Here is a 72089-nt window from a genome sequence, read left to right on the forward strand (position 1 = left end):
CGGATCACTAGACGAAGCCTCGCCACCGTACTGGTGCTGATGTACATGATATGGTCAAGGATTTGAAGGTAATCTTTGGAAAGGGTCCTGGCGGACAACCTGTTCCGAAGGACGCTGACGGACACGCGCCCATGTGGAAGAAGAAATCTATATTTTGGGACCTGTCCTATTGGAAAGACCTAGAGGTCCGCTCCGCAATCGACGTGATGCACGTGACAAAGAATCTTTGCGTGAACCTGCTTGGCTTCTTGGGCGTGTATGGGAAGACAAAAGATACACCAGAGGCACGGGAGGACCAACAACGTATGCACGGAAAAGACATCATACATCAGGGTCAGGCCAGCTATGCTCTTACCAAAGAAGAGAAGGAAATCTTCTTTGAATGCCTGCTCAGCATGAAGGTACCGTCTGGCTTCTCGTCGAATTTAAAGGGAATAATAAATATGGCAGAGAAAAAGTTCCAGAACCTAAAGTCTCATGACTGCCACGTGATTATGATGCAACTGCTTCCGGTTGCATTGAGGGGGCTTCTACCGGAAAACGTTCGATTAGCCATTGTGAAGCTATGTGCATTCCTCAATGCCATCTCTCAGAAGATAATCAATCCAGAAATCATACCAGGGTTACAGAATGATTTGGTGCAATGTCTTGTCAGTTTTGAGTTGGTGTTCCCACCATCCTTCTTCAACATCATGACGCACGTCCTAGTTCACCTTTGCGAAGAGATTAACATTTTGGGTCCTGTATTTCTACATAATATGTTCCCCTTTGAGAGGTTCATGGGAGTCTTGAAGAAATATGTTCATAACCGTGCTAGGCCAGAAGGAAGCATCACGAAGGGCCATGAAAATGAGGAGGTCATTGAGTTTTGTATTGACTTTATTCCTGACCTTAAGCCGATTGGTGTTCCTGAATTGCGGCATAAGGGCAGACTGGATGGAAAAGGCACGCTAGGAGGGGATCAAATAATATGTATGGACGGGCATTCTCTCACTGAAGCACACTATAAAGTTCTACAGAATTCCGCCTTGGTGGCTCCGTATATGGAGGAACACAAGAATTTTCTACACTCCAAACACCCAGAGAAGTCTGATGACTGGATTACACATGAACAAACGAGGACTTTCGCCGGTTGGTTGCAGAAACGTGCCATGCATGATGGCGATATAGAAGATGACCTATACTCGTTGTTCCAGTTACCATCTTCGAATATAATGACTTTCAAAGGGTACCAGATAAATGGGAATACATTTTACACGATCGCCCAAGATAAGAAGACACCAACCAAAACAGTGGTGTCCGCTTTGATGCAACAACCAACACGGGAAAGGAAACATATTATGGTTACATAGAGGACATATGGGAACTTAACTATGGAGGTGGTTTGAAGGTCCCTTTGTTTCAGTGCAAATGGGTCAATATGACACGAGGCGGGGTAACGGAAGACCCGCAGTTCGGAATGACAACAGTGGATCTCAACAATCTTGCGTATGTAGAAGAACCATTCGTCCTAGCCAATGATGTGGCGCGGGTTTTTTATGTGAAAGACATGTCTACCAGGCCGAGAAAAAGAAAAGATAAGGAAGCGAATGGATCATACGACGAGCCAAAGCGCCACATAGTTCTTTCAGGGAAAAGAAACATCGTGAGAGTGGATGACAAGACAGACATGTCAGAAGATTATGAAAAGTTTGATGAAATTGCTCCATTCACAGTGAATATTGACCCGAGCATCCAATTAAATGATGAAGATTTTCCATGGCTATGGTGCAAAGGGACACACACGATGAAAAAGTTTTACACCCAAAGATCCGGGATGTGATCGGCTTCACTATCTTCACTTTCTTCTGTGTTTCACACCCAGGAGGGAATCTCTGTAATAGTTAGGGTAGTTATGTGTTATTCAAAGACTAGTGATTCACACAAATTTCAAATAATTCAAAATTTAAACTATTCAAATTTGAAAACTACCGGCACTAACGAAAAGTTTGTAATTTTTTGTACCTAAAGAAAAAATATTTAGAAAGAAACTCTAAATACATCAAAAAACAACTCAAAAATAAATAAAACAAAAATAAATAACACAAAAAAAAATAAGAAAATAAAAAAGCCCGCCTACTGGGCCAAAGCGGCCTGCATATGACTAGAAACACAACCTTCCGTTGGGCCAGGATGCAGGCCCGCAAAAGCCCAGTGGGCCCACAGGGTAGCACTGAACAGGTAGGCCCAATAGGCCTACTTAGGAGAGGAGCTCGAGAGAGCTACCACACTGGGGCTAATAAACCAGTGCGGTAGCCCCTCGACTAGCGAGGTGGGACTAAACTTGTCGCACCGCACTGCGCCAGTGCACCCCCTTTAGTACCGGGTGGTGGCTGCAACCAGTACTAAAGAGGGGGTCTTTAGTACCGGTTGGTGCCACGACCCGGTACTAAAGGGTGGGCGCTTCCCGCCGCTTGGCCTGGCCAAAATAGACCTTTAGTACCGGTTGGTGGCTCCAACCGGTACTAAAGGTCCATCCTATATATACAACAGTTGAAAAAATTTCACTTCCCTCTCAGTTTCTTTGCTCCGTCGCGCCACCCTGCCCCGATCGACACCGTCCCCGTCGACGTCACCGCCCCCGCCCCTCATCGCCGTCCCCGTCGACGTCGCCGCCTCGGCCGTCCCGTCCTCGTCGCCGTGCCCCGGCCGCCCTGTCGCCGCGCCCCGCCCCGTCGTCGCCGGCCTGTTTCGTCGTCGCCGCCCTGTCCCGTCGTCGCCGCCACGTCTCGTCGCCCCGTCGTCGCCGCCCCGTCATCGCCTCGCCGGTGAGCTCACCCCGGCCGCCATGTTCACATGCACACACATGTACACACTACACACACACATACACACACATTATAGAATTTTAGTTATAGAATTTTTTCTGTTTTTTAGTTATAGAAATGTTAGAAATTGTTCTGTTTTGTAGTTATAGAAATATTTTTAGAATTGTTAGTTATATAGAAATATTTTCTAGTTATAGAAATATTTATAGAAATGTTAGCAATTTATCTGTTGTTTAGTTATAGAAATATTAGAAATGTTAGTTATATAATCAAAAAAATTAGAATTAGTTTTAGTTAGATGAATTAGATTAATGTCAAATTGTTAGAATTTGCATATATAGAATGTTAGATTAATGTTACTTTTTGTGGGCATATAGTATTTGTTCTCGGCGATATGCCCGGCCCGCATCCTCGCTGTCGACCCGTTCGTGATGACATCATGCTTCAGAGGATCCATGTCCGGGACTGGGCTCCGCCGGGCTGGCACTGGGAGGTGCTACCTGGAGGGGCACGGTGCTTGGTGAGGAACCCGGCCTCGGGTCCCATCGTCGACCCTGATCTCCTTTGGTGGCGTTCGCGTGGGCCACATTCAGTGCAGAGGCAGCCGGCCCCGCCAGAGGTGGTACGTCGCCGTGTCAGGGAGGAAGACGAGCACGTCCATCGCTACATGACTGCTATGGACAACGTCAGGTTCTCCACTACTTGGCAGGTTCTTTAGGCAGATGACCGGAGATATGATCCTGTGATGGTTCCTTCTCTTTGGGTGTCCACCGCCCGCGCCCGAGGAACCGCGAGTGGCGCCCTAGATTCTTCTATAGTACTCGATCTTTATCAGGTACCTAGCCAGTGATGTATTCGATATATAATATTCGAGACGATGTATTCGAGATTATATATATTATTCAAGACGACGATGTATTCGAGATTATATATTAATCGAGACGATGCATATATATTATGTACTATATGATTCAGTTTTTCCTTATTGATTGCATCCATGCATTGTAATTTGAATACTAAATTGTTCTATATTTCTTCTGTATTAGTTAAGTAAAAGCTATGGCGGACAATACCGGCAGAGACAGAGAAGAGGAATTGTTCGACATCATACGCAGCCCTGGCAGGCTAGATGATCTGAATGAAGCAGATGACGGCTCCCAATATCTAAACAATATCGGAGAGGGTGATGAAAAGATATTCGATCTCGACGACCGAGCTGATGAAGTCATGAACTATGATTCTGATTATGATGACACAAACAATGTTTATGATGACACAGAGAATGCTGGTCTTCAAATAACAAAGACTACCGGCGAGGTATATCAGGCATCTAGTGATCATCACATGTTTTTTTTTATTTTAAGATATATGAACGAATCGATCTTCCTTCTTTCAGCCCTCCAGATCGAGCAAATCTGCTTCTAAATACAGCAAGACAAAGCGAGGCCCACACAGATTGTTGAAGGATGGTGTAAAGCACAACATCGAATCCGTCAAACCTAGTGGCGAACCCCTGACGCCTAAGAACATTGCAAACAAGTGGACTCGTCAGTGCAGAGTTCTTGTGAAGGACAAACTCCCGATCTCCATTCAAGAATGGAAAGAGCCAAAGACTAAGCATCCAGATGTTACTTGGGTCGACGACAGAGCCCAAAAAGACCTTTGGGAATCTCTGATGGAACATTTCACCCTACCAGATCATTTCACTAAAGCAGATGTGGAGAAAGTCAAGGGCGCTGCTCTTAAGAAGATGGCAATTGCATTCAACACCCACAAGAAAACTGTATGGGCCAACTTTCTCGCTGCAAAAAGGAAGACTCCAGAATTCACAGGAACACTGAAGAAGCAAAGAGAACACTGGGACGATTTCGTGAAATTCAAGGATTCAGAATTATCTAAGGAACGGTCGATAAAAAACAAGGCCAATGCCGCAAAAAAGATGCAGTTCCATAGGCTGGGTCCAGGTGGCTACGCGGTGGCAATGCCTAAGTGGGATAAGTCCGAGCAAGAGATGGAGGATGCAGGGGTCACTCCAATTACTAGGAGCTGGCTCCCCAGGTGCAGAACTTGGTTCTATGCACATGGGGGGCGTTGGACCTGAAGACATGCCTGGTTAGTAAGAAGGCAAGTCTAAAAGGAGCCGAACAAAAGATACTTGACGCAATAGAAGAAGCTCGAACGGGGGTGTTCACGCCCAGCAGAGAGAACGACGAGCTTACGCGTGCCTTGGGAAATCCTAAACACCCGGGAAGAACAAGAGGCAAGGGCGTTATTCCCTGGTATGAGGGCTTTTCAGACTGGAACGACGACTACAGGTCCCGTGCAAGAAAGAAGATGGAGGAGGAGAAGAATATGAAGCTGGAGGAGGAGCAGAGGAAGAAGGACGCAGATTGCCTTCAAGGCCTAGAAGCAAGGCACGCGGACTTGGCACTCAAATTCCAGCAGCAGTAGTAACAGATTGACTCACTTAGCCAGGAAAGGGGGTCTCAGCAGCGGCATCAGCAAGCGGATGATCGTCCATCATTGAATAGCACCGTCCCATCCATGCCGAGAAGTAGCATTGGTTCTGCCCCGGGCGACACACTGCTGGATACATACCACCTTGTGGATGACATCATAGAGAACACTAACTATGAGCTACACTCCAAAATGAAGAACATGTCCATGAAGGTGGCGGACGGCGTTGCTTTCACAATTACCCCTGAAGCAACCTTCCATTGCATCCCGATTCCAGAGGTCTATGCTCGTGTCATGGTTGATGAAGTGGTGGAGCCATATTCGATACTAGCACTTGACATTGCTGGAGGTGACGGTGAGCGCACACTGGGAGAGGTCGTACATCGTATCATCCTATGGAGAAAGGATTGCATCATCTTTCCAAGTACACCAACACCGCGTCGTCTGCCAACTCCTCCTCGAAGTCCGCCACCGAGTCAGCAGACTCCCGCTCCTCCAAGTCCACGAACGCGTGAGTCGACTCCTCCTTGAAGTCCGCCACCGAGTCAGCAGACTCCTGCTCCTCCAAGTCCCCCAACGCTTGAGCAGACTCCTCCTCCTTCATTTCTGGCACAGCGTCAGACCACTCCTCCTGCTTCAAGTCCGGCACAGCGTCAGCCACGTCAGTCGTCTCCGTTGTCTCAGCAATTGCAGAAGAGACACGTCGCAGCTATGGTGCGTAGCGGTACGAGTCGAGGTAGTACAGGAAGTACAGGCGGAGACAAGCGATATAAATATGGTCCAAGCCTCGCTCCTCTTCCTCAGAGGCCTTACGACATGACCGAGGAGCAAAATGCAGCCATAGTGCAGGCCCAAGTGGACGCCCATTTTGGACCGAAACTGGCACCGCCACCAAAGGTGAAAGTGCCTGAGAAAACGGTTGACCACTTCATTCATATGGCTAGAGCCCCAGCTCCCAAGCCCGTTGACTCGGACTATGAGCATCAAATAAGGAAGCTACATCGAGCACGGCTACAGAAGGAAGCGAGCTCGAGCTCGAGCCAACAAGCAGCTGGCAAAAAATACAAGAAAATTGTTCCCCAGCTGGGAGAACAGGCGGCGCAATCGACCCCCCCCCGCTTGTTGTGCCAACAACACATGAGAGGAGTACGCATGCCAAATATTATTGTGGGAAAACCGTTAGTGTTCCCCAGCAGGGCGATGTGGTAATAACGGAGGAGCATATAATGCAGGCTGAAATGCTCAAGATCTCTATTGGACAACTCCTCGAAATCTAGCCCATGTCTCCGCTTAGAGAATCGGAAATAAAATGGAAATATGTCCGGGGCCAACCTTTGGTCCATCCAGACAAGGTCAAGGACCTCCCAACGAGAATGTATGAATTGCATCAATGGTACATGAACATTACCAAGATTTCCAATCGAGAGTCCCTCGTGGTGAATGTCAAGCATGAGCATTATTACCATGAGAAAGCTCTGGCCGTTGAGTATTCGGAACTATTTCAGTTATACAATCAAGACGCACTCGACAAGTCTATCGTTAGTTGCTATTGTCTGTAAGTGATTTCTTTTTGTAATTTAAGTCTCAAGCTAGTTATGTAGTGATAATTTTGATCAATCATTACATGTAATTATCCTCACTATATTCTTTTCTGTGGTATTATATGGAGGATGAAGATGTATGAAATGAAAAAATCTGGACGCTATGGCATTGGGTTCATTGACCCAAATACCATTAATGAGTACACATGGAAGCTTCCAGTTTATCAAGAAAATGTAGAGGAAAGCATGCTAGAGTTCTTGAAGCGCCTCAATACCAATGAAGATATACTACTTCCTTACAACTTCCCGTGAGTCACACTGTCTTGTACTACAAATTATGTTTTTCTTTGCCGGCTTAATTAAGACATGCAAACGTGTGCGCATGCAGTTGGCACTGGATCTTGTTAGACATTAAAGTTGAGGAAGGAAAAGTTGAATTACTGGACTCACTAACTAAAGAAGATAAAGACTACACCATCATGAAGGGGATAGTCAACAGGTAATTTCAATCATTATTAACTATATCTCGGCCTATTATTAGTTCGTCATTTCTTGATATGAACTATTTAATAACCCCTTTATTAATTTTCTTTGCCGGCGGGCAGGGCATGGGCAAAGTTCATCAAGGTGACTCTAGGCAAATGGGCAAAAAAGTTGTTTTGGCATCGACCAAAGGTAAGTAATTAAGTAGTACTAGCTAGCTACCATCTCTTTAATTCTTGTTTCAATATCATTAATTAATTATCATGCTTGATTAATCATTATCTAATTCTATTCCATTCTCGTAAAGGCCCTGAAGCAGGCGTCGGGGAATAATCTGTGTGCATTCTACGTTTGCGAGAACATTCGCATGATGGCGTCCGAAAGGAGCAGATCTGATAGACAGGACTGGGTACGTTTGTCAGAACACTATTAACACCATTATCGATATCTAGTCACACAACTAATACACATGCATATTGATCTCCTTCTTAACAGTTCAAAGAGGTGCGGGATAAGCTCCTACCATCGGACCGCATACTAGCACTTCAAGAGGAAAAAGCCGGATTTTTGCTCGACCAGGTCATAGATCCCAAAGGAGAATACTATTACCCGCTACCGCCCCCATGAACCACTTGTCATCGTGCTCCGGAGGCACCAAGGCAACATATGTAGGAGAAATTCTATATGTATATACATGTGTATGTGTGAATAATTAATGGTGTTGGTTGTGAGACATTCGATGATATATATATATATATATATATATATATATATATATGCGGTTCTACGTACGAGAAAATCTATTTATATATAGGCATAACGTGTACAATTTGTAGTATCATGAAATACCAGCAAACAAAAAAATGGAATGGAAAATAAAGCCAACCCCCCCAAACATTTAGTACCGGTTGGTATTACCAACCGGTACTAATGTCCTACACGCACACGGGCCTGGCTCGTGCCACGTGGCATCACTTTAGCGCTGGTTCGTGACGAACCAGTACTAAAGGGGGGGGCTTTAGTCCCCACTCTTTAGTGCCAGTTGACAAACCGGCACTAAAGGCCGTTACGAAGCGGCACTAAAGGCCGGTTATGCACTAGTGCGTTATGTTCTCCCCTCACTGATGACTTAAGTAGATATGGGTATGTCTACTTAATGAAACACAAGTCCGAGACCTTTGAAAAGTTCAAGGAATTTCAGAGTGAGGTGGAGAATCAACGTGATAGAAAAATAAAGTTCTTACGATCAGATCGTGGGGGAGAATATTTGAGTCATGAATTTGGTACGAACTTAAGGAAATGTGGAATTGTTTCACAACTCACGCCGCCTGGAACACCTCAGCGTAATGGTGTGTCCGAACGTCGTAAACGCACTCTATTGGATATGGTGTGATCTATGATGTCTCTTACCGATTTGCCGCTATCATTTTGGGGATATGCTTTAGAGACAGCCACATTCACTTTAAATAGGGTACCATATAAATCCGTTGAGATGACACCGTATGAATTATGGTTTGGGAAGAAACATAAGCTATTGTTTCTAAAAGTTTGGGGATGTGATGCTTATGTCAAGAAACTTCAACCTGAAAAGCTCGAACCCAAGTCGAAAAAATGCGTCTTCATAGGATACCCTAAGGAAACCATTGGATATACCTTCTACCTCAGATCCGAAGGCAAGATCTTTGTTGCCAAGAACGGGTCCTTTCTGGAGAAAGAGTTTCTCTCGAAAGAAGTAACTGGGAGGAAAGTAGAACTTGATGAAGTACTACCTCTTGAACCAGAAAGTAGCGCATCTCAGGAAGATGTTTCTGTGGTGCCTGCACCGACTAGAGAGGAAGTTAATGATGATGATGAGGGTACTTCATATCAAGTTGCTACTAAACTTCGTAGGTCCACAAGGACATGTTCCACAGCAGAATGGTATGGCAACCCTGTCCTGGAAATCATGTTGTTAGACAACGGTGAACCTTTGAACTATGAAGAAGCGATGGCGGGCCCAGATTCCAACAAATGGCTTGAAGTCATGCAATCCGAGATAGGATCCATGTATGAGAACAAAGTATGGACTTTGACAGACTTGCCCGATGATAGGCAAGCGATAGAAAATAAATGGATCTTTAAGAAGAAGACGGACGCAGATGGTAATGTTACCATCTATAAAGCTCGGCTTGTCGCTAAGGGTTATCGACAATTTCAAGGGGTTGACTACGATGAGACCTTCTCAACCGTAGCGAAGCTGAAGTCCGTCCGAATCATGTTAGCAATTGCTGCATTCTATGATTATGAAATATGGCAAATGGATGTCAAAACGGCATTCCTTAAAGGTTTCCTTAAGGAAGAATTGTATATGATGCAGTCGGAAGGTTTTGTCGATCCTAAGAATGCTAACAAGGTATGCAAGCTCCAGCGCTCCATCTATGGGCTGGTGCAAGCATCTCGGAGTTGGAACATTTGCTTTGATGAAATGATCAAAGCATTTGGGTTTATGCAGACTTATGGAGAAGCATGCGTTTACAAGAAAGTGAGTGGGATCTCTGTAGCATTTCTCATATTATATGTGGATGACATACTATTGATGGGAAATGATATAGAACTTTTGAGAAGCATAAAGGCCTACTTGAATAAGTGTTTTTCAATGAAGGACCTTGGAGAAGCTGCTTACATATTAGGCATCAAGATCTATAGAGATAGATCGACACGCCTCATAGGTCTTTCACAAAGCACATACCTTGATAAGATATTGAAGAAGTTCAATATGGATCAGTCCAAGAAGGGGTTCTTGCCTGTATTGCAAGGTGTGAAATTGAGCTCGGCTCAAAGCCCGACCACGACAGAAGATAGAGAAAAGATGAGTGCCATCCCCTATGCCTCAGCCTTAGGGTCTATTATGTATGCCATGTTGTGTACCAGACTTGATGTAAACCTTGCCGTAAGTTTGGTAGGGAGGTATCAAATTAATCCCGGCATGGAACACTGGACAGTGGTCAAGAATATCTTGAAGTACCTGAAAAGGACTAAGGATATGTTTCTCATTTATGGAGGTGACAAAGAGCTCGTCCTAAAAGGTTACGTCGATGCTAGCTTCGACACAGATCTGGATGACTCCAAGTCAAAAACCGGATACATGTATATTTTGAATGGTGGGGCAGTAAGCTAGTGCAGTTGCAAGCAAAGCATCATGGTGGGATCTACATGTGAGGCGGAGTACATGGCAGCCTAGGAGGCAGCACATGAAGCAATCTGGATGAAGGAGTTCATTACCGACCTAGGAGTTATTCCCAATGCATCAGGCCTGATGACTCTCTTCTGTGACAACACTAGAGCTATTGCCCTTGCCAAGGAGCCCAGGTTTCACAAGAAGACCAGGCACATCAAGCGTCGCTTCAACTTCATTCGTGAAAATGTTCAAGATGGAGACATAGATATTTGTAAAGTGCATACGGATCTGAATGTCCCAGATCCATTGACTAAACCTCTTCCACGAGCAAAACATGATCAACACCAGAACTCTATGGGTGTTTGATTCATCACAATGTAACTAGATTATTGACTCTAGTGCAAGTGGGAGACTGTTGGAAATATGCCCTAGAGGCAATAATAAAATGGTTATTATTATATTTCCTTGTTCATGATAATTGTCTATTGTTCATTCTATAATTGTATTGACCGGAAACCGTAATACATGTGTGAATACATAGACCACAACATGTCCCTAGTGAGCCTCTAGTTGACTAGCTCATTGATCAACAGATGGTCATGGTTTCCTGACTATGGACATTGGATGTCATTGATAATTGGATCACATCATTAGGAGAATGATGTGATGGAGAAGACCCAATCCTAAGCATAGCACAAGATCGTGTAGTTCATTTGCTAAAGCTTTTCTAATGTCAAGTATCATTTCCTTAGACCATGAGATTGTGTAACTCCCAGATACCGTAGGAATGCTTTGGGTGTACCAAACGTCACAATGTAACTGGGTGGCTATAAAGGTGCACTACAGGTATCTCCAAAAGTGTCTGTTGGGTTGGCACGAATCGAGACTGGGATTTGTCACTCTGTTTGATGGAGAGGTATCTCTGGGCCCTCTTGGTAATGCATCATCATAATGAGCTCAATGTGACTAAGTAGTTGGTCACGGGATCATGCATTACGGAACGAGTAAAGTGACTTGCCGGTAACGAGATTGAACGAGGTATTGGGATACCGACGATCGAATCTCGGGCAAGTAACGTACCAATTGACAAAGGGAATTGTATGAGGGATTGCTTGAATCCTTGACATCGTGGTTCATCCGATGAGATCATCGTGGAACATGTGGGAGCCAACATGGGTATCTAGATCCCGCTGTTGGTTATTGGCCGGAGAGCTGTCTTGGTCATGTCTGCATGATTCCCGAACCTGTAGGGTCTACACACTTAAGGTTCGGTGACGCTAGAGTTGTTATGGGAAATAATATGTGGTTACCGAATGTTGTTTGGAGTCCCGGATGAGATCCCGGACGTCGCGAGGAGTTCCGAAATGGTCCGGAGGTGAAGATTTATATATGGAAAGTCATCATACGGTCACCGGAAGTATTCGGGGGTTTGCTGGTATTGTACCGGGACCACCGAAGGGGTTCTGGGTAGGGATGAAAATGGAATGGAAACTTTCCGCTTTTCCAAAGACAAAGTGGAAATGGAGGGGAAATATGAAAACGGAAATGAAAATTTGCAAAACGGAAGTGGAAATGGAATTTTTTATGCGAAAACAGAAACAAAAATGGAACGGTGTTTTCCGGTGGAACAGGCATGGAAACGGAAAGTTCCGTTTCCGTGAATATTGAATTTCCATTAATATGGAACTTCCATTTTGACTGTAGACCTATGACTGCTTTTTAGCCCAACCACAGCAAACAACACACAATGAAACAATGAGTAGAATGGATCATTTGAGGCCCAACTTCTACTACCACACATGTAGTCAGCTTGACCCTCTATGCAATTGTCTAGTACTATTACAATACTACGCTAAGTTGCTAACATAATGATATTATTTTGTAGCCATGTTAATAATTTGTTAAATTTGTTTGTTTTTGTGTGTATTTCTCTATGATTCAACGGGTTTTTAAGTTCCGGTCAACACCCACTTTTGTTTCCGTGTCTGCTTTGTATTCGCTCCATGTCCGTTTTCGGTAGTATCTGTTTCAGTATTCATTTCCGTGGTTTCTGTATTCGTTTCGCTTCTGCAAAAATATATGAAAACAAATGTGGTAGCACTCAGTTCCGTCCGATTCTGCTCCGTTTTCATCCCTAGTTCCGGGGGTCCACCGGAAGGGTCCACCTGCCCCGTCGGGCCCTATGGGCTATATGTGGAAGGGAACCAACCCCTAAGTGGGCTGGGCGCCATCCCCCCTAGGGCCCATGCGCCTAGAGTTGGGGGAAACCCTAAGGGGGGCGCCCCCCTTGGCTTGGGGGGCAAGCCCCCTCCCCTTGGCCGCCGCCCCCCTCTAGATCTCATCTAGAGGGGCCGGCCCCCTTCCCCCTTCACCCTATAAATAAAGGGGAGGAGGAAGGGCAGCAGCACCACATCCAAGGTGCAGCCCTCCCCCTCTCCAACACCTCTCCTCCTTCGTTTGAGTTTGGAAAAGCCCTGCCGGAGAGCCGCTGCTCCACCACCACCAAGCCGTCGTGCTGTTGCTGGAGTTGTCTTCCCCAACCTCTCCCTCCTTGCTGGATCAAGGCGCGGGAGACGCCATCGGGCTGCACGTGTGTTGAACGCGGAGGCGCCGTTGTTCGGCGCTTAGATCGGCATCAACCGCGATCTGAATCGCTGCGAGTACGACTCCTTCATCCGCGTTCTTGCAACGCTTCCGTTTCACGATCTTCAAGGGTATGAAGATGCACTCCCTATCTCTCGTTGCTAGTCTCTCCATAGATTGATCTTGGTGATGCGTAGAAATTTTTTAATTTCTACAGCGATCCCCAACATTCAGTACATGGTATGTTGTAATGATATCCACCTTGCTATGCGCTGGAAATGCGATTGTGCCCCACTCATGAATTCATCACGTGATTGGGATAGTGTGACACCCAGATAATTAGGCTACAGTAACCCTCTGCTAATGATGCCACGTCACTTCGATTACTGTTGCTAATCTCGCGTTAGTTCAAAACCGATTCAGATTCAAATTCAAAATCAAGTAAACAATAAAAGTTTTCAAATATTAAAAATAAAATGTTCGGAGTGAACCAAATATTGCATAGGTAATTATTAGGGTGGAGAGACCACATTTTTATAAAATAATTAAATGCTCTTGGATAAATAAAACAGCAGCAAAAACAATTAGTTATAGTTTATAAAATTTTAAACTAATTTATTTTGGAGTTCAACATTTTGTGGCACTGGACTTAATTTTAGTACTAAGTTAGGTGCTAAATAAAAAATAAAAATAAAAGGAGACTAATAAAACAGAAAAGAAATAACAGAAAAGAAATAACATAAAAAAAGGAAACCAGAGTACATGGCTCAACACGCACAGTGCCAGGCCCAGCACATCACCAGGTCGTCTTCAACCCTGTTCATCAGGGCGCGGTGGACGCTGGTGTGCCGTCCGTGGCGCGGATGCCGCACGCGGCAGCCATCCGGCGATGCCCCACGCCGTATAAGACCTTCCCTGATCCCCTGGTCGAACCCTATCCTCACTTTCCCCCTCCGCCCACGCCGCTTCTTCTTCCCCGCGACGACCCAAGACCTACGTCGCCATGGTCACCCTCACCCACGCGGACAGCGACCTCCCCGCCGCCTAGGACTATGCCTGGAAGCACCGCCACTGCCCGCTTCTTCCTCTCCGACCCCGAGCTCGAGTAGAAGATCGCCACCGCGTCGGGATGGACCGAGTCCTCCTCTGCTGTCGCTAGCGTTCGTCGCCAAATCCATCGACCCCTGTGTTGGCGCAGCAGGCTCGAGCACTCGACGGCGATCACCGGAGACAAGACCAGAGAGGAGGAGGAAGAACACAAAGAGTTTGCCGGCGCACGAGCGCCCCCCTGCACAAACGGGATTTTCTGGTTTTTCTCCTCGAGCTCGAACTCGATCTCCTCAACGATTACACAGGGGTGGAGTGGCTTTTATGCCCGCGAGCTCCGACATGCCGGGCCACGCTCGAACGTGCCCACTTGCCACTCGCCACTCGCCACGCCCCGCAGCGCTCTGGCTCGCGCTCTCCGATTGTGCCCGAACGCGATCGCCGCGGCCATGCTGCGCACCTGATGCGGTCCACTCCCCCCTAACCTCGCTAAGGCCCATGCAGACACACGCACACACGCGTTGACCCGCACACACACACGCACACCTACGCCTGGGCGCGCACACACGCACCCTGGCTCGCTCCGGCTCGAGCCCGACACGTCCACCGCGCGCACGCACGCGCTCGCCGTGTCCGAGGCCTGACCGAGGCTTATTTGCCCTACATTTCTCCCCCTAAGCCGAGGCTCGGAGGAGACCATTGTCCTCGATGTTGATGTCCGCCACCAGTGCTCGCTCCTCCGCCGGCGCCTTCCGCAGCTCCGGGCAATCGCGCTTGAAGTAGCCGCGCTCGCCGCACTTGTAGCAGCGGCCACGCCTGTTTCCGCCATCCCGCGTCGCCATGTTGCGCGCGTCGTCGTCGTCCCGAGCTCCCCCTTGACGCCGTTCCCGTGCGCGCCACTACGCCGCCATGTACAGAAGTTGCCCGTCCGCCTGCTCGCCGCTGCTCTGCCCGCGACGCCGCACCCGCTCATCGAATGCACGTAGCCGCCCGAGCACCTCGTCGTACGTCAACTCCTCCAGAGCGCAGAACTGCTCGATGCCGGCGACGACGGGGAAGAGGCGGTCCGGCATGGTGTCCAGGAGCTTCTTCACCAGCTCCGTCTCGCCCAGCGTCTCCCCTAGCCCCGCGAACCGCGCCGCCATGCCCGCAAGCCGTCCGGCGTACGCGTCCAGGGACTCGCCGTCGTCCATCTTGAGCCGATCCAGCTCGCCGCGCAGCGTCGCCCTCCTCGCCACGCGCACCCGCTCGGCGGCGATGAAATGCACCTTCAGAGAGTCCCATACCTCTCTGGCGGTGGCTTTCGTCGCCACCGAGAGCAGCACATCCTCCGGCAGCCCCAACGGGAGCATCGCCCTCGCCGTCTTGCACTTTTTGGCGTTCACCGCCGCGTCGCCCGCCGGCGCCACCGCCTCCCACATCGTGTGGGCATCGAGGATTGCTTGCGCCTTGATCGCCCACACGGTGTAGCCGTCCGGCGCGAGCACCGGCATCCCCATGGACACCATTCTGCCCGCGCTCCCTCCGCCGTATGGAACCAGAGCCATCACCGGCGATCTCCGTCACCTCGCTCCCTCACCTCGCTCTCTGTCACCTCGCTCTGATACCAATTGTTGGCGCAGCGGGCTCGAGCACTCGACGGCTATCACCGGAGACAAGACCAGAGAGGAGGAGGAAGAACACAGAGAGTTTGCCGGCGCACGAATGCCCCCCCGCACGAACGGGATTTTCTGGTTTTTCTCCTCGAGCTCGAACTCGATCTCCTCAACGATTACACAGGGGTGGAGTGGCTTTTATGCCCGCGAGCTCCGACATGCCGGGCCACGCTCGAACGTGCCCACTCGCCACTCGCCACGCCCCGCAACGCTCTGGCTCGCGCGCTCCAATCGCGCCCGAACGCGATCGCCGCGGCCACACTGCGCACCTGACGCGGTCCACTCCCCCTAACCTCGCTAAGGCCCATGCAGCCACGCGCACACACGCACTGACCCGCACACGCACACGCACACCTACGCTGGGCGCGCACACACGCACCCTGGCTCGCTCTGGCTCGAGCCCGACACGTCCACCGCGCGCACGCACGCGCTCGCCGTGTCCGAGGCCTGACCGAGGCTTATTTGCCCTACACCCTGCTGCTCCCGTTCACTCAACAAGCCTCCTTGAGCTCCTAGGTGAGCTCCGTCAGAAATCCCCTCTGCTAGCTTGCTCGTGCTCATCCTCTAGCGCTAGTCTCCGTCGTAGCCGAATCCTGTCGCCGCTTTTCGCCTCGTCACCGTGGCCACGGCAAGCACAACTTGCGTCCGAGCTCTGCAGCGAGCTCCTTGGCTCTCTAGGAACCCGCGACACTCACCAAACCATCTCCCCGTGCCCCGCAGCTCCGAGTCCGGGCAGGCCCGAACTCCAGCAGCCGCCATTGTCGATGCTGCGCTCGCCTCCGGCCACCCCAGCCACCACTACCACCCCCGTCCGACGTGCCGTGGTGCGGGAGTTCGAACTAGAGTGGCTATACATCCATCCGTCGCCTGTGTGAAAATCCCGGTGAGGTCTGTGCTCGCCGTTGAGCTCCTGCGCGCGCGCCGGCCGCGTCCAGTGAGCCGCCCCTCGCCTCCGGCGGCGACCTTGGCCGCCCTACGCGTGCTCGCCCGCGCTGCATCCTGCTTTGCCGCGCGTCGCGTCTTCTGCCGCTGCTTCTGTTGCTCTGCTCCGCTGCTACTTTGCTCTGTCGCCGCTGTGCTGTGTTCTGCTACTGCCGCTGCATATGGCTGCTAGTTGCTGTTGTTCAGGCCGCTGCGTTGCTGCCTTGCTTGCTGCTTAGCGGCAGCTGATGCCCGCGCTGCTACTGCTCAACCCTGTTGCTGCGTTGCTATGTTACTGCACCACTATGCTGCTGCTTTCGGCCATCCAGGCCAAGGCCATGGCCAAGTGTGTGCGTGCTATGTGTGTGCTGTTTGTGTGCGTACGTGTGTGTTAGGGCCGGCCAGTTAGTAGTGCTAATTAACGTTAGTTAAATTAATTAGTGGTTAGGTTATCCTAATGGCCCAATGACATGCGGGTCCCATTTAGTTATTAACAGCAAAAGAAGAACCTAAATACAACTACTCTCCATGACACGCGGGACCCAGTGCACTATTCACCCTTTGACAAGTCAGATGTTGACTGAGTCAACTTAGTCAACATGCCCCACATGTCAGCCTCTGTAGACCCTGCTGTGTACACTTCAGTGTGTGCACATAGCATTTGACTATTAAATTTGAATTAATAATAATTCCAGAATTTTGGAATATCTATTAAAACTTTGAAAAATAATATAAAATAAACCGTACCTCGGATGAAAACACTTTGTACATGGAGGTTGCTCAGAACAACGAGACGAATCCGGATACGCAGCCCGTTCGTCCGCCACACATCCCTAGCATAGAGAACACACAACTTTCCCCCACCGGTCCGTCTGTTCGAAAATGCCAAACACCGGGGATACTTTCCCGGTTGTTGCCCCACTTTGCCGGTATTGCCTACTACTGCGTTAGGTCACCCCTAGCACCGCGTATTGCCATGTTATACTTTATGTTGCTTTGATTGCTCTATTATTTATTTGTGTTCCCCCTCCGTTACTTCTTTCCGGTAGACCCCGAGACCGCTGCCGGTACCCCTATGATCGACTACATCGACGACGAACCCTTCTTGCCAGAGCAACCAGGCAAGCCCCCCCCCCCCCTTGATCACCAGATATCGCCTATTCTCCTCTATACTGCTTGCATTAGAGTAGTGTAGCATGTTACTGCTTTTCGTTAATCCTATTCTGATGCATACCCTGACATTGTTGCTACATCTGTTGATACCTTACCTGCAATCCTAAATACTTAGTATAGGATGCTAGTTTATCATCTGTGGCCCTACATTCTTGTCGGTCTGCCTTGGTATACAATCGGGTCGTGATCACTTGGGAGGTGATCACGGGTATATACTATACATGTATACATACTACAGATGGTGACTAAAGTCGGGTCGGCTCGAAGAGTACCCGCGAGTGATTCACGGATTGGGGGCTGAAAGGACCTTTGTCCCGGCAGCCCTCTGTGTGGATCTTTGTGGCGGAGCGACAGGGCAGGTTGAGACCACCTAGGCGAGAGGTGGGCCTGGCCCTGGTCGGCGTTCACGGTTGCTTCATAATAACACGCTTAACGAGATCTTGGTATTTGATCTGAGTCTGGCCACTGGCCTATACGCACTAACCAACTACGGGGAAAGATATGGGCACTCGACGTCGTGGTATCAGCCGAAGCCTTCTAGACGTCAGCGACTGAGCGGCGCGTGCCAGATTGGAACGTAAGCCTGCTCTTGTATTAAGGGGGCTAGTTCTGCTTTCGGCCGCCCACGCAACGTGCAGGTGTGCAATGGGCGATGGGCCCAGACCCCTGCGCCATAGGAGTTGACCGGCGTGCTGACCTCTCTGTTAGGCCTAGGTGGGGCTGCAACGTGTTGATCTTCCGAGGCCGGGCATGACCCAGGAAAGTGTGTCCGGCCAAATGGGATCGAGCGTGTTGGGTTATGTGGTGCACCCCTGCAGGGAAGTTTATCTATTCGAATAGCCGTGTCCCTCGGTAAAAGGACGACCTGAAGTTGTACCTTGACCTTATGACAACTAGAACCGGATACTTAATAAAATACACCCAGACAAGTTCCACAGACAACCCGGTGATCGCTTTTCCATAGGGCGACGAGGGGAGAATCGCCAGGTAGGATTATGCTATGTGATGCTACTTGGAGGACTTGAATCTACTCTCTTCTAGATGCTGCAAGATGGAGGCTGCCAGAAGCGTAGTCTTCGATAGGGCTAGCTATCCCCCTCTTATTCTGGCATTCTGCAGTTTAGTCCACCGATATGGCCCTTTACCCATACACTCATGCATATGTAGTGTAGCTCCTTGCTTGCGAGTACTTTGGATGAGTACTCACGGTTGCTTTTCTCCCCCTTTTTTCCCTTTTCCTTTCTTCCTGGTTGTCGCAACCAGATGCTGGAGCCCAGGAGCCAGATGCCACCGTCGACGACGACCCCTACTACACTGGAGGTGCCTACTACTACGTGCAGGCTGCTGACGACGACCAGGAGTAGTTTAGGAGGATCTCAGGCAGGAGGCTTGCACCTCTTTCGATCTATATCCTAGTTTGTGCTAGCCTTCTTAAGAAAAACTTGTTTAACTTATGTCTGTACTCAGATATTGTTGCTTCCGCTCACTCGTCTATGATCGAGCACTTGTATTCGAGCCCTCAAGGCCCCTGGCTTGTATTATGATGCTTGTATGACTTATTTTATTTTTAGAGTTGTGTTGTGATATCTTCACGTGAGTCCCTGATCTTGATCGTACATGTTTGCGTGTATGATTAGTGTACGATTGAATCGGGGGCGTCACAGATAGAATCGCATCTTGGGCACTACAAGTTTGTTGGTTTGCAATGTTCTTGGGGTCCATTCTGGACCCATTTTCTTTACTCGTTACTTTTGGTGGGTTGCCGAGAATATCCCACTTGGAACTAATATTCATATTGTCGGTATTGCAGCATTTTGATGGGCAATTTGAAAAGCTCGTAATAAAGCCTTCTTTGAAAATAAATTGATTTTAGCCCTTCATTGAGAGCAGCTTTGCTATATGTGTGCTTTCCTACGAATGTAGGCAGGCTTACGAAAGGAACAAGGAGATCATGCTAGCAGGTGCAGTTGTGCTACAGTGAGCTATCGTTCATATGATGTTATCTTTGACATCGTAACCTCCTTGGAGGCGCCGTGTTGGAGTCACGTTGGTTGTCTTTCATTATGGTAGGAGGGTGGTTGGACGGTTTGATGTTCATGGTTGTTAGTCGAGGTGGTACAATGGGTGGTGGATGATCTAGTTCCTTGTTGATGCAGGTGTTGTTTCTTGATCTCGTCATTCAACCAAGTTTGCGGAAGAGCCTGATGTTCATTTGAAGTCGGGTTACCGAGTTTGCGATTCACCTCGCCTCGTTCCCTTTTGGCACCCCTCCGCACTTTGAGAATTGTTGTTGCGTGGAAACTATACGGCCAAGCTCAAGTCACTAGCTCACTACCATGCTTGGTCAAATGATGATGATAGCTAAAGTTCCCATTTGTGTTGATGGTGTCGACATGATCAGTGTTTGCAAGCAGTTCTCTTTTATCCTTGTAACTCATCCTGTTATTGCTCTCCTTAGCTATCTTGCTGTAGTTTTAACCCTCGCGGATGTTGGGGAACGTAGTAATTTCAAAAAAATTCCTACGCACACGCAAGATCATGGTGATGGCATAGCAACGAGAGGGGAGAGTGTTGTCCACGTACCCTCGTAGACCGTAAGCGGAAGCGTTATGACAATGCAGTTGATGTAGTCGTACGTCTTCACGATCCGACCGATCCAAGCACCGAACGTATGGCACCTCCGTGTTCAGCACACGTTCAGCTCGATGACGTTCCCCGGGCTCCAATCCAGCAAAGCATCGGGGATGAGTTCCGTCAGCACGACGGCGTGGTGACGATGATGATATTCTACCGGCGCAGGGCTTCGCCTAAACTCCGCGACGATATGATCGAGGTGGAATATGGTGGAGGGGGGCACCGCACACGGCTAAGGAACGATCCGTAGATCAACTTGTGTCTCCTAGGGTGCCCCCCTGCCCCCGTATATAAAGGAGCAAGGGGGAGGCCGGCCGGCCCCTTGGGGCGCGCCAAGGAGGAGGAGTCCTCCTCCTAGTAGGAGTAGGACTCCCCCTTTTCCTACTCCTACTAGGAGGAGGAAAGGAAGGGGGAGAGGGGGAAGGAAAGAGGGGGGCGCCGCCCCCCCCTCCTAGTCCAATTCGGACCAGAGGGAGAGGGGGCGCGCGGCCCACCCTGGCCGCCCCTCTCTCTTCCCACTAAGGCCCATGTGGCCCATTAACTCTCCCGGGGGGTTCCGGTAACCCTCCGGCACTCCGGTTTTCTCCGAAATCACCCGGAACACTTCCGGTGTCCGAATATAGTCGTCCAATATATCAATCTTTATGTCTCAACCATTTCGAGACTCCTCGTCATGTCCGTGATCACATCCGGGACTCCGAACAAACTTCGGTACATCAAAACTTTTAAACTCATAATAAAACTGTCATCGTAACGTTAAGCGTGCGGACCCTACGGGTTCGAGAACTATGTAGACATGACCTAGAACTATTCTAGGTCAATAACCAATAGTGGAACCTGGATGTTCATATTGGTTCCTACATATTCTACGAAGATCTTTATCGGTCAAACCGCATAACAACATACGTTGTTCCCTTTGTCATCGGTATGTTACTTGCCCGAGATTCGATCGTCGGTATCCAATACCTAGTTCAATCTCGTTACCGGCAAGTCTCTTTACTCGTTCTGTAATACATCATTTCATAACTAACTCATTAGTTACAATGCTTGCAAGGCTTAAGTGATGAGTATTACCGAGAGGGCCCAGAGATACCTCTCCGACAATCGGAGTGACAAAACCTAATCTTGAATTATGCCAACTCAACATGTACCTTTGGAGACACCTGTAGAGCACCTTTATAATCACCCAGTTACGTTGTGACGTTTGGTAGCACACAAAGTGTTCCTCCGGTAAACGGGAGTTGCATAATCTCATAGTCACAGGAACATGTATAAGCCATGAAGAAACAGTAGGAACATACTAAACGATCGTGTGCTAAGCTAACGGAATGGGTCAAGTCAATCACATCATTCTCCTAATGATGTGATCCCGTTAATCAAATGACAACTCTTTTGTCCATGGCTAGGAAACTTAACCATCTTTGATTCACGAGCTAGTCAAGTAGAGGCATACTAGTGACACTATGTTTGTCTATGTATTCACACATGTATTATGTTTCCGGTTAATACAATTCTAGCATGAATAATAAACATTTATCATGAAATAAGGAAATAAATAATAACTTTATTATTGCCTCTAGGGCATATTTCCTTCAGTCTCCCACTTGCACTAGAGTCAATAATCTAGTTCACATCACCATGTGATTTAACACCAATATTCACATCTGTATGTCATTAATACCCATAGTTCACATCATCATGTGATCAATGCCCAAAGGGTTTACTAGAGTCAATAATCTAGTTCACATGGCTATGTGATTAACACCCAAAGAGTACTAAGGTATGATCATGTTTTTCTCATGAGAGAAGTTTAGTCAACGGGTCTGTCATATTCAGAGCCGTATGTATTTTGCAAATATTCTATGTCCACAATGCTCTGCACGGAGCTACTCTAGCTAATTGCTCCCACTTTCAATATGTATCCACATTGAGACTTAGAGTCATCTGGATTGGTGTAAAAGCTTGCATCGTTGTAAATTTTACGACTGGCTCTTTTATCACCTCCATAATCGAGAAACATCTCCTTAGTCCTCACTAAGGATATTCTTGACTGATGTTCTAGTGATCTACTTTTAGATCAAAATTGTATTCCTTTGCCAAACTCAGAGCAAGGTATACAATGGTCTAGTACATAGCATAGCATACTTTATAGAACCTATGACTGAGGCATAGGGAATGACTGTTCATTCTTTTCTATTTTCTGGCATGGTCGGGTTTTGAGTCTTACTCAACTTCACACCTTGCAATACAGGCAAGAACTCTTTCTTTGACTGTTCCATTTTGAACTACTTCAAAATCTTGTCAAGGTATGTACTCATTGAAAAATCTTATCAAGCGTCTTGATCTATCTCTATAGATCTTGATGCTCAATGTGTAAGCAGCTTCACCAAGGTCTTTCTTTGAAAAACTCCTTTCAAACACTACTTTATGCTTTCCAGAAAAATTCTATATTATTTCCGATCAACAATATGTCATTCACATGTACTTATCAGAAATGTTGTAGTGCTCCCACTCACTTTCCTGTAAATACAGGCTTTACCGCAAGTCTGTATTAAAACTATATGCTTTGATCAACTTATCAAAGCGTATATTCCAACTCCGAGATGCTTGCACCAGTCCATTGATGGATCGCTGGAGCTTGCACATTTTGTTAGCACCTTTCGGATCGACAAAACCTTCTGGTTGCATCATATACAACTCTTCTTTAAAAAATCCATTAAGGAATGCAGTTTTGACATCCATTTGCCAGATTTCATAAAATGTGGCAATTGCTAACATGATTCAGACAGACTTAAGCATAGATACGAGTGAAAAACTCTCATCGTAGTCAACACCTTGAACTTGTCGAAAACCTTTTGCGACAATTCTAGCTTTGTAGATAGTCACACTATCAGCGTCCGTCTTCCTCTTGAAGATCCATTTAATCTCAAGGTCTCGCCGATCATTGGGCAAGTCAATCAAAGTCCATACTTTGTTTTCATACATGGATCTTATCTCAGATCTCATAGCCTCAAGCCATTTTGCGGAATCTGGGCTCACCGTCGCTTCTTCATAGTTCGTAGGTTCGTCATGGTCTAGTAACATAACTTCCAGAACAGGGTTACCATACCACTCTGGTGCGGATCTTACTCTGGAAGACCTATGAGGTTCTGTAGTAACTTAATCTGAAGTTTCATGATCATCATCATTAACTTCCTCACTAATTGGTGTAGTAGTCACAGGAACAGATTTCTGTGATGAACTACTTTCAAATAAGGGAGCAGGTACAGTTACCTCATCAAGTTCTACTTTCCTCCGACTCACTTCTTTCGAGAGAAACTCCTTCTCTAGAAAGGATCCATTCTAAGCAATGAATGTTTTGCCTTTGGATTTGTGATAAAAGGAGTACCCAACAGTTTCCTTTGGGTATTCTATGAAGACGCACTTCTCCGATTTGGGTTCGAGCTTATCAGGTTGAAACTTTTTCATATAAGCATCGCAACTCCAAACTTTAAGAAACGACAGCTTAGGTTTACTGCTAAACCATAGTTCATACGGTGTCGTCTCAATGGATTTAGATGGTGCCCTTTTAAACATGAATGCAACTGTCTCTAATGCACAACCCCAAAACGATAGTGGTAAAACCGATAAGAGACATCATAGATCGCACCATATCCAATAAAGTGCAGTTACGACGTTCGGACACACCATAACGTTGTGGTGTTCCAGGTGGCGTGAGCTATGAAACTATTCCACATTGTTTTAATTGAAGACCAAACTCGTAACTCAAATATTCGTCTCCGCGATCAGACCGTAGAAACTTTATTTTCTTGTTACGATGATTTTTCCACTTCACTCTGAAATTCTTTGAACCTTTCAATTATTTCAGACTTATGTTTCATCAAGTAGATATACCCATATCTGCTCAAATCATCTTGTGAAGGTCAGAAAATAACGATACTTGCCACGAGCATCAACACTCATTGGATCACATACATCGGTATGTATTATTTCCAACAAGTCAGTAGCTCGTTCCATTGTTCCGAAGAACGAAGTTTTAGTCATCTTGCCCAAAAGGCACGGTTCGCAAGCATCAAATGATTCATAACCAAGTGATTCCGAAAATCCATCTTTATGGAGTTTCTTCAAGCGCTTTACACCGATATGACCCAAACGGCAGTGCCACAAATAAGTTGCACTATCATTATTAACTTTGCATCTTTTGGCATCAATATTATGAATATGTGTATCACTATGATCGAGATCCAACAAACTATTTTCATTGGGTGTATGACCATTGAAGGTTTTATTCATGTAAACAGAACAACAATTATTCTCTGATTTTAAATGAATAACCGTATTGCAATAAACATGATCAAATCATATTCATGCTCAACGCAAACGCCAAATAACATTTATTTAGGTTCTACACAAATCTCGAAAGTGTAGGGAGAGTGTGATGATGATCATATCAATCTTGGAACTATTTCCAACACACATCGTCACTTCACCCTCAATTAGTCTTTGTTTATTCCGTAACTCCTGTTTTGAGTTACTAATATTTAGCAACCTAACAAGTATCGAACACTCAGGGGCTACTATAAACACTAGTAAGGTACACATCAATAACCTGTATATCAAATATACCCTTGTTCACTTTGCCATCCTTCTTATCCACCAAATATTCAGGGTATTTCCATTTCCAGTGACCATTTCCTTTGCAGTGTAAGCACTCAGTTTCAGGCTTTTATCCAGCTTTGGTCTTCTTCACGGAAGTGACAACTTGCCTGTCATTCTACTTGAAGTTCCCTTTCTATCCCTTTGCCCTTTTCTTGAAACGAGTGGTCTTGTCAATCATCAACACTTGATGCTCTTTCTTGATTTCTACCTTCGTCGATTTCAACATCACGAAGAGCTCGGGAATCGTTTTCGTCATCCCTTGCATACTATAGTTCATCACAAAGTTCTACTAACTTAGTGATGGTGACTAGAGAACTTTGTCAATCACTATCTTATCTGGAAGATTAACTCCCACTTGATTCAAGCGATTGTAGTACCCAGACAATCTGAGCACATGCTCACTAGTTGAGCGATTCTCCTCCATCTTTTTAGCAATAGAACTTGTTGGAGACTTCATATCTCTCAACTCGGGTATTTGCTTGAAATATTAACTTCAATTCCTGGAACATCTCATATGGTCCATGACGTTCAAAACGTCTTTGAAGTCCCGATTCTAAGCCATTAAGCATGGTGCACTAAACTATCAAGTAGTCATCATACTGAGCTAGCCAAACATTCATAATGTCTGCTCTGCTCCTGCAATAGGTTTGTCACCTAGCGGTGCATCAAGGACATAATTCTTTTGTGCAGCAATGAGGATAAACCTCAGATCACGGATCCAATCCGCATCATTGCTACTAACATTTTTCAACACAATTTTCTCTAGGAACATATCAAAATAAACATATGAAAGCAACAACGCAAGCTATTGATCTACAACATAATTTGCAAAATACTACCAGGAGTAAGTTCATGATAAATTTAAGTTCAATTAATCATATTACTTAAGAACTCCCACTTAGAAAGACATCCCTCTAATCCTCTAAGTGATCACGTGATCCAAATCAACTAAACCATAACCGATCATCACGTGAAATGGAGTAGCTTTCAATGGTGAACATCATTATGTTGATCATATCTACTATATGATTCACGCTCGACCTTTCGGTCTCCGTGTTCCGAGGCCATATCTACATATGCTAGGCTCGTCAAGTTTAACCTGAGTATTCCGCGTATGCAAAACTGGCTTGTACCCGTTGTAGATGGACGTAGAGCTTATCACACCTGATCATCACGTGGCGTCTGGGCACGACGAACTTTGGCAACGGTGCATACTCAGGGAGAACACTTCTTGATAATTAGTGAGAGATCATCTTATAATGCTACCGTCAAACAAAACAGAATAAGATGTATAACAGATAAACATCATATGCAATCAAAATATGTGACATGATATGGCCATGATCATCTTGCGCCTTTGATCTCCATCTCCAAAGTACTGTCATGATCTCTATCGTCACCGGCACGACACCATGATCTTCATCATCTTGATCTATATCAATGTGTCGTCACATGATCGTCTCGCCAACTATTTCTCTTGCAATTATTGCTATCCCGTAGCGATAAAGTAAAGCAATTATTTGGCACTTGCATCTTAAGCAACAAAGCGACAACCATAGAGCTTCTGCCAGTTGCCGATAACTTCAACTAAACATGATCATCTCATACAACAACTTATATCTCATCACGTCTTGACCATATCACATCACAACATGCCCTGCAAAAACAAGTTAGACGTCCTCTACTTTGTTGTTACAAGTTTTACGTGGCTGCTACGGGCTGAGCAAGAACCGTTCTTACCTACGCATCAAAACCACAACGATAGTTCGTCAAGTTGGTGCTGTTTTAACCTTCTCAAGGACCGGGCGTAGCCACACTCGGTTCAACTAAAGTTGGAGAAACTGACACCCGCTAGTCACCTGTGTGCAAAGCACGGCGGTAAAACCAGTCTCGCGTAAGCGTACGCGTAATGTCGGTCCGGGCCGCTTCATCCAACAATACTGCCGAACCAAAGTATGACATGCTGGTAAGCAGTATGACTTGTATCACCCACAACTTACTTGTGTTCTACTCGTGCATATAACATCAACGCATAAAACCTAGGCTCGGATGCCACTGTTGGGGAACGTAGTAATTTCAAAAAAATTCCTACGCACACGCAAGATCATGGTGATGGCATAGCAACGAGAGGGGAGAGTGTTGTCCACGTACCCTCGTAGACCGTAAGCGGAAGCGTTATGACAACGCGGTTGATGTAGTCGTACGTCTTCACGATCCGACCGATCCAAGCACCGAACGTACAGCACCTCCGTGTTTAGCACACATTCAGCTCGATGGCGTTCCCCGGGCTCCAATCCAGCAAAGCATCGGGGATGAGTTCCGTCAGTACGACGGCGTGGTGATGATGATGATGTTCTACCGGCGCAGGGCTTCTCCTAAACTCCGCGATGATATGACTGAGGTGGAATATGGTGGAGGGGGGCACCGCACACGGCTAAGGAACGATCCGTAGATAAACTTGTGTCTCCTAGGGTGCCCCCCTACCCCCGTATATAAAGGAGCAAGGGGGGAGGCCGGCCGGCCCCTTGGGGCGCGCCAAGGAGGAGGAGTCCTCCTCCTAGTAGGAGTAGGACTCCCCCTTTCCTACTCCTACTAGGAGGGGGAAAGGAAGGGGGAGAGGGGGAAGGAAAGAGGGGGGCGCCCCCCCCCCTCCTAGTCCAATTCGGACCAGAGAGAGAGGGGGCGCGTGGCCCACCCTGGCCGCCCCTCTCTCTTCCCACTAAGGCCCATGTGGCCCATTAACTCTCCCGGGGGGTTCCGGTAACCCTCTAGCACTCCGGTTTTCTCCGAAATCACCCGGAACACTTCCGGTGTCAGAATATAGTCGTCCAATATATCAATCTTTATGTCTCGGCCATTTCGAGACTCCTCGTCATGTCCGTGATCACATCTGGGACTCCGAACAAACTTCGGTACATCAAAACTTATAAACTCATAATAAAACTGTCATCGTAACGTTAAGCGTGCGGACCCTACGGGTTCGAGAACTATGTAGACATGACCTAGAACTATTCTCGGTCAATAACCAATAGTGGAACCTGGATGTTCATATTGGTTCCTACATATTCTACGAAGATCTTTATCGGTCAAACCGCATAACAACATATGTTGTTCCTTTTGTCATCGGTATGTTACTTGCCCGAGATTCGATCGTCGGTATCCAATACCTAGTTCAATCTCGTTACCGGCAAGTCTCTTTACTCGTTCCATAATACATCATTTCATAACTAACTCATTAGTTACAATGCTTGCAAGGCTTAAGTGATGAGTATTACCGAGAGGGCCCAGAGATACCTCTCCGACAATCGGAGTGACAAAACCTAATCTCGAATTATGCCAACTCAACATGTACCTTTGGAGACACCTATAGAGCACCTTTATAATCACCCATGGGTGTTGTGACGTTTGGTAGCACACAAAGTGTTCCTCCGGTAAACGGGAGTTGCATAATCTCATAGTCACAGGAACATGTATAAGCCATGAAGAAACAGTAGCAACATACTAAACGATCGTGTGCTAAGCTAACGGAATGGGTCAAGTCAATCACATCGTTCTCCTAATGATGTGATCCCGTTAATCAAATGACAACTCTTTTGTCCATGGCTAGGAAACTTAACCATCTTTGATTCACGAGCTAGTCAAGTAGAGGCATACTAGTGACACTATGTTTGTCTATGTATTCACACATGTATTATGTTTCCGGTTAATACAATTCTAGCATGAATAATAAACATTTATCATGAAATAAGGAAATAAATAATAACTTTATTATTGCCTCTAGGGCATATTTCCTTCAGCGGTGTGTTCTATATTGTCTCTCCTTTGTCCTCCCTTGTAATTTCCTGGCTCTGCCAGTTTGTCCTCTTAATGAAATGAAACATATCACTCGCTACATTTCCTCAAAAAAAAACAAAGAGATGTCTCTCATGCACATGATGCAGCTGGAAGGCTTCCTGGACATGGACCACTTCAGATCATTGATGTACAAGTTGAAGAGGATGATAGCCTAGAGGGTTCTGCTCATGGCGAAGATGGTGAGCCAATGCAAGATTGATATAATCTCTTGGCATGTTCTGATGGGAGGAAAAATGTTTCTTTTGGAGTGGATTTGAGAGTCTTATTTTTTGATGCATGGATAACTTTGTCCTATGTTGGTTGTGGATTTAAACTTGTTGGCGTCTGTTGGGCCATGTGGTGTGGAGCGCCTGGGTTGGCTATCATGTTGGAGCAACTCTAGCAGAGCCGCCATATCAGGCCGATCAACATAATAATCGCTGCCATATTGTACGATAATGGTGTGGTTATCCATACGGCTACCGCTAACGTCACCGCCAATGTTGATAACATTTTTCATTGGGAAAGAGCACCAATTAATGGAAGTCGCCATGTTTCGCACGTATTTCTCGCCCGCACGAGTCAAATCAGTCCCCGTTTTTCACCGAAGCGCACCTCTTCGTGGATATACAAAATCCCATCACCGCCATGGCCACACAGAGAGTTATGGTAGAGGGTGTGTCACTACTTCAACTGGGTCAATGAAAACTCACATTGTAAGGGTGAATCAGCCGTCGAACACGCCCGCCTACCTGTCGCCCTCGACTACTTCTATCGCAATTCGATGACTACCATGGCAGAAATGAATTGTACGCTCACATTGGCCTTCAAGAATGTGGCCTTATCCTGCATCGAGGATGAACATGCGTTCGTCAACCATGTGGCCGCGAAAGTCACGGAGGCCGAAGCCTCCCCCTGTGATGTCACTTCAAAGAGCACAAAGAGTTCGTAGTTCAATTAATAGAGAACCTTGGTATTAAGGTTGTTCAAATCGCAAATGTAATCCTTCTTCGAAATCCATTTTATGAATCCATGTTGAAATCCTATTTGAAATCGATGTTGAAGATCTAGTACGGAAAGGAAGATGTCACCTAGTCAATGACAAGCGGGTCCTATATAGCAGGAAATTTTGGAGGCTTATACTATAGTGATTCTGACTTTTCACCGCAACCTCCATATCCATATGAAGAACCATTTCATATGCGTTATGGAGGTTGTCGACATGACGACTTTGCTAGAGTTACTATTAAAATTCCTCTTAGATTTTATCTTTCTCTCGTGTTTTAAGTTTGTACAAAATGTGTAATGTTCTATAGAGGCCTATGAAGAAAAGAGTTAGATCCAAAGAGCAAGCACAAGCAACAGAAAGCTACTTTTTTTTAAAATAGTTTGGATTGCTTATCATATATGTTACGTGGTAGCGACAAGAAGCTATTTAGCTACATCCATGACGAGAGCACGTGCACTTTTTGAAACCGCAAAGAAGACTATTTTAATAGTGCTCCGTGCTCTCGCCAGACCAACCAACTCACTGCACGCTTCCACCTTGGCTACAACGGCATAGAAGGGGCGGGCCGCAGGCCTCTAGCTCGGCAACTGTTGGGGAACGTTGCAGAAAATTAAAATTTTTTCCTACGGTTTCACCAAGATCCATCTATGAGTTCATCTAAGCAACGAGTCAAGGGAGAGAGTTTGCATCTACATACCACTTGTAGATCGCGTGCGGAAGCTTGCAAGGTGATGATGGAGTCGTACTCGACGTGATTCGAATCACCGATGACCAAGTGCTGAACGGACAGCACCTCCGCGTTCAACACACGTACGGGACGGGAGACGTCTCCTCCTTCTTGATCCAGCAAGGGGGAAGGAGAGGTTGAGGAAGACAGCTCCACCGGCAGCACGACGGCGTGGTGATGGTGGAGAGGCAGTACTCCGACAGGGCTTCGCCAAGCACACAACGGAGGAGGAGAGGTGTTGGGGAGGGGAGGGCTGCGCCTTGGAGGGTGGTGAGGCTGCCCTCCCCTCACCCCTCTATTTATAGGGGGAAGGGAGAAGGGGGCCGGCCCCCCTAGAACCCATCTAGGGGGGTGCGGCGGCCAAGGGGAGAGGGGGAGAGGGTGGCTTGCCCCCCAAGCCAAGGGGGCGCCCCCTCTAGGGTTCCCCCCTCAACCCTAGGCGCAAGGGCCCAAGGGAGGGGGTGCGCCCAGCCCACCAGGGGCTGGCTCCCTGCCCCACGCAGCCCATGTGGCCCCCCGGGAGGGGTGGCCCCTCCCGGTGGACCCCCGGAACCCTTCCGGTGGCCCCGGTACAATACCGGTATGACCCCGAAACTTCCCGGTGCCCGTTTGACAACTTCCCATATATAAATCTTTACCTCCGGACCCTTCCGGAGCTCCTCGTGACGTCCAGGATCCCATCCGGGACTCCGAACAACATTCGGTAGTCACATACTAGTCTTCCTAATAACCCTAGCGTCACCGAACCTTAAGTGTGTAGACCCTACGGGTTCGGGAGACATGCAGACATGACCGAGACGCTCTCAGGTCAATAACCAACAGCGGGATCTGGATACCCATGATGGCTCCCACATGCTCCTCGATGTTGTCATCGGATGAACCACGATGTCGAGGATTCGATCAAACCCTGTATACAATTCCCTTTGTCAATCGGTACGTTACTTGCCCGAGACTCGATCGTCGGTATCCCAATACCTTGTTCAGTCTCGTTACCGGCAAGTCACTTTACTCGTACCGTAATGCATGATCCCGTGTCCAACACCTTGGTCACATTGAGCTCATTATGATGATGCATTACCGAGTGGGCCCAGAGATACCTCTCCGTCATACGGAGTGACAAATCCCAGTCTCGATCCGTGTCAACCCAACAGATACTTTCGGAGATACCTGTAATGCACCTTTATAGTCACCCAGTTACGTTGTGACGTTTGATACACCCAAGGCACTCTTACGGTATCCGGGAGTTACACGATCTCATGGTCGAAGGAAGAGATACTTGACATTGGCAAAGCTCTAGCAAAACGAACTACACGATCTTTTATGCTATGCTTAGGATTGGGTCTTGTCCATCACATCATTCTCCTAATGATGTGATCCCGTTATCAACGACATCCAATGTCCATAGTCAGGAAACCATGACTATCTGTTGATCACAACGAGCTAGTCAACTAGAGGCTCACTAGGGACATATTGTGGTCTAAGTATTCACACGTGTATTACGATTTCCGGATAATACAGTTATAGCATGAATAAAAGACATTTATCATGAACATTGAAATATAATAATACTTTTATTATTGCCTCTAGGGCATATTTCCAACAGTCTCCCACTTGCACTAGAGTCACCAATCTAGTTACATTGTGATGAATCGAACACCCATAGAGTTCTGGTGTTGATCATGTTTTGCACGCGAGAGAGGTTTAGTCAGCGGATCTGCGACATTCAGATCCGTGTGCACTTTGCAAATCTCTATGTCTCCATCTTGAACATTTTCACGGATGGAGTTGAAACGACGCTTGATGTGCCTGGTCTTCTTGTGAAACCTGGGCTCCTTGGCGAGGGCAATAGCTCCAGTGTTGTCACAGAAGAGTTTGATCGGCCCCGACGCATTGGGTATGACTCCTAGGTCGGTGATGAACTCCTTCACCCAAATCGCTTCATGCGCTGCCTCCGAGGCTGCCATGTACTCCGCTTCACACGTAGATCCCGCCACGACGCTCTGCTTGCAGCTGCACCAGCTTACTGCTCCACCATTCAACATATACACGTATCCGGTTTGTGACTTAGAGTCATCCAGATCTGAGTCGAAGCTAGCGTCGACGTAACCCTTTACGACGAGCTCTTCGTCTCCTCCATAAACGAGAAACATGTCCTTCGTCCTTTTCAGGTACTTCAGGATATTCTTGACCGCTGTCCAGTGTTCCTTGCCGGGATTACTTTGGTATCTTGCTACCAAACTTACGGCAAGGTTTACATCGGGTCTGGTACACAGCATGGCATACATAATAGATCCTATGGCTGAAGCATAGGGGATGACACTCATCTCTTCTTTATCTTTTGCCGTGGTCGGTGACTGAGCCGAGCTCAGTCTCACACCTTGTAACATAGGCAAGAACCCCTTCTTGGACTGATCCATTTTGAACCTCTTCAAAATCTTATCAAGGTATGTGCTTTGTGAAAGACCTATGAGGCGTCTCGATCTATCTCTATAGATCTTGATGCCTAATATATAAGCAGCTTCTCCAAGGTCCTTCATTGAAAAACACTTATTCAAGTAGGCCTTAATGCTGTCCAGAAATTCTATATTATTTCCCATCAAGAGTATGTCATCTACATATAATATGAGAAATGCTACAGAGCTCCCACTCACTTTCTTGTAAACGCAGGCTTCTCCATAAGTCTGCATAAACCCAAACGCTTTGATCATCTCATCAAAGCGAATGTTCCAACTCCGAGATGCTTGCACCAGTCCATAAATGGATCGCTGGAGCTTGCATACTTTGTTAGCATTCCGAGGATCGACAAAACCTTCCGGCTGCATCATATACAGCTCTTCCTTAAGATGTCCGTTAAGGAATGCCGTTTTGACGTCCATCTGCCATATCTCATAATCATAGTATGCGGCAATTGCTAACATGATTCGGACGGACTTCAGCTTCGCTACGGGAGAGAAAGTCTCGTCGTAGTCAATCCCTTGAACTTGTCGATAACCCTTAGCGACAAGTCGAGCCTTATAGATGGTAACATTGCCATCCGCGTCCGTCTTCTTCTTAAAAATCCATTTGTTTTCTATCGCTCGCCGATCATCGGGCAAGTCTGTCAAAGTCCATACTTTGTTTTCATACATGGATTCTATCTCGGATTTCATGGCTTCAAGCCATTTGTTGGAATCCGGGCCCGCCATCGCTTCTTCATAGTTCGAAGGTTCATTGTTGTCTAACAACATGATTTCCAGGACAGGGTTGCCGTACCACTCTGGTGCGGAACGTGTCCTTGTGGACCTACGAAGTTCAGTAGTAACTTGATCCGAAGTACCTTGATCATCATCATTGTTTTCCTCTTCAGTTGGTGTGGGCATCACAGGAACGGTTTCCTGCGCTGCGCCACTTTCCCGCTCAAGAGGTAGTACTTCATCGAGTTCTACTTTCCTCCCACTTACTTCTTTCGAGAGAAACTCTTTTTCCAGAAAGCATCCGTTCTTGGCAACAAAGATCTTGCCTTCGGATCTTAAGTAGAAGGTATACCCGACAGTTTCCTTAGGGTATCCTATGAATACGCATTTTTCCGACTTGGGTTCGAGCTTTTCAGGTTGAAGTTTCTTGACATAAGCATCGCATCCCCAAACTTTTAGAAATGACAGCTTAGGTTTCTTTCCAAACCATAATTCATACGGTGTCGTCTCAACGGATTTAGACGGTGCCCTATTTAAAGTGAATGTAGCTGTCTCTAGAGCGTATCCCCAAAATGATAGCGGTAAATCGGTAAGAGACATCATAGACCGCACCATATCCAATAGAGTGCGATTACGACGTTCGGACACACCGTTTCGCTGAGGTGTTCCAGGCGGCGTGAGTTGTGAAACGATTCCACATTTCCTTAAGTGTGTACCAAATTCGTGACTTAAGTATTCTCCTCCACGATCTGATCGTAAGAATTTTATCTTTCGGTCACGTTGATTCTCTACCTCATTCTGAAATTCCTTGAACTTTTCAAAGGTCTCAGACTTGTGTTTCATTAAGTAGACATACCCATATCTACTCAAGTCATCAGTGAGAGTGAGAACATAACGATATCCTCCGCGAGCCTCAACGCTCATTGGACCGCACACATCGGTATGTATGATTTCCAACAAGTTGGTTGCTCGCTCCATTGTTCCGGAGAACGGAGTCTTGGTCATTTTGCCCAAGAGGCATGGTTCGCACGTGTCAAACGATTCATAATCAAGAGACTCTAAAAGTCCATCGGCATGGAGCTTCTTCATGCGCTTGACACCAATGTGACCAAGGCGGCAGTGCCACAAGTATGTGGGACTATCGTTATCAACTTTAAATCTTTTGGCATCTACACTATGAACATGTGTAATATTACGCTCGAGATTCATTAAGAATAAACCATTGACCATCGGAGCATGACCATAAAACATATCTCTCATATAAATCGAACAACCATTATTCTCAGACTTAAATGAGTAGCCATCTCGTATTAAACGAGATCCAGATACAATGTTCATGCTCAAACTTGGCACTAAATAACAATTATTAAGGTTCAAAACTAATCCCGTAGGTAAATGTAGAGGCAGCGTGCCGACGGCGATCACATCGACTCTGGAACCATTCCCGACGCGCATCGTCACCTCGTCCTTCGCCAGTCTCCGTTTATTCCGCAGCTCCTGCTGTGAGTTACAAATATGAGCAACGGCACCGGTATCAAATACCCAGGAGTTACTACGAGTACTGGTAAGGTACACATCAATCACATGTATATCAAATATACCTTTGGTGTTGCCGGCCTTCTTATCCGCTAAGTATTTGGGGCAGTTCCGCTTCCAGTGACCCTTCCCCTTGCAATAAAAGCACTCAGTCTCAGGCTTAGGTCCATTCTTTGACTTCTTCCCGGTAACTGGCTTACCAGGCGCGGCAACCTCCTTGCCGTCCTTCTTGAAGTTCTTCTTACCCTTGCCCTTCTTGAACTTAGTGGTCTTATTGACCATCAACACTTGATGTTCTTTCTTGATTTCAGCCTCTGCTGACTTCAGCATCGAGAACACTTCAGGAATGGTCTTTTCCATCCCCTGCATGTTGTAGTTCATCACAAAGCTCTTGTAGCTTGGTGGGAGCGACTGGAGGATTCTGTCAATGACCGCCTCATCTGGGAGGTTAATGTTCAGCTGGGTCATACGGTTGTGCAACCCAGACATCTTCAGGATGTGCTCACTGACAGAACTGTTTTCCTCCATCTTACAACTGTAGAACTTGTCGGAGACATCATATCTCTCGACCCGGGCATGAGCTTGAAAAACTAGTTTCAGCTCTTCGAACATCTCATATGCTCCGTGGTGCTCAAAACGCTTTTGGAGCCCCGGTTCTAAGCTGTAAAGCATGCCGCACTGAACGAGGGAGTAATCATCAGCACGAGACTGCCAAGCATTCATAATGTCTTGGTTCTCTGGGACGGGAGCGTCACCTAGCGGTCCTTCTAGGACATATTGTTTCCTGGCAGCTATGAGGATGATCCTCAGGTTCCGGACCCAGTCCGTATAGTTGCTGCCATCATCTTTCAGCTTGGTTTTCTCTAGGAACGCGTTGAAGTTCATGTTGACATTAGCGTTGGCCATTGATCTACAAGACATATTTGCAAAGGTTTTAGACTAAGTTCATGATAATAAAGTTCTAATCAAATTATGAACTCCCACTTAGATTAGACATCCCTCTAGTCATCTAAGTGTTACACGATCCGAGTCGACTAGCCCGTGTCCGATCATCACGTGAGACGGACTAGTCATCGTCGGTGAACATTCTCATGTTGATCGTATCTTCCATACGATTCGTGTTCGACCTTTCGGTCTCCGTGTTCCGAGGCCATGTCTGCACATGCTAGGCTCGTCAAGTTAACCCTAAGTGTTTTCGCTGTGTAAAACTGTCTTACACCCGTTGTATGTGAACGTAAGAATCCATCACACCCGATCATCACGTGGTGCTTAGAAGCGACGAACTGTAGCAACGGTGCACAGTTAGGGGAGAACACTTCTTGAAATTTTTGTAAGGGATCATCTTATTTACTACCGTCGTCCTAAGTAAACAAGATGCATAAACATAATAAACATCACATGCAATTATATAGTTGTGACATGATATGGCCAATATCATATAGCTCCATTGATCTTCATCTTCGGGGCTCCATGATCATCTTGTCACCGGCTTGACACCATGATCTCCATCATCATGATCTCCATCATCGTGTCTTCATGAAGTTGTCACGCCAACGACTACTTCTACTTCTATGACTAACGTTTAGCAATAAAGTAAAGTAGTTTACATGGCGTTATTCAATGACACGCAGGTCATACAAAAAATAAAGACAACTCCTATGGCTCCTGCCGGTTGTCATACTCATCGACATGCAAGTCGTGAATCCTATTACAAAGAACATGATCTCATACATCACAATTCATCATTCATCACAACTTCTGGCCATATCACATCACATGATCAATCGCTGCAAAAACAAGTTAGACGTCCTCTAATTGTTGTTGCATCTTTTACGTGGCTGCAATTGGGTTCTAGCAAGAACGTTTTCTTACCTACGAATCACCACAACGTGATTTTGTCAACTTCTATTTACCCTTCATAAGGGCCCTGTTCATCGATTCCGCTCCAACTAAAGTGGGAGAGACAGACACCCGCCAGCCACCTTATGCAACTAGTGCATGTCAGTCGGTGGAACCGGTCTCACGTAAGCGTACGTGTAAGGTTGGTCCGGGCCGCTTCATCCCACAATACCGTTGAGCAAGAAAAGACTAGTAGAGGCAAGTAAGATGACAAAATCCACGCCCACAACAAAATTGTGTTCTACTCGTGCAAAGAGAACTACGCATAGACCTAGCTCATGATGCCACTGTTGGGGAACGTTGCAGAAAATTAAAAATTTTCCTACGGTTTCACCAAGATCCATCTATGAGTTCATCTAAGCAACGAGTCAAGGGAGAGAGTTTGCATCTACATACCACTTGTAGATCGCGTGCGGAAGCTTGCAAGGTGATGATGGAGTCGTACTCGACGTGATTCGAATCACCGATGACCAAGTGCTGAACGGACAGCACCTCCGCGTTCAACACACGTACGGGACGGGAGACGTCTCCTCCTTCTTGATCCAGCAAGGGGGAAGGAGAGGTTGAGGAAGACAGCTCCACCGGCAGCACGACGGCGTGGTGATGGTGGAGAGGCAGTACTCCGACAGGGCTTCGCCAAGCACACAACGGAGGAGGAGAGGTGTTGGGGAGGGGAGGGCTGCGCCTTGGAGGGTGGTGCGGCTGCCCTCCCCTCACCCCTCTATTTATAGGGGGAAGGGAGAAGGGGGCCGGCCCCCTAGAACCCATCTAGGGGGGTGCGGCGGCCAAGGGGAGAGGGGGAGAGGGTGGCTTGCCCCCCAAGCCAAGGGGGCGCCCCCTCTAGGGTTCCCCCCTCAACCCTAGGCGCAAGGGCCCAAGGGAGGGGGTGCGCCCAGCCCACCAGGGGCTGGCTCCCTGCCCCACGCAGCCCATGTGGCCCCCCGGGAGGGGTGGCCCCTCCCGGTGGACCCCCGGAACCCTTCCGGTGGCCCCGGTACAATACCGGTATGACCCCGAAACTTCCCGGTGTCCGTTTGACAACTTCCCATATATAAATCTTTACCTCCGGACCCTTCCGGAGCTCCTCGTGACGTCCAGGATCCCATCCGGGACTCCGAACAACATTCGGTAGTCACATACTAGTCTTCCTAATAACCCTAGCGTCACCGAACCTTAAGTGTGTAGACCCTACGGGTTCGGGAGACATGCAGACATGACCGAGACGCTCTCAGGTCAATAACCAACAGCGGGATCTGGATACCCATGATGGCTCCCACATGCTCCTCGATGTTGTCATCGGATGAACCACGATGTCGAGGATTCGATCAAACCCTGTATGCAATTCCCTTTGTCAATCGGTACGTTACTTGCCCGAGACTCGATCGTCGGTATCCCAATACCTTGTTCAGTCTCGTTACCGGCAAGTCACTTTACTCGTACCGTAATGCATGATCCCGTGTCCAACACCTTGGTCACATTGAGCTCATTATGATGATGCATTACCGAGTGGGCCCAGAGATACCTCTCCGTCATACGGAGTGACAAATCCCAGTCTCGATCCGTGTCAACCCAACAGATACTTTCGGAGATACCTGTAATGCACCTTTATAGTCACCCAGTTACGTTGTGACGTTTGATACACCCAAGGCACTCTTACGGTATCCGGGAGTTACACGATCTCATGGTCGAAGGAAGAGATACTTGACATTGGCAAAGCTCTAGCAAAACGAACTACACGATCTTTTATGCTATGCTTAGGATTGGGTCTTGTCCATCACATCATTCTCCTAATGATGTGATCCCGTTATCAACGACATCCAATGTCCATAGTCAGGAAACCATGACTATCTGTTGATCACAACGAGCTAGTCAACTAGAGGCTCACTAGGGACATATTGTGGTCTAAGTATTCACACGTGTATTACGATTTCCGGATAATACAGTTATAGCATGAATAAAAGACATTTATCATGAACATTGAAATATAATAATACTTTTATTATTGCCTCTAGGGCATATTTCCAACAGCAACTCACTGCACGCTCCCATCTTCGCTATGGAAGTGGATCCCCTAACATGAAGGAGGAAAGTCACCTTAGCTACAGTTCCCTAACTTCCCTCCTTAACATCCATACGATTAAGGCTAAAATGATTTGAATTAATTTACAAATTACAAATCCACTTTATACATTTACAAAACTTACATACAAACAAAATTATGGTGCAATAAAATTTATTTTAAATTTACTTATATCAACAGCAACTGTGAACAGTGTCTGCTACAGTAGATAAATACTTCGTTTGCTACAGTACCCATGCCATTTCTTCTCTGTTTGACACTAGTTTGCACTGTAAGTTAGGTGAATTCCCTCCTTTATGTTATCTATGTTAGAGGATCCACTTTCCTCGGCTATACGGGGCTTCTTGCTCGGCACGTACGGGATGCATGAATACCTAGGAAACATGATTTTCCCTAAAAAAAAAAAGGGAAACCCTAGGAAACATGATTAGCCAGCAGACCGAGCGAGCGAAAGGTGATTTGTCTGGGGTGGGGGTGTCAAGTGGATATTGCATGTTCCGTGCATGAGATCTCGTTGCTGGGTTCCTTTTGATTCTTGTACCGCCAACCCAAAGAATCACGGTCACGGCACATGGGGGACCCAAACCAAGCCAAACCCACCATTTGCTCTAGCACTAGCAGTCAGTGCCATGTGCAACGAGACCAAACTGCACTATCGAGGTCCTAAAATTACGTCGTTTTACTCCAGTCTCGAGATGACACGCTAACCAACCTAGCTATTTTGCTGTCCCTCGACTGTGGCGTGCGCGCTCACATGGCCAAAACAGTTGGATATGTATTTCCTCCAATGAGATCGACCGAGCTCAAACCAAGATCAACACTGGCGCGGGTCCAAGATTCGGGGCCTACTATATGTCAGACCGCCTGAAAAAAATCAGGCCATATGATTTTTCCGGCCATGGAATTCGAATTCAACAATTGACCTTCATCTTCTCTCTATCTTCCTCCTATGATCCTCCCCACTCACAAACCACCACTGTCGTCAGGACGCTTCTATGCACCTCGCTGCCATCTGCAACCGCTCAAAGCCACTCCTCTAAACCTCCCACCTCTTTTTTCCTTGTGTCGGCAGCCCTACCCCGCATCTGAACCGTCAATCCTTTGACTCGCCTTCGCTGGTGACATTGTTGTCGTGTTGTCCCCGGCTCTGGGCCGCTCCCATCCAAGGCCTCCCCTGCAGCCCCGAGCCTCGATGACGCTCACCGCGGCGCTCCCCTCGCCGCCTCGGGGCTTCCCCCTCTGCTTTCTGTAATCAACGGACTTCAAATTAAAATACACGCAACTTACATAATTTTTTTTTGAGAGTACGTCCAGATGTGCCAACTACCACTTGCCGTGAACAACGAGCGTAGTATAAACACCAGACCAGAGCAAGGCCAAAGACGGGCAACACCGCAAAACAAGCTACACCGCAAAAGCTCTATCCTAAGCTGAAACACAATACCGCATCCCAACTGACGCCGGACGCCTCCGAAGACCACGAACTTCCGCAGAATAGCGCTTCTCGATGCATCATCCATTCCGAGCACCTAAGAGGAAGTAGCATGGATGGCATGACTCGATATGATCTAAGGAAGACGCCGTCTTGGACACACCAGCGATGGGCGTACATAGCACCGCCAAGGATCAAAAGAGGACAACGAGGAACCGGCTGTGTCTCATAACACAATCCTCCTAACAAAGGTATGACGTCGAGGAGACCACCATTGTGTCGATCCAACACCGAATCGAGGCTTTCGCCCGGACACCGCCACAAACTCCAAGCGAGCGAGGGACAAGACAAACACGCTCAGCGACGTCTCCAGGGAAGGGGGTGATATCCATGGGTAACATCGCCGCTGGCACGACGGAAGTCGTGCAAGATTTTCATCCGCTTGTCATACATCATCAAAACTCCTAGAATTGGGCAACACCATCCAATTAGCCTCGCACAGGCGCCACCGCAACACTAAGCCGACGTAGCCGCAAAGCCGATCGAGGATCGACGATCGACTGCAGGGCAAATAGAAACCCGGCCACACCACCAACTCCCAGCCTGGACGAGAAACCACAGCTACATTGCACCTCCGAGAAGGTCCAGAACCGCCCACGACGGTAGTCGCCCACTCCAAGGAATAACCTTGCCCGAGCGGACCCGCTTCTCCACCAAGAAGCATGCTCACATGTTGCACCACCGGGAGAGCCCCGCCACTCACCACACCGCTGAGAGGTGATCGGCCACTCGTTGCTCACTAAGGCTCCATCTTGGCCGAGCCATCGCAATGCCGCCGCCACCAGTCTGTCTGTGGGCTCGCTCCGCAGCCTCCAGATGTCGCCGCCGCCTGAACTCGCCACTGCACCGCTACCGCCTCCCGCCAGACCCGCCGCCCCACCAAGCCTTCTGTCGTGCTCCGGCCGCCAACCTCCACATCCGGCCGGCACAGCTCTAACCTGTCCGAGCCCCACCACGAAGAAAAGTGTCGCGCCGCCACCGGATCATGCGCTCCGCCGCAAGCCCGCAACGCATCGCCACCGGCTAGCAAGCTGCACCGTCACACACCGCCATCTGCCTGCGCGCACCACCCGACGCGTCGGCCTCCGAGTGGCCGAAGAAGAATCCTCCGGGGCCCCCACTTTTTTTCCCCAGGGGAGGGCAAGGGAGATCCCGCCGTCACTGCGCGGGCTTGCAATCTAGGCTGCTTATATACCCCTCAAAAAAAATCTAGGCTGCTTATATATGCCACGTCACTCTCATCAGAAGACCAACCCGTAAATTTCTTCTCCAACTTGTGCTACATTAACCGCTCCAAACATCATTCCAGCTTTCGCATCCCCCCCCCCCCCCCCCCCCCAACTCCATCCCACTCCAGCATTGTGATCTCCCAAAAAAGTCAACCACGGAAAGAAGCAGAGCATCTCGCCATGGCGGCCGCGGCCAGGGCCTTCGCCGTGCACGTGCTGCGCGGGAGGTGGTTCATGGCGTACGGCTCCTTCCTCATCATGTCCGCGGCGGGGGCGACGTACATCTTCGCCGTCTACTCCAAGGACATCAAGGCCACGCTCGGCTACACACAGGAGCAGCTCAACACCGTCGGCTTCTTCAAGGACGTCGGCGCCAACGTCGGCATCCACGCCGGCCTCATCGCCGAGGTCGCCCCGCCATGGCTCGTCCTCGCCATCGGCGCCGCAATGAACCTGGGGGGATACCTCATGCTCTACCTCTCCGTCGCCGGCGTCGTCCGCGCCAGGCCGCCGCTCTGGCTCGTCTGCCTCTACATCGCCGTCGGCGCCAACTCGCAGGCCTTCGCCAACACCGGCGCGCTGGTCACCTGCGTCAAGAACTTCCCCGAGAGCCGCGGCGTCATACTCGGTTTGCTCAAGGGCTTCGTCGGCCTCAGCTGCGCCATCTTCACCCAGCTCTACCTCGCCTTCTACGGCGGTGGCGGAGGCGACACCAGGCCACTCATACTTCTCGTGGGCTGGCTCCCCGCCGCCGTCTCCGTGGTGTTCCTCGGCACGATTCGGATCATTAGCTCGCCGCGCTCCCCAGCCGCGGCGCGCCGCGAGTACCGCGCGTTCTGCGGCTTTCTATACGTGTCGCTCGCGCTCGCCGCTTACCTCATGGTCCTCATCATCTTGCAGAAGAGGTTCTTGTTCACCCGAGCAGAGTTTGGCGTCAGCGCCGCCGTCGTACTCGCAATGCTCCTCGTCCCATTCACCGTGGTCCTGCGCGAGGAGGCCGCACTGTTCAAGAACACGCTGGAAGCGCAGTCCGTGGTGCCCGTGCCCACCAAACCGCGGACGCCGGTACAAGAGCCAGCGTCCGTTGCGGAGAGGCCAGCGGCCACACTGATGTCGAGGGTGGTGCGTGCTCTGAGGCCGCCACCGCTTGGCGACGACTACACGATCCTTCAGGCGCTGGTGAGCGTGGACATGCTGCTGCTGTTCACGGCGACGGTGTTCGGCATAGGCGGCACACTCACGGCCATCGACAACATGGGCCAGATCGGCGAGTCGCTGGGCTACCCGCAGCGCAGCATCGCCACCTTCGTCTCCCTCATCAGCATCTGGAACTACCTCGGCCGGGTCGCCTCCGGCTTCGCGTCGGAGGCGCTCCTCGCGCGGTACCGCCTCCCGCGCCCGCTCGTCCTCGCCGTCGTCCTGCTCCTCACCGTTCCGGGGCACCTCCTCATATCGTTCGGCGTGCCGGGCTCCCTGTACGTGGCGTCGGTGATCATCGGGTTCTGCTTCGGCGCGGCGCAGCCGCTGATCCTGGCGAGCGTGTCGGAGCTGTTCGGCCTCAGGTACTACTCCACGCTCTACAACCTGTGCGGCACGGCGAGCCCCGTGGGGTCGTACGTCCTCAACGTGCGCGTCGCCGGGCGCATGTACGACCGCGAGGCCGCGCGGCAGGGTGGCGGACACGCCGTGGCCTCGGCGGCCGGGAAGAGGCTCGTGACCTGCATCGGCGTCCGGTGCTACAAGGAGTCGTTCTTGGTCATAACGGCAGTGACTGTGGCCGCCGCGGCGGTGACGCTGGTGCTGGCGTGGAGGACTCGGGGATTCTACGCGGGGGACGTGTACGCGCGGTTTAAGGAGGAGGAGGAGGAGGAGGCGGTGGTGGCTGGGCAAAGCAGAAATGGCGTCGCCGCGTCGGAGATGTCCAGTTAGAAGTGAAAGGGAGTTGCGCTGAACATGGACCTAAGGTCTAACACAACACACGCGATTACAGTGGTGAGGTGGACGAACATAATGTTAGAAAATTATTTTACATGATTAATTCATACACTCCATGCCCTACGCTTATAAGCTCCTTCGAGAGACTGAGCCGGCATATCATCTTGTGATTTATAAAGTCATCGTAGATGTCTCGTCGTCGACAAGAACGTCTCCTCTCCTCCTAGTAAAATTATATCGCCGAAAATCCTGAAATAAATTTAGGAATAATGCGAGCACCATGACTTGAGCCCTGATGAGCCAGGGATATCACTGTTCCTAAAATATACTAAATCATGATAAAAGCAACCACTAGCATGCTTATGTCGAACATATTGAAAACACTAAATAGCATGAACAACAACATCAATTGCCTAACCCTAAGCGACACGAGCGACGTCCACCTCCGTGCCGCCTCGGGCACCCCACCTCTGGTTTCTCCTCCTGTTGCCGCTAGCAGCCACCTCCTAGCGAAGCTCGTGTTGTGCGGGTGGTGGCGGGGTCTCCCTCCTTCGAACGAGTGTCCTTGCAACTCCCAACCCAACGTTGTGGTGCCCGTGCGGTTGGCGGCGAGGGGCGGCGTGACCCCTGGTCCAGCGGGCGTCGGCCTCGCGCGATGGCGCGCGTCCCCTTGCATCGCAGATCCGCGGTAGTGGCGTCCCGGTGTCTCCTCTGGCCGTGTCCTACGACGGATCCCGTGGCGGCCTTCTCCAGCCTCGTGGCGGCTCCGCCGGCTACGTCCTCCTCTTCCTTGCCGTCGTCTCCGGCCTGCCGGTGCAGCGCCCCCCCCCCCCCCCCCCCCCTCCCCCGTGTGCCACCTACTCGAGCCCCTCCATACCTGCAACTGCTTCGGCGAACCTATCGACTGCTCGTCCCAGTGGCCCGGTCCAGCAATGCTTCTCTCCTCTCGGCTGGTTGTGGTGCTACTGGAGGCGGCGAATCTGGGCCTCCTCTTCTCAAATTTGGACTGTCAAGGTTGGTGGAGGATGGATGCATGCGGCAAGGTTTCATTGGTGGTGATGGTTGTAGCTGGTGGTGCGTCCGACAACTCCCATGTCACCTTCTTTTCTAGTGATCGGTACACTCTCCTTCCTACAGCGGAGATTCCGTCCAGCGATGTGGTTATCTCCGATTCCTGATCCAACAACATTCGGGTTTGTTCGGTCAAAGGCCGAAGTGAAATCCGTGCTCGGCTTGCCGATGTTAGCAGTGACGACAACGGGTGTCCTCCCCTTCTTGAAGGCGTCGCTATTGAAAATATGAGCAATTTACCATATGATTTAATTAATGAAAAATAGTAGATAACACATGACTACAATAAAATGATAAGACAAGTCATGCAATCTAACAGAGAATATGTAAATAGCATCTGAAGATGTGAATTTGAATAGAACATATGTAGTGCAACCGCTTGAACAAGAAACTCTAGCATGATCTCGAACAGAAGAGACACGGACACATACTGAGCAACGGAGAAAGCATTGGCGTTGGGGTTTGTGTTGTTGCCCATGTTGTCGAAGAGACTGTTGACATCGGGGAAGAAGTCGTCGTTGGGGAAGTGATCATCAACGTTAGTGATGGCGTTGATTGCTTGTATCTGTGTTGGTATTTTCTCGAAGATGAGAGGATGATGCAGCACAACAACGATAAATATTTCTCTCAGTTATGAAAGCATAACTAAGGTTATCAATCCAGTAGGAGAACTAAGCAACACTATGTAAACAGTACCTGCACACATAGAACAAATAATTGCAACCCAACGCGTAAGAGGGTTGTCAATCCCTCCTCTGTATTGAGATATATTAAATTGTATGAGATTTGATAAATAGATCTGACAAAAACAACAAAATAAAATAATAATAAGTGCAGCAATGTATTTTTGGGTGTTTGGAATAATAGTTCTGAAAACAATCTGATAAGAAATAGACTCAGGGGCCGTAGATTTCACTAGTGGCTTCTCTCGAGACAGTAGCATACGATGGGTAAATAAATTACTGTTGGACAATTGATAGAAGAGCACATAATTATGACGATGTCCAAGACAATGATCATGTATATAAGCATCACGTCCAAGATTAGTAGACCGACTCCTGCATGCATCTATTACTATTACTCCACACATCGATCGCTATCTAACATACATCTAGTGTATTAAGTTAATGGAGAAACGGAGTAATACAATAAGAACGATGACATGATGTAGACAAGATCTATTCATGTAGAAATAGACCCCCTAAAGGAAATATGCCCTAGAGGTAATAATAAAGTTATTATTTATTTCCTTAATTCAGGATAAATGTTTATTATTCATGCTAGATGTCAGGACCCCGACTCAATGTCACATCGATCTAGCCTGTAACACCTCATATCACTTTGCGGCCTCACGCACGGTATTCCCACGGGTGTCGCCTTACTTTTGCCCGGGACCGTTTGCGCCTTTTGGCTCACGTATATGATGATGTTGCTAGCATCCATATGATAAGGAGCCTGGGCTGACATGACTAGTCGTAAACCCAAAGTGGCACAGACTTACAGGGACAGGCATCCATGACCCAGCATCGAACGTGTCGGTCATCAGCAAGTGGGTCCGGGCTGTAGCACTGGGCTAGCAGGACTCCGGTAAACCGGGCTGTAGCGGGCTAATAGGGCTCCGGTACTCAATGCGTGACATTTCCCCGAAGGGACAGACACAGGAACGAAGAAGGACACATGCCGGCCAGCCTAAGTGTTCCGGAGCAGTAGCAAGCTACCATGGCTCAATGGAAACACTAGGAGATATTTCCCGGTAAGAGAGGCTACTAAAGATAAACAACTAGATAGTCAGATCCCACACATACCAAGCATTTCAATCATACACACAATATGCTCGATATGTGCAAATACAACAAGGCATCACAACATGACTCTGCGACACAAGTACTTTATTTAAAGGCTCAGAGAGCCATACATAACATACATACAAGTACGGGTCACACGACCCACATTCAAGTCATATAGTCATACAAATCAGCAGCGGAAGTAATTTGTCTGAGTACAGACAGCTAGTAAAATAAAAGAGGCTTGGAAAGCCTAGCTATACTACATGGTCCTTCATGTGCTCAGGATCACCACCTGGGCCTTAGTCTACTCGTCGATGTCAACGTCTACGAAGAACCCATCAGAAGGGGTTGCAGCGTCTTCTGTAAAATGTAAATTATAGCAACATGAGTACAAAGGTAACCAGCAAGACTTACGTCAGATCCTACATACATGCACATTATCAAGAAGGGTTGGTGGAGTTATTGCAACAAGCCAGCTTTGACTCTTGGCTAAACTATCCTACGAGACTCCAACTTGAAATGGTTTTGCGCACACGAGTCCACTACTCACCACTTCAATACACAACCGAGAATCCACCTCCGTCTTCCTACGGAGGGCCATCCTCGGCACTCACGCTTATCTTGAAGCTTTTAGTAGTTTCCAGTTTACTTGTCTATGAACTGTATAGGCAACCAAGTAGTCCTTCACCGCGGACGCGGCTATTCGAATAGATTAGGTTAACCCTGCAGTGGTGTACTTCTTCATACACGCTCTCACCACTTACCGTCGTTTACACGACATGTACTCGGCAACCTTCAAGCGGAAGCCCAACGTGGGTGTCGGCCACGACCTACCTAATCACCTAAGTCTCCAATCCAGGTTTATCGCCTATCCAGGTTTCCCATACGGCCCCGAACAATGTGTACAGGGTTCCGTGACACCTAACGGGTGCCCGGTATTCCCGGCCACGTACCTACCGCATCACAGCCCACCCCTACGGTCAGCGCTGTCCACGGCCTCCAGTAGGCTACAAACACCAGAAACTATTTGCAACTCCTGGACAGAGAACTAGGGTGAATAAGAAGCCGAGAGGGTCCATTGGTTTCGGGCCCAATGCATGGTAGTAGCTGATTCTTAAATCACACATACAGATCTCAGTGCTTAAGGTCGGCTTCAATGAAACAACCCACCATGTACTCCTACATGGCCTCTCATCGATACATTTACCAAATCGTGTTCACCACATCACTCTCAATACCGGCATGATCATTTCACTCTAGCCCATCACCCAGATGAACCAGACCTGACACGACTCTAAGCATAGCAGGCATAGCAAGGTAGGAACAACACATACATATGACTAAATCAACTCCTACACATGCTAGTGGGTTTCATCTAGTTACTGTGGCAATGACAGGTCATGCAGAGGAAATGGGTTCAACTACCGTAGCACACAGCAGTTTGAAACGCGTTGTCTTAATGCAGTAAAAGAGAGCAGAAGCGAGAACATGGGATTGTATCGATATGATCAACTGGTTGGTTGCTTGCCTGATGGATCGATGCACGGATACGGTTCTTCGCTAGGGTAATCACGGTACTCCTCGGAGGCAGAACCTGCCGCAAAGAACACCGATACACAACCATCACCAAACAATGTGCGACAATATGATGCATGCATAAAACATGACAATATGAGTGTGTTGGGCTAATGCAACTAAGACCAGATGGGTTTGAGCCAATTTGAACCAAAGATTCAAATTCCAAACACATATGTGATCTTAAATAGTGCTTTATCATGTTTTGCACTAAACAGCAAGTTAACTTGTTTAAACATGCATGAAAACAGTACAGATGGATAGATTGGATTTTTCTGATCATTTTTCATATATAACTTGTTTGATTTGGAGTTACAGATTAAAAGTTATGAATTTTTGAAGTTTGAACTATATTCTGGAATTTCCTATATTAGAATCAATCCAGAAATTAATTTATTGCGTCAGCCATGCGTCAGAATGACGTCAGGGTCAACGGAGACGTCCAGGTCAAACCTAACTGTGGGTCCAGGGTGTCAGGGTAATTAGTTTAGCTAAAGTTTAATTAAAACTAAACCTATTTAGTTAACAGGGCTGGGCCCCACCTGTCATTGACTCATCAGAGTCAACCAGGGCCCAACGTGGTCGAAGTCAACGTCGGCTGCATCGGCGTCTAGCCGCCGGCGAGCCCGACGCGGCGGCGGAAGTGAGTTTGGCCGTTTCGGCAACCAAACGAGCCGCGGAGGGTGGCTATGGATAGCTGGGAACATGCCGCAGCTTCTGGTGGAGTCGGTTGGGGTCAGGGCGGCCGGAATCGGCGCCGGCGACGACCTAGGCGGCCGCCGGAGTTCGGCCGAAGGAGAACTTGAGGCTAGAGGGGTCGGTGAGGTGCGGGGAGTAGTTGGTTAGGTGCTACGTGACGTGGTGAGCACGATGGACACCAAGTGGTGGCCGGAGGATGGCCGGGAGCACGTCGGTGACGAGATCCACGGCGATGCGTGCGGGTGATCTTCGTGCGGTGGCTACACGGCTCGGGGGCGAGAGAGGAAGAGTAGGAGAGGTAGCTAGGCTCACAGAGCACCCGTAGAGGCCACCGGCGAGGTCGGGGACGAGCTGATGCGGCGACGGCGTTGAAAGGGATCTCCGGCGATGGCGGTTCGGTCGAGGTCGGTGCGGTGGACTCGGGCCTTGCGAGCGCTCGGGGCTCGGCTTGCTCGAAGGAGAGGAGGGTGGTGGAGCTCCTGGACACGGTGGCACGGCGTGGGGTTGACGGAGAGCGTGGCTACGGCGAGGGGGTGGCGGCGATGGCGTCGGCCATGGCGTGGGAGAGCGAGGGAGAGGAGTTGGGGGAGAATGGAGGTGTCCTGGGGGTTCACGGCTCGACGTGGAGTTCATCCAAGCCAGCAACGAGGCGAGGAGGTGAAGCATGGCGACGGCCAGCTGCGTGGCGCACGCTGCGGCCGCCGTCGGGCACCTGCCTGCCTGCCTGGCCGGCAAGCAGCTCGCTGGCGCGCGCTGGGCTGGGCCGGCAGGTGGGCCGAGTTGCAGGCGCCAGGTAAGTTTCCTTTCTGTTTTTTTCCTTTTTCTATTTTTTTGCAACTTTGTGGAGTTTTAAAAAAAATACTTAGATGGCTCCAAAAATCACCAAACTGCTCCTGGTCCATAGTTGGATTATTTCCAGCATGAAACATTTCTGTTTGGGAATATTTGGGCATTTGCAATATTTTATATAATTTGAACTGCTCAAATTCAAATACTTATGAATTAATTCAAAGACCTTAGGATGACCTAGAAAATGGTGCACCACTTTTGGCAGAGGCTCTGAACCAAAGCAAAGGTGATGAGCATTTTTAAGGGCATTTCAGGTTCATTGAAATAATTTTTAGTAAACCCTAGTTGGATTAAAAGGGTTCTGGGGGTTTCTGTCCTTCCCCATTTCAAATTCAAATGATATTTAAACATGATGCACACACTAATGCAGGGACTAGCTAGGGTGTGACACTAGAATTGTATTAACCGGAAACTTAGTACATGTGTGAATATATATACAAAACATATAGTCCCTAGTATGCCTCTACTTGACTAGCTCGTTAATCAAAGATGGTTATGTTTCCTAACCATAGACATGTGTTGTCATTTGATGAATGGGATCACATCATTAGGAGAATGATGTGATGGACATGACCCATCCATTAGCTTAGCATTATGATCGTGTCAGTTTCATTGCTACTGCTTTCTTCATGACTTATACAAGTTCCTTAGACTATGAGATTATGCAACTCCCGAATACCGGAGGAACACTTTGTGTGCTACCAAACGTCACAACGTAAATGGGTGATTATAAAGATGCTCTACATGTGTCTCCGAAGGTGTTTGTTGGGTTGGCATAGATCGAGATTAGGATTTGTCACTCCATGTTTCGGAGAGGTATCTCTAGGCCCTCTCAGTAATACTCATCATTATAAGCCTTGCAAGCATTGTGGCTAATGAGTTAGTTACGGGATAAAGTATTACAAAACGAGTAAAGAGACTTGTCGGTAACGAGATTGAACTAGGTATTGAGATACCGATGATCGAATCTCAGGCAAGTAACATATCGATGACAAGGGGAACACCGTATGTTGTTATGCGGTTTGACGGATAAAGATCTTCGTAGAATATGTAGGAACCAATATGATCATCCAGGTTCCGCTATTGGTTATTGACCGGAGACGTGTCTCGGTCATGTCTATATAGTTCTCGAACCCGCATGGTCCGCACGCTTAACGTTTGTTGACGATTGGTATTATGAGTTTATGTGATATGATGTACCGAAGATTGTTTGGAGTCCCGGATATGATCACGGACATGACGAGGAGTCTCGAAATGGTTGAGACATAAATATTGATATATTGGATGACTATATTCAGACACCGGAAGTGTTCAGTAGAAGTTTCGGATAAAACCGGAGTGCAGGAAGGTTACCGGAACCCCCGGGGGAACTAATGGGCCTCGATGGGCCCTAGTGGAGAGAGAGAGGGGCCGGCCAGGGCAGGCCGCGCCCCCTCCCCTTGAGTCCGAATAGGACAAGGAAGGGGGGCGGCGCCCCCCTTTCCTTCCCCCTCTCCCTCTCCTTCCTTCCCCCTCTCTCCCTTTAGGTGGAAACCTACTAGGACTTGGAGTCCTAGTAGGATTCCCCTATTGGGGCATGCCCTAGGAGGGCCGGCCAGCCTCCCCCTTGCTCCTTTATATACGGGGGCAGGGGGGCACCCTAGGACACACAAGTTGACAATTGTTTTAGCCGTGTGTGGTGCCCCCCTCCACATATTTCCACCTCGGTCATATCGTCGTTGTGCTTAGGTGAAGCCCTGCGCCGGTAACTTCATCATCACCGTCACCACGCTGTCGTGCTGACGAAACTCTCCCTCAACCTCAGCTGAATCTAGAGTTCGTGGGACGTCACCGATCTGAACGTGTGCGGATCGTGGAGGTGTTGTACCTTCTGTGCTGGGATCGGTCGGATCGTGAAGATGCACGACTACATCAGCCGCATTGTCATAACGCTTCCGCTTTCGGTCTACGAGGGTACGTAGATAACACTCTCCCCTCTCGTTGCTAGGCATCACCTAGATAGATCTTGCGTGATCGTAGGAATTTTTTAAAATTACTACGTCCCCCAACAGTGGTATAAGAGCCAGGTCTATGCGTAGATATTATATGCACGAGTAGAATACAAAGAGTTGTGGGCGATAATAGTCATACTGCTTACCAGCATGTCATACTTTGATTCGGTGGTATTGTTGGATGAAGCGGCTCAGATCGACATTATACGCTTACGCGAGACTGGTTCTACCAACGTGCTTTGCACATAGGTGACTGGTGAGTGTCTGTTTCTCCAACTTTAGTTGAATCGAGTGTGGCTATGCTCGGTCCTTGTTGAAGGTTAAAACAACACACTTGACAAAAAATCATTGTGGTTTTGATGCGTAGGTAAAAACGGTTCTTGCTAGAAGCCCGTAGCAGCCATGTAAAACTTGCAACAACAAAGTAGAGGACATCTAACTTGTTTTTGCAGGGCTTGCTGTGATGTGATATAATTTGTTGTATGAGATGATCATGTTTTGTAAAAAAGTTATTGGAACCGGCAGGATCCATATGGTTGTCGCTTTATTGTATGCAATGCAATCACCATGTAATTGTTTTACTTTATCACTAAGCGGTAGCGATAGTCGTAGTCTCTACTCCTAATGGAGCAGTTGGTGAATAGTTCGCCGGTTATTTTTCGCTGGTTAGTTTTCGTCTCACCTCCCACTTTCACAGGGTTTTTTTTTTCGTCCGTACATTTTTTTTTCTGGCGAAAGCAAATCCCGAAATGCCTCGTCCAGTGCAGCCCCCAGCCCCCGACCTAGCTCCTAGTCCTCCCTCCCAGCGCTGCCGCTCATCGCGCCGGCCACCACCACCTCCCTCCCTAGACAGCCGCCACCACCCCCTCCTCCAGCAGCCATGTACAGCGGAGCGACGACCATGCGGCTGGCCTAGGTGAGTCCCGGCCTCCCTCTTCCCTTCGTCCAAGGCCAGGAGTTCCCCTCCACGACCTGATCTGACGGAGCCACATCCGGCTGGGGGAGCCTCCGTAGAGCCTCCACGTCGGCAGAGCAGCAGCAGCCCGATAGAAGGTGGGTGCCCAATCGCCGTCCAGCATCTCGCCGTTTTCTCGATCTGGTGCATGGTTCAACCTGCACGGAGGGCGGTGGAACCGAGACACGGCAGCTTCACCTCCACAGGCGGCTTTCTTATCGACCTCCTATGAGCGGCGGCGGCGGCCAGGTTAGAGCTTGATATATTCCAAGTTCCAAAAAATAAATCCGTTAACTCATATGTTTGTAAATTTTGTAGGGAGTGCATATGGCCTGATGTTCCTTGTGTGTATCATGAGGATTTGGGAGCATCGGCGACAGACAATTAACTACCTAATTGTCGTCTCTCAGCTCTGAACGGTACATCATGTGTGTCAACTTCAGGTATTGTTTCTAATTGACCACGAAATGCCCCGATACATGATATGTGGCAAAAATACTTTAGGTACTGATTCTAACTGAGTGTGCATCTCTACTGACAGCTTTGTACCAGGGAGTGAGGATATGCAGATTTTCGGATGGAGAGTGGCGACCCAATCTCTTGCTACCAAACATAACACCTACAGAAGAACTATTGTATTGGAAGATGTTTGTGACATTTGTGGGACGGAAAGTGAAGACGAGTATCATGTTGTAGTCTCATGTACTCGCAGTAGGGCGATGAGATGTGCTATGAGGGCTTTCTGGGACCTTCCAAAGGAACATGCCTTTGGTCCAACATGCAATGATTGGTTACAATGTTTGCTTATTGAAAGTGTTAGTTATAGACTAGAGGGGGGGTGAATAGGCGATTTTTATCAAAGTCTTCAAAACATGGAAGTTTCGAAGACAAACAATAGAAATGACCTAATTGATATGCAGCGGAAGATAAACTACAACAAGCAAGCCATAGTCAAGTATGCAATAATGTGAATGTACAAAGACTAATAGCAGCTAGGTAGTAAGGATCGGGATGGAAGATAGTATGAAGCCAATCAACGATAGTAGTCAAGCAATGAAGTCAAACAGATAAGACAAATAAGCAATGAATTCACGAAGACAAACTCAAAATAAAGGAGGGAAGGGATAGAACCAGTCACTTGTTGAAGACACATGATTTGCTGGACCAGTTCCAGTTGCTGTGACAACTGTACGTCTGGTTAGGGAGGCTAAGATTCAACTCAGAAGACCGCGTCTTCACCTTATTCCCCTTGAGCTAAGGACACACAGTCCTCGCCCAATCACTCTCGTAAGTCTTCAAGGTAAACTTTCGAACCTTCACAGACTTTGTTCACCGGCAATCCACAATGACTCTTGGATGCTCAGAACGCGACGCCTAACCGGCTGGAGGATACACAATCCTCAAGTGTAATAAGTCTTCAGGTCACACAGACAGAAAGACTTCAGTGATGCCTAACACTCTTTGGCTCCGGGTGTTTGGGCTTTGTCCTCGCAAGGATTTCTCTCTCAAGGGCTTCGAGGTGGGTTGCTCTCAAAACGACAAAAGCAGTAAACTAACTCTGAGCAGCCGCCAATTTATGGTGTAGGGGGTGGGCTATTTATAGCCACAAGGCAACCCGGCCTGATATGTCCGAAATGACCCTGGGTCACTAAGGAACTTACATGTGTTCCAACGGTCATATTTCAAACACACACGACAACTTTACTTGGGCTACAAGCAAAGCTGACTCATCCAGCTCTGGATAAGATTTGCACTCATTGTCTTTGCTCGAAGACATAGGATTTGGTTGAGCATCACTTCAGTCACTCTGACTTTGTTCACTTGGACCCCACTTAACAGTACGGTGGTTCCTATGACTCAACAAAGAAGAAAAGGAAACAACGAAACAACTCAGTCTTCACGCTCCATAGTCTTCACTCAATGTCTTCTCATGTCATAATCTTCAGTGTGAATATCTTCACACACCACCATTGTATTCAATGTCTTCATACATTTTTAGGGGTCATCTCCGGTAGGTAAACCGAATCAATGAGGGACACTTCCTGCGTTATCCTGCAATACTCACAAACGCATTAGTCCCTCAACCAACTTTGTCGTCAATACTCCAAAACCAACTAGGGTGGCACTAGATGCACTTACAATCTCCCCCTTTTTGGTGATTGATGACAAACTGGTTGAAGTTTTCAACGAGAAAGAAGTATGTGAAATTGTAAAGGATAGCGTATTGTCTTCATAAGTGACAAGGGCTCCCCCTGAAGATGTGCATATAAATAATTTGCTTTTGGAATGCAAATGCACATGGCAGGTTGTACTTGTGGAGATCCTCTTCAACTTATGAAGATAATTCATCATGCACGAAATGATATAACTAAGAGAATGACATACATAATGAAAAATGGACGTCTGCAGAATGATCTAAGTGCGGAAGTTATCATCGCACGTGGAAACGCAAATAAGTAGCAGACGACCATCAAGTTTAAGTGTTACAACTCAAAGAACGAAGTGTATCAAAAGAAAGAGTTGTAAGCACTAGGCAAAAATATAAAGCAACCGCCCTTATGAACCCGCTTGAAGACTATCAACTCATATGCTTCTCCCCCTTTTGTCAGTAATGACCAAAAAGGTTTGAAGACATAGAGCATCTACTTGTCCTCATGAGGAGTAGGAGAAGCAGTAGGGTTGTCGTTGTTGTTTGGCGGTGCAGACGAACTTGGTGCAGTGTCGATGCGTGCAGAAGTAGGGGGCGGTGAAGTTGCATCGTCTTCATCATCGATCACATTGGCATTTACAGTTCCCGCGGAGGAAGAATAGTCAGAGTCTTCAAGAGACAGAGTTCTATGTAGGACAGCATTCCATGGAGGAGTGGAGTCAAACTTGAATCTCTTAGTGAAGCCATCATCTTGAAGATCTGCTTCAGCACTGAGCAGGGTCAAACTCTTCCATGATCGCCGACAAGTTTCGTGAGTGACAAATGCATTCTTGGTGGCAAGGTTTCGAATGCGATTTACATCCACCAAGAGGCTTTGCATCTGACGCTTGAGCCAAATATGATGCTTATCTTGTTTCTGATGCAGGGCCACAAGAAGTTCTCGGTCATTTAGGACCCGAGAGCGCTTCCGAGGCCTTTGAGCAATTGTGCTCTCAGTAGAATCAGTTGGCGCATGATGAAGTAGACGAGTGTTTCCAGCCATTGGATAGACACGAGTTACAACATGGACTCCTTCCATAGGCTGAGTGAAGCTTTGGTGTTCAGCATTGTGAAGACAAAGAGGCTTCTTGGCAGGCTCAGGGTATATGGCTTCAACTGACATATCAACCTCTGGTAGGAAGATCACATGATTGCGAGCAGAGGGCTGATAGTTGATAGCAGAATGTTGCTTGATGAGGCGCATGACCCATGGAGCATAGAATTTCAGTCCGAAAAGGTCAGATCCAGATGCAACCAGTTGCCTGAGGAAGAAATCTTGTGCATTGAAGTTGATGCCATTGAGGATGTAAAAGACCAATGTCTTCATGGCTCCTTCAAGTTTTGCAGCTGATGAATGTCCTTTGATCGGCCATAGAGTCCGCCTGATGATGTGATATATAGTGCGTGGCAGATACTCAAGGTCATCAACAAAGAACTCCTTTGGGTATTCAGCGTCATGTGGCAATGGCTACATCATGCTCAACATCTGGCTCATGTTCGGTTTTGGCTTGTGGAAGATGCTCTCCAGTGCATTGCGGTGGTTTTGCCAACCAGGTTCATACAACTCTCCGGGAGTGGATAGACCTGTAAGCTCAATGATGTCAAGAGCTTTGGCTTCATGATGAACATTTCCTGTCATCCACTCGAGAACCCATGTCTTTGTATCTCTGTTGTAGCCGCAAATGTGGAGCGTAGCATAGAATTGAAGCAAAAGTTCTTCATTCCAATGTTCTTTGTCTGTCAGAAAGCTGAGCAGACCAGCATCACGGAAGCAGTCAAGTGCTTCTTCTAAGCATGGTAGTCCAGCAATGGCTTCAGTGTCGAGGCGCATATGAGGGAAAATGCGCCCTTGATCATACAGAACGCAGGAGTAATAGCTTCATTGCTGATGACTCCAGAAATGATCAGATGATATTCTTGGCCTTGTGTAGGGGTTCTTTGAGCTGTTAAAGAAGGTGTTGTGGCTTTTGAAGCCATTTGCATTGAAGGACTCGACAGATGTGGCAGTACCTGGAAACCTTGGCAGTCTTGGCTTTGGCTTCTGGACCTGAGGCCTATGCTCAATGTGATAGTCAAACTGAGGACCAGAGACATTAGGTGGAGGGACCAGAACGGGCCATCTTACTATGATTAGCTCGCCATGGTTGTATGCTTGCTCAATTGTATAGGGCCTTGGTGGCGGAACAGGAGCAGTGGTAGCAACAGTGGCTTCGGGCTGCACAACAGAAGCTTCAGGAGCATTTTCAGCATTGACTTCTGGTACGGTGCTTGGGACAGGCTCCACATTAGCTTCAGCCATGACTATGTCATTGGCTTCATTGGTGTTGGTAGTGACAGCCTCAAGGTTTTGAACCTCCACTTGATGAGCTGGAGGGTCAGGCACAGACACGTTCACTTCATGAACAGCTTCTTCAGGAATAGGGGGAGTAGGGACACGTTCTTCTTGATGTTCGTCATCAGCTGATGCAGCCGGATTCTCTTCAGCAGCTGGGGCTTCAGACACGGAGACATTCACAGTTGGAGTGGCTTCTGAAAACACTTGACGTGCAACAGGTTGATGGTGCACTTCTCCTTCTGGAACGCTCGGAAGAGGGACTTGAGGCCTTGGTCCTTTGCGAAGCCTTTGTAGGATAGGCGACGCCTTGGGAGATGGAGTAGGCATGCCCTCATCCTCTTCAACTTGCACGGATGGTGTGGCTTGTTGTTGTTGGGGAGTACTGGGGGAGTCTTGTTGTTGCGGGCGATCAGCCCATGAAGCATCGTGAGCAATTGGCGTCAGATGACGACCAATGCTGATGATTTTGTTGTTCGTAAGAACATGCAATGATACCACATTGTATTCATTTTGAGGAAGAACTTTATCATCTTCAACATTGTCATGGTGACCAATGTCTTCAGCAGTGATGGGATCAACTGCTGGAATCTCTTCAGCTTCAGGAGCCTCTGTGAAAGCAGGCTCATGAACTGTCGTTCGTAGTTCTTGGGTTGCAGATGCAGGACAAACCACTGAGATGGGTTCAACAACAAGGGGCTCTGTGGGAGCAGCCCGATTTTTCTTGGTCTTGCGCTTCTTCTTGGAGGGAGCAGCATCAGAGGCTTCTGAGGTTTTCCTTTTTTTGGCTTCAGCCTCTGCAGCCCTTGTCTTCTTCTGTTCTGAAGCGGTTGACGTGACTTTTGGCTTCGAGCCAGTCATGCTTCTTGGGAAGACAATGCGAGGTTCATCCTGCCTTGAAGGTGCAGGTTGGACAGTTGGTAGCTTCTTCTTCTTTCCAGCCATCCTGGGATCGATGCTAGGACGACCAAGAGCCTTGCGCTTCTCAGCCTCATTGTAGGCAAGCACACACTTGTCAGCCAGATTTTTCATGCGCTCACGAGAGCCTCTAGCTTCTTCACGCTTCTTGTGAAATGCCTCTTTGAGCTCGTGAAGCATGATTTTGAAGTTCTTGACATCTTGCACGCTGATCTTGGCCACATGCTTCTTGAACTGAGCCTTTTCATAGTCAATCTTGTGCTTCAGTTCGACGATGCACTGAGAAATAGCTAGCTCAGAAGCAATGGCGCCATTGAAGGCGACGCTGAGGCCAATAGGAAGTTGCAGATCATCAAAGCTGAGATTTGGTGTGTCAAACCATTCATCAATGAAATTATGGAAGACTGCCACATCAAAGAGAGGCAAATTATTAAAGATCTCTGCTTCTTCCTTGCTCTTGATCAGTTGCTCAAGAGCATCATCTGCAAGATCGTCATTGCTGGACAGATCAATGTGCTCTTCATGCAGAATAGCAGCAGGAGTCAATGTCTGATCAGTACTCTTGATGATTTTCTTTTTCTTCTCCGTCTTCTTGGAGATGCGTGAAAGATCTTCAGACTTCACACTGTCTTCAGGAGGTGCAGTGGCCAGTGGCTTCACACGAGAAGCTTTTGGAGGTGCAGCTGATGTTGAAGCCTTAATTTTCTTTGGCTTCTGCGGCCTTGGAGGAGGAGCTAGGGCTTCATCAGAATCAACATCATTATCAGAATGATCCACTTTGGCACCTTGTACCAAGATGTAAGAGATGAGGCCATCAAGGTTTGAAAAGGGGCCGATTCTATTTTCTTCCGCTTCACGTGTGCCATCATCACGGGGAGCAGAGGGACCAGGATTGAAGTCTAATCCCCATGACTTCTTGTTTTCCTTTGCCGATGCCTTTGCATACTGGAAGTTGCGCTTGAAGAGATTATCGTCACGACACCAGAGCAATGATGATGGATCGACATTCTCAGGCTGTGGTCCACGGACCATACAAGGATAGAATTCTTGTGCAATGGCTTCAACTTTGTTCTTGGGGGGAAGGCCTCGATAGAGAATATCACCCCAAGGACTCTTGATAGCATTCTTCTCAGCGTACTCCTGGGTCACGAACTTGTACTTGAACCATTGTTCAGCCCAATAGCGTCGAATCCATTGGATTCGTGTCTTGCGCTGATTATAATCCTCTTTAGGATCTGTCTTGTAAAGTTCTGCAAGATCATCAGGCAGATCCATTGATGTTCCCCCTCGACGCTCTGGCACCCTTCCTTACAGATTTCTCCGTAGCCATGAACTTCAAACTGAATGGTTTCAATATGTTCAAAGGCTTCAAAGGCTTTCGCTTGCTGGTCAAACAGGAACTGGCTTCGGGAGATTCAATGTGTTGATGTAAGAATTCTGCAAACGAATGCAGACTATGAGAACCTAGGGATTCTCCCACGGACATGTACCTGTGACAGCATTAGAGATGCGAGGGAAGGGGAAGAGGTCATATGCATTCTTAGAAGATTTTGAAGATAAATCAGTTTGAGGACATTGACCTCATGTTGCGAAGACATTCACTTATATGTTGAGAGTTGCTTCCAGATTTGTACGAATCCGTGAATAAGTACAAGTGAGGAATCTAACTAGATATGAAGCTTAAGTGAATATACTAGGCAGTATGAGATGCAGACAGAATAGATCTAACTTTGTATAGACAGAAACCAATTTTGGTAAATTGGATGAATCATTGAGGATCAAAAAGATGGTAATAATAGAGTTATATTTACCACACGATGAACTGCTAGATGGGATGAATAGGAGACCGAGCAGTTCAATCCACCGTGCCCTAACTTGGCGACGGAGGACACCTACGGCGGCAGCGGAGAGGACGATGCCCGTGGCCGGCGTGAGGACGGCGTCGGAGAAGTCGCGGCAGCTAAGCGCTTCATCGCCGACGTCGTCGAGAGCTAGCGGTGGCGCTAGGGTTTTGACGAGGTGGAGAGGTGGAAGAAGGTTTTCTTGACCGCAGGGGGCACGTATTTATAAGAAGGTGTGCGGCACAACGCAATTACGCAGGTGCCCCTGCCTGTTCACATCTGAGGAACACGTGGCAAGCATGCAACATACTCAGAGTTATCCCATGTTCCCACGCCCGCCAAGTTTGTCAAATGGCCGTTCCGGCTTCTCCGGATTTCAATCAATAAGGATGAAACATTTAACAGACTTAATGTTTGTCTCTGTGTCTTCTGCTGACAAGGATGCAGAGAAGACATTCGACAGTTTCAATAGAATGCATATGATTTGGACAGATAGAGTTTGAGATAGTAAGCATAGAGAGATTAGGGTCCGATCACATTCACTTAGTTCAAAAGATTCAACAATGAAGACATAGCTATAAGTGAATGTTGTAGAGGACAGAATACTGGTATATATATATGAGAAAGCAATCGAATCAACCTAGTGAAGTAAATCATGAAGATTAGTTGAAATTTTGAAGTCAAATCAAATGCGAAGATATTCAACAATAACGCCATGAGTGAAACACTTCAAACCAAGAAATTTGGTGGTGGCGTTACCCACCGTATAGGAAGTATTAGACCCAGACACGGTGTACAATTATTGTGGCGCTCCAAAGTCAAATTCCACGTTAATGTATTCACACTCAGAATGTAAGTCTTCATTGATTGAAGATATACTTTACTTCGTGTGTTGCACATCTAAGTCATCAACATGCATAAGTGTTAGGATGTGTGCTTGATCATAGGACATTTGAGGATTCCAAGATATTTAGCTCACACCATAACTTGCAAAACCTTTTCTCATCCAGGGGCTTTGTGAAGATATCTGCCAGTTGCTCTTCAGTGTTGACGTGAATGATGTCAATATCTTTCTTCATGACACGATCTCTGAGAAAGTGATGACGAATTTCAATGTGCTTTGTCTTCGAGTGCTGAACTGGATTGTTGGCAATCTTGATGGCGCTTTCGTTATCGTAGAAGAGAGGTACTTGTTTCAGATTGACGCCATAGTCCTTGAGAGTTTGCTTCATCCACAGAAGCTGAGCACAACAAGATCCAGCAGCAATGTATTCAGATTGAGCAGTTGAGAGTGATACACAGTTTTGCTTCTTTGAAGACCAACAGACAAGTGATCGTCCCAGAAAGTGACATGTTCCTGATGTAGACTTGCGATCCACCTTGTCACCAGCATAATCCGCATCCGAGAATCCAACCGGATCAAATCTTGAGCCCTTTGGATACCATAATCCGAGTGTTGGGGTGTAAGCCAAATATCGAAGAATTCGCTTCACATCTAAGTGATGCGATTCCTTTGGTGCCGCTTGGAATCGAGCACACATGCAAACACTAAGCATAATATCTGGCCTAGATGCACATAGGTAAAGTAAAGAACCAATCATGGAGCGGTATACCTTTTGATCAAACTCTTTACCATTGTCGTCGGGACCAAGATGATGTTTGGCTGGCATTGGCGTCGTGTAACCTTTACAATCTTGCATTCCAAACTTCTTCAGACAGTCTTTGAGATATTTTTCTTGAGATATGAAGATGCCATTTCTTTGTTGACGAATTTGAAGACCAAGGAAGAACTTCAGCTCACCCATCATGGACATCTGATATTGCTCTTGCATCATGTATCCAAACTCATCACTATACTTCTGGTTGGTGCAGCCGAAGATTATGTCATCCACATATATTTGGCATACAAACAGTTCACCATCATATGTCTTCGTGAAGAGTGTGCGATCGAGGGATCCTGGTTTGAAGCCTTTGCTCTTTAGGAAGTCTTTGATTGTATCATACCAAGCGCGAGGAGCTTGTTTGAGGCCATACAGTGCTTTGTTTAGTTTGTACACCATATCAGGATGTTTTGGATCTTCAAAGCCAGGTGGTTAAGCAAGATACACTTCTTCTTCAATCTTGCCATTGAGGAAAGCACTCTTCACATCCATTTGATATAGCAAGATGTTGTGGTGATTAGCATAGGCTAGCAGTATGCGAATAGCTTCAAGCCTAGCCACAGGAGCAAATGTTTCATCGAAGTCAATTCCTTCAACTTGAGTATATCCTTGAGCCACAAGACGTGCTTTGTTTCTGACGACTTGACCATGCTCATCTTGCTTGTTCCGATATATCCATTTAGTGCCAATAATGTTATGCTTGCGAGGGTCAGGGCGCTTGACAAGTTCCCAAACATTATTCAGCTTGAACTGTTGAAGTTCTTCTTGCATGTCTTGAATCCATTCAGGTTCCATAAAGGCTTCAACAACTTTCTTGGGTTCAGATATTGATACAAATGAAAAATGCCCACAGAAATTTGCTAACTGTGTTGCTCTTGAGCGAGTAAGTGGACCAGGTGCATTGATGCTATCAATTATCTCCTCAATTTGTACTTCATTTGCAACACGAGGATGAACTAGACGAAGCCCTTGCTCATGCTGATCATTGTCATCATTGGGAGGATTGTCTTCGGTCTGAGCATTGTCTTCAGGTTGGTTTGGTGCAGAAATGATAAATTCCTCTTCAGGTTGTGCTTCAGAGGGCATGATTTCACCAGTTCCCACCAGCTTGATAGATTTGCTAGAAGGAGCTTCATCTAGTGTGCTTGGCAGGAGCTCTCGTTGTGAACCATTGGTTTCATCAAATCGCACGTCCACAGTTTCAATGATTTTGTAGTGAAAGAGGTTGAAGACTCTGTAAGAGTGCGAATCCTTTCCATAGCCGAGCATGAAGCCTTCGTGAGCTTTGGGTTCAAATTTTGACTTGTGATGGGGATCCTTGATCCAGCACCTAGCACCAAAGACTCTGAAGTAGTTGACATTTGGCTTCTTGCCAGTAAGGAGCTCATAGGATGTTTTGCCCAGAAGCTTGTGGATGTAAACACTGTTGATGATGTGACATGCTGTATCAATAGCTTCAGGCCAGAACTTTCTTGGTGTCTTGTTCTCATCGAGCATTATTCGAGCCATCTCAATGAGGGTTCTGTTCTTGCGCTCAACAATGCCATTTTGCTGAGGTGTGTATGGAGCAGAAAACTCATGAGTGATTCCCATTGTATCCAGATAGAGATCAAGCCCGATGTTCTTGAATTCAGTGCCGTTATCACTTTTGATATGCTTGATATTGACACCATAATTGTTCATTGCTCGATTGGCGAATCGTCTGAAGACATCTTGTACTTCAGTCTTGTAGAGAATTATGTGCACCCATGTATATCTTGAGTAGTCATCAACAATGACGAAGCCATAGAGACACGCTGTTGTTGTGAGGGTAGAGTAGTGAGTAGGGCCAAATAAGTCCATGTGCAACAGCTCGAAGGGTTGAGATGTCGTCATGATTGTTTTTGAGGAGTGCTTGGCCCTCGTCATCTTTCCAGCTTCACAGGCACCACACAAATGATCTTTCTTGAACTTGACACCTTCGATGCCTATGACATGCTTCTTCTTGACGAGTGTGTGTAAGTTCCTCATGCCAGCATGCCCCAACCTTCGATGCCAGAGCTAGCATTCTGAAGCTTTTGCAAGAAGACATACGGCAAGTTGTGGACCTGCTGAGAAATCTACCATGTATAGATCACCTTTCCTATACCCTTCAAAGACTAGAGGCTTGTCAGATTCCATTAGTACAAGGCAACGATATTTTCCGAATACCACAATCATGTTTAAGTCACAAAGCATTGAGACAGACATTAAGTTGAATCCAAGGGATTCAACAAGCATCACTTTATCCATGTGTTGATCCTTTGAGATTGCAACTCTGCCTAGACCCAATACCTTGCCTTTACCAGTGTCAGCAAATGTGATTTGACTCTTGTCGGATGGACGTAAGGTTGAGTCCATGAGAAGACTTTGATCACCAGTCATATGATTAGTGCATCCGCTGTCCATAATCCATTCTGAAGCACGAGGTGTCATACCCTACAGTGCAGTTAGGAGGATAGGCTTCACAAGGTATGTTGTGAAGCATAAGCATTTGACGCACACTAGGATTATCACAGCTTATATGAAAGTTAGAGCACTCAGTATGACATGTAAGCGATTCATATGTGGAATACATAGTAAGTCATTTTATCATGCGTCCCTTTGTGTTTTAGGTCCCCAACAATAATATCGGACGCCTTTGATTGCTGGCTAGAGACCATATTCTGCAAAAGAGAGTTAATTCTTCTTCACCACCCACATCTTCAGGGGTGGCTTAGAAGCAATGAGTCTAAGTGCAGCATCTGAGAATTCCGGCTTTGGAGCCTAGCAAATAGCCTTGCAGGAGATGAATGATACTCATATGAGTAAGCAGAAAAGTTCTTAGTCCTATGAACATGGCGGTTTGAGGACACACATTCATAGTCATTAGTTTGAGTATGATTTCCTTGCAAAACATTGGCGTTAGGGCGACTCAGGTGAGTCCTGTATTCGTATGAAGCCGTTGGACCATATGATGCCTTTGGTCTGGGGTTTGTCTTCTTCCCAGGTGGTTTCATGATGACATTCACAGGAAGATTCTCAAGACAGCTTTTGGGAACCCAGATCTTCTTCATAGGTGGTCCATTCCTGCAGTTAGTACCAATATACCTGGCAAACACTTCACCATTCTGATTTTTGAACAGTTTATAGTTTGCATCAAAGGATTTATCAATGATAATAGGATTAGCATAGGTAAAGCCAGATAAAGTGGATGGATCCACTGAAGGTTCCTTTGCAGCAACCCATGTGGTTTTGGGATACTACTCACGCTTCCAGTAGGAACCATCAGCATTCATTTTCCTCTCGAACCCAACACCCTCTTTCCTAGGGTTTTGGTTCAGAATCTGCTTTTTGAGGACATCGCAAAGTGTCTGATGCCCTTTCAGACTTTTATACATCCCTGTTTCAAGCAATGTCTTCAACCTAGCATTTTCATCAGCAATAGTAGTGGTATCCTCAGCAGAGGGGTTAGTTATCACATCAGTAGTTGAAGACAGAGCAACAGTAGCAGCAGTGGAACATCCAGCAACAGAGGTAGCGTTATTACGCTCAATGCATTTTAAACATGGTGGTTCAAATCCATCATGAGCGGAACTGATCTGTTGAGCGCGAAATGACTCATTCTCTTTTTGAAGATCTTCATGAGTCGCTTTCAATTTCTCAAGCTCTTGCTTCCTTTGAAGATAATCATAGGAGAGCTTTTCATAAGTGGTTGAGAGCGTCTCATGAAGACTTTCAAGTTCTTGATACTTAGCATGAAGATTTTTTATGTCTTCAACTAAGGACTGTGAACGTGTCATTTCCGCGTCCAACAGGTCATCGCTTTTGTCTAACAATTTTTGAGTATGTTCCATAGCCCTTTGTTGTTCAGTAGCAATTTTAGCAAGTGTTTTGTAGCTGGGTTTAGATTCACAATCAGAGTCATCTTCACTTGATGTTTGAAAGTAAGCATCGCATGATTTTACCTTGGCATCGCGTGCCATGAAGCAGTAGGTGGGAGCAGGATCATCCTTGTCATCATTAGCGTTGGTGTGGGAGTCAGTGTCTTCAGTGTTGAAGATGGACTTGGCAACGTAGGCTGTGGCTAGAGCCAGACTTGCAACGCCAGAGTCGGACTCAGCTTCAGATTCCACCTCCGCCTCCTCAGAAGCAGACTCCTCCTCTGAATCCATTTCCTTGCCAACAAAAGCACGAGCCTTGCCAGATGAGCTCTTCTTATGAGATGAAGACTTTGATGAGGACTTGGAAGAAGACTTTGAAGATTTCTTCTTCTTCTTGTCATCAGAGTCATATTCCTTGCTCTTCTTCTTCTTCTTCTTCTTGTCCCACCGAGGACACTCAGAGATCTAGTGCCCAGGCTTCTTACACTTGTGACATGTTCTCTTATTGTTGTCTTGAGTGGAAGCTTCATCATTTCTTGAACTGGATCGTGAAGACTTTCTGAAGCCCTTCTTCTTGGTGAATTTCTGGAACTTCTTCACAAGCATAGCAAGTTCCCTTCCAATGTCCCAATGTCTTTAGGATCATCAGAACCGCAGTCAGATTCTTCTTCTTCAGATGAGGAAACAACTTTTGCCTTCAAAGCACGAGTTCGGCCATAGTTGGGGCCATAGATATCTCTTTTCTCAGAAAGATGGAACTCATGTGTGTTGAGCCTCTCAAGTATATCAGACGGATCGAGAGTCTTGAAGTCAGGACGTTCTTGTATCATGAGGGCAAGGGTGTCAAAGGAGCTGTCAAGAGATCTCAGCAGCGTCTTGACGATTTCATGTTTGGTGATCTCAGTGGCGCCGAGAGCCTGAAGCTCATTTGTGATGTCGGTGAGGCGATCAAATGTGAGCTGGACATTTTCATTGTCGTTTCTCTTGAAGCGGTTGAAGAGGTTGCGAAGAACACTGATCCTTTGATCTCTCTGAGTTGAGACGCCTTCATTGACCTTGGGCAGCCAGTCCCAGACTAGCTTTGACGTTTCCAGAGCACTCACACGACCATACTGTCCTTTGGTCAGATGACCACAGATGATGTTCTTTGCAGTCGAGTCCAGTTGAATGAACTTCTTGACATCAGCAGGGGTGACACCTTCACCAGTTTTCGGAACGCCGTTCTTGACGACATACTAGAGGTCGACATCAATAGATTCAAGATACATGCACATCTTATTCTTCCAGTAGGGATATTCAGTTCCATCGAACACAGGGCAAGCAGCGGAGACTTTGATTATCCCTGTAGTCGACATAGCTAAACTCCAGGTGGTTAAACCGAATCACACAGAACAAGGGAGTACCTTGCTCTGATACCAATTGAAAGTGCTAGTTATAGACTAGAGGGGGGGTGAATAGGCGATTTTTATCAAAGTCTTCAAAACGTGGAAGTTTCGAAGACAAACAATAGAAATGACCTAATTGATATGCAGCGGAAGATAAACTACAACAAGCAAGCCATAGTCAAGTATGCAATAATGTGAACGTACAAAGACTAATAGCAGCTAGGTAGTAAGGATCAGGATGGAAGATAGAATGAAGCCAATAAACGATAGTAGTCAAGCAATAAAGTCAAACAGATAAGACAAATAAGCAATGACTTCACGAAGACAAACTCAAAGTAAAGGAGGGAAGGCATAGAACCAGTCACTTGTTGAAGACACAGGATTTGATGGACCAGTTCCAGTTGCTATGACAACTGTACGTCTGGTTAGGGAGGCTGAGATTCAACTCAGAAGACCGTGTCTTCACCTTATTCCCCTTGAGCTAAGGACACACAGTCCTCGCCCAATCACTCTGGTAAGTCTTCAAGGTAAACTTTCGAACCTTCACAGACTTCGTTCACCGGCAATCCACAATGACTCTTGGATGCTCAGAACGTGACGCCTAACCGGCTGGAGGATACACAGTCCTCAAGTGTAATAAGTCTTCAGGTCACACAGACAGAAAGACTTCAGTGATGCCTAACACTCTTTGGCTCTGGGTGTTTGGGCTTTGTCCTCGCAAGGATTTCTCTCTCAAGGGCTTCGAGGTGGGTTGCTCTCAAAACGACAAAAGTCGTAAACTAACTCTGAGCAGCCGCCAATTTATGGTGTAGGGGGTGGGCTATTTATAGCCAGAAGGCAACCCGACCTGATATGTCCGAAATGACCCTGGGTCACTAAGGAACTGATACGTGTTCCAACGGTCAGATTTCAAACACACACGGCAACTTTACTTGGGCTACAAGCAAAGCTGACTCATCCAGCTCTGGATAAGGTTTGCACTCATTGTCTTCGCTCGAAGACATAGGATTTGGTTGAGCATCACTTCAGTCACTCTGACTTTGTTCACTTGGACCCCACTTAACAGTACGGTGGTTCCTATGACTCAACAAAGAAGAAAAGGAAACAACGAAACAACTCAGTCTTCGCGCTCCATAGTCTTCACTCAATGTCTTCCCATGTCATAGTCTTCAGTGTGAATATGTTCACATACCACCATTGTCTTCAATGTCTTCATACATTTTTAGGGGTCATCTCCAGTAGGTAAACCGAATCAATGAGGGACACTTCCTGCGTTATCCTGCAATACTCACTAACGCATTAGTCCCTCAACCAACTTTGTCGTCAATACTCCAAAACCAATTAGGGGTGGCAGTAGATGCACTTACACTTATCCCTAATTCCGAGCATATCAGATGCAAAATCCTGATGATTCTTTGGAAAACATGGTTTCTTAGAAATAATGTAATCCATGGAGATGGGAAGGAGACAGTTACTTAGGATCAGTGATGATCTAGAGATGGCTACACTTGCAACTGACAAAACGAGAAGCAAAAGCACCCTTTCTGTGCAAGTCCAGAGCATTTGCAAGCCATTTACCCTTGCTTGCAATCAGTGGCGTGCACCACCAGAAGGAACTGCCAAACTGAATTCTGACGCTACATTCTTACAGGAGGCGGATGACTGGGGGAGGAGCAGTTGTTCGGGATTTCAGTGGCAATCCTCTTCTGTGTGTCGGCTGTTAGTTACAACAGTGTACGTCGATAGAAGAACCCGAAGCCTTTGTGGTTCTGATGGGTTTATCTGAGCTAAAGAAATTTTTCACGGGGCATATACTAATTGAGACAAATTATGCCTCCATTGGACGAGAGCTTCAATCGGAAGGAGTGTGCAGATCGCTGTAGTTTGCTGTGATGACAGATATTAAAGAACAGATCAAAATCTTTGCAAGTGTGCAGATTAACATCATAAAGCGGGATCAAAACAAATTGGCCCATGAGATTGCGGTGACGGTGATAAGATTGGGCGATCACCTCCATTTAATAGATGTGCATGATAATGTTAGACAAATTCTAATGTCAAAGTGTATTCCCACCAATGCATAGCTTGTTGCTTTGGTTCTAGAAAAACAAAAACAAATTACGCTATAGATTTTCACTCTTAGCTAGATGCGTACACATAGGCCTTTATTTAGTGCATTTCAAATAAACCTGGGCATTTAATGGTTTATCGGTTTATGTGTGCAAGATACAAGAAGAAGACTAAGGATCTTATTAAGGAGCATGTTGAGAGCGAAGATGATGCTGCAGAGTAATAATGTTGACAATGTGATCTCTCGATACCAATAGCTTCGGTTTGTCCACGTCATCATGAGGTGGAGTGCCAAAATGCCTGAAGCTTATGACATGGGTGAAGGTATTTAATCAAGAATATAGATTCTCAGTAGTAATGCAGCAGCGATATAGGCATGCATGCCATTTACTTGGATTATCCACTGTGTAGTTTGATGGTAATTTGTCTACTTACTGCAGTTTACATATTTTTCCACAACTTCATTTATACTTTGAGACTTAAAGTTTTGGGGATAGTTTGGAAGTTGTACTCAAGGCATTATAATTGCTCTATGTTATTCTTAACTTCGTTTATACCTTAGGCTACTCAAACTGTCAGCCATACTTTGTGATTAAACAGTTCTTGACTGAATAAATCCATTTGACAGCTGCAAGTGCAATGCAAGTGTTGTGCTCCGTGAACAACAAGCCCATTTGGGGAATGTATTTGAACAATGACCCAAGCAGTAGCACAAGAAGATCTGCACATATTATACCAAGGTATCGTCTCATCTTTTAATCTTCTTTGCCACTCAAATAATCGGTTTTCTCTGGTTTTATCTTTCATGTGAGCATTTTGATCTTTGTTTTCTAGACTAGAAGCTTGATAAGAAAACTAAAAGCAAATAATGAGAGAAGATTAACCGGGCAGGAGGAGAGGGAAGAAGGGAGAAAAGGAAAGGAAATACATAGTAACGTTATATTGATTAAAGAGTTCTAGCAACGCACCTGCTTCTAACTATATATAAAGATCTCTATATATTTGATAACAATATAGGTGTAGTAGTAGTAGTAATGGAGATAGCGTACTATACTATCAGTCGACGAACGATCATTTGAATTGCTATTGATGTATACATGGGCTTGGCCACTGGGATCATGAGATTGATGCTTGTTTATTTGTTTTGTTCTTAATTTAACTTTCGCAGGTTGCGAACCAGATGCGCCATTGACGGCGATGGCAGGTTTGGATTGGGAAGGAGAAGATGAGAAGATAGTTGGGGAGTAAGAAGGTGTAAAATCGACAATATCGTCTTATGTGCACAAGGATCCTAATGGTATATGTTTGACGCGATTGGTGCTAAACTACTAAGATATGTGGTGGCGCGAGGTGGGGGTCGGCAATGAGGCGGCTATGCTGCATGAGGCGGTCAAGTCCGAGGCTGCACTGGGGAGGCACGTGCGGTGCCTGCCCCAAGATCCCGTTGGGGCAAGGCATGGGCGGCACCCACCCTCCCTGTTATTGCCCCGCGGGGTCAGGCTGCCCCTCTTCCCAGAGGTCAATGCCGATCAGTGTGCTTCTGGTTTCTACAGTAGCAGAGGCGACCAGGAGGGCACGTATGGGGTGTGTACATTGAAAGGACCACTACGATCATGCTCGATTCGCTTCGAGCAAGACCATGGCGTCAATTCCAATGCCATCTGTGAGATCTCCCTCTTCAAGGATGCGCAACATCCAAACATGGTTAGTACTGCAACCCTCTTGTCTTCCTCTCCCTCCCTGCATGGTGGTCGCTGTCAGCATCAGCATCAAGGTTTTGGGTGCCTTTCGTCCCTCTTGTATGGATGGATAGGTTGGTGTGTTTTGTTCTTTCTTTCTTTGTTGCCACGTAGGTTGCAAGAGGAGGTGCGCACCTGCACAATGAAAAGTGCATATGCCGACTCATCCCGGAGACCAGAACTTCAAATATATAGACACATACACGTAGTCAAGGAAGATGCTAACAAAAAAATTGATTTGATTTTATTTGGCTTGTTTATCAATTTTCTCTTACTATTTCCTAACATTTCCTCAGTTTGGCCCTGAAATACTGATTTACTTTGGTTGTAGCAACTTCCAATGAATTTTAATAGATGGTCGTGGTCTTTGCTTCTATGAAATAGTTTCCAATTGAACAACTTCAATTTTGGGTGCCTACTATTCATTTGTTGACTTGCTTCAAATAATCTTTCGCCGTGCTATATTTGTGAGAGGTAATATTTAGTGTTGTCTGCACACATTATTAGCTCTTCTGTTCTAAATGTAATTTGTGTGTTGTTCCTTAATGCATGAATCAGTTTGAGTGTCGACGGGATTGACTTGTTGTTTCATTCAGTTTGCAAGGGTTACTTTGTGCAAATTCTTAACATAGTCATCATAATTGCATCTATAGCAAATAGCTATTATCAAAATGATGGACCACTCCAAGATTATGATTGTACTATGCCAAATTGCCAATTTCTATTACTAGGAGTAAAATACTCGTGTATCTCTAAAAAAACAACTACTAATGTACTCCCTCCGGAACAAATATAAGACTGTTTAGATCACTAATTTAGTGATCAAAACTGTCTTTATATTTTTTTTATGGAGGGAGTATCATGCAAACATTTGAGGCACCCTAGCGAAGATGCATGGCGGCAGAAGCGACACTCCGAGCACATGGTCGCCGCGAGAGCCTCGCCGGGGTAAGAGAAAAAAATGTTGGATTTCAAGCACATCATGTAGGAGAGACGGGATAGGTCGGTGTCATAGCGGCCGGGTGCAAGCATAGAGGAGTATGGTGTTTACATGCTAATTACTTCTACATTAATATAATTGTTTGATGACTCCGAAGGGAGAAGAAAATGGCAAAG

General features: G+C 47.2%; 1 protein-coding gene across 1 annotated transcript; it reads left to right on the forward strand.

Annotated features, from left to right (window-relative positions):
• The first annotated feature begins 42214 nt into the window (after nucleotides 1–42214).
• Nucleotides 42215–44777, forward strand: LOC123088087 (protein NUCLEAR FUSION DEFECTIVE 4-like). Its single transcript, XM_044510246.1, has one exon. The coding sequence runs from the start codon at nucleotides 42277–42279 to the stop codon at nucleotides 44023–44025; it is 1749 nt and encodes a 582-aa protein (XP_044366181.1). The 5' UTR covers nucleotides 42215–42276; the 3' UTR covers nucleotides 44026–44777.
• The last annotated feature ends 27312 nt before the right edge of the window (nucleotides 44778–72089 follow it).

Source organism: Triticum aestivum, chromosome 1B (genome assembly GCF_018294505.1).
Source record: "Triticum aestivum cultivar Chinese Spring chromosome 1B, IWGSC CS RefSeq v2.1, whole genome shotgun sequence".
In the NCBI taxonomy this organism is placed as follows: domain Eukaryota; kingdom Viridiplantae; phylum Streptophyta; class Magnoliopsida; order Poales; family Poaceae; genus Triticum; species Triticum aestivum.

Coding starts and splice junctions, on each gene's coding strand:
- LOC123088087 (XM_044510246.1), top strand. CDS start 42,277: ATGGCGGCCGCGGCCAGGGCCTTCGCCGTGCACGTGCTGCGCGGGAGG.